The 72,089-nt window shown below is 33.8% G+C and overlaps 3 long non-coding RNA genes across 3 annotated transcripts; 1 reads left to right on the top strand and 2 right to left on the bottom strand.

Moving 5' to 3' along the window:
• Positions 1-30,521: 30,521 nt before the first annotated feature.
• LOC141634470 (uncharacterized) lies at positions 30,522-32,197 on the bottom strand. The gene is made up of 3 exons (XR_012539206.1): positions 32,009-32,197; positions 31,821-31,904; positions 30,522-31,363 (listed from the first exon to the last, which is right to left on the bottom strand). It is a non-coding gene; the product is annotated as an uncharacterized LOC141634470 (long non-coding RNA).
• An 8,882-nt stretch (positions 32,198-41,079) lies between these two features.
• On the bottom strand, positions 41,080-44,455 carry LOC141627365 (uncharacterized). Its single transcript, XR_012536934.1, has 3 exons — positions 44,143-44,455; positions 43,554-43,671; positions 41,080-41,579 (listed from the first exon to the last, which is right to left on the bottom strand). It is a non-coding gene; the product is annotated as an uncharacterized LOC141627365 (long non-coding RNA).
• Positions 44,456-46,454: 1,999 nt separating this feature from the next.
• Positions 46,455-47,881, top strand: LOC141633671 (uncharacterized). The gene is made up of 2 exons (XR_012538440.1): positions 46,455-46,745; positions 47,615-47,881. It is a non-coding gene; the product is annotated as an uncharacterized LOC141633671 (long non-coding RNA).
• Positions 47,882-72,089: the final 24,208 nt, after the last annotated feature.

The raw sequence follows: 72,089 nt of genomic DNA, 5'->3' as shown, positions 1-72,089 counted from the left end.
AGTCGTCATACTTGTCTATCAAACAAGTGAAATACAACTATTAGTGACACAAAAAAATATGAAAATGTGTATCTAAGCGATCTCTATCGAGTAACGGACTAAAGTGTTTCTAGCCAGCTGAAGGTGTGTATAACTACCCAGAGATGCGTTTGTAGCTGGCTGAAGTAGTGTATCTAGCAAGTGACGAAAGTGTTTCTAGTTTACCTAAAGTATTTAACTAACTACTGAGGAAAGTGTATATAGCCAGCTGAAGGTGTGTTTCTAGAAGCACAAAAAAGTGTATCTAGCTACCCAAAGACATCGTAGAGGGAATGGGATGAAACCTGAGGAATTAAACAAAGGTAACGGGGTGTATCTAGCTTGACAAATGAGTGTATCTAACAAGGTAAAGGATTGTATCTAACTTGACAAAATAAGTTTCGGGTTTCACTACCTAGGTTCCAATCAATCAGATTTTTTGAAATACTCGAAGTAAAATGGTATCAACAATGCACAGCAATAAACTGATCTATATGTACGCTTTTGTTTTGTTTCGTTCGTTCAAGGTAAATTACAATGTCGATTTTGCCCAATATTTTCTCACAACATACAGTAATACAAAAAACAAATGGACACCAAAATCAAATGCAAATCGCGCAGTCAGAATCCTAGGAGGAAGAGAGAACATTTGTACCAACTAGTTAGAGATACTCTAACTTAACCAATAGCTGGTGAAAATGAGAATTTAACATATATTAGAGTAATGAAAGAGGAAAATTAAATCACAGCTGCAGCTGAACAATGAAAAATAGGAAAAATTAGGGTTGCAAAAGGAGGAAAACATACATTAAGGGTCGAAGAAATATATGCATCACCATCGGAGAGCAGTCGTAGATCCGTCGCCGTCGAAGGTCAATCGAAGATCCGTCGCCGTTGCCGTCATCGTTAGTAATGAGAGAGAATGAGAGTGAGTTTTAGTCGTAGTGAGAGAAGTGTGAGTGGAGTGTGTGAATGTGCTTGAATAAGCAGTTGGTATTTTAGTTCGCACAGTTCGCACCGAATTTTAAGTTCTCACAAGATCCTATTTCTATATATATATATATATATATATATATATATATATATATATATATATATATATATATATTTTGAAGAAATTAAACATGCCATCCATGTAGACGAACCCAATTTTCATGATTTTGTCTATGATAAAAACCATCTTCTCTAACATTCCAATAAATTTCACATCTACTCAAATTATTTTCGTGACTCACATTAAAAACTTCAAATGAAATATTTTTATTCATCCAATAAAAATGACAAAAAGACAAAGTAGTCCCCCAAAATTTAATAGCAAAACCCCATTTCTAAATTTGGTTATGTTAAAGAGTATGCATACCAAAATCTTCATCTCTAGATTGACACCTTAAACGGATCGACGGTTGGCCCAGTTTGATCCCATTGCTTATGAAAACTTCATAGTACTCTAGGGTTGATACTCCCGCGATTATCGGCTTAACATTTATTTCAGATCATTAGTGTAAACGTTAATACAATTAACATGCGATTAAGAGTGGCACCCATATTATTGTTTGTTTGATTGATGAATGTCCTAGCTCAGTAGCTCGTCTATGAAGTTCCTTTTATTGATGAAAATCTACAAATACAATGCGTAATTATAGTAAGAATTATGTGTATATGATTAACGTTAGGCAGTTAGCTGTAGTTTTCTGGTATAAATCCTAAAATATAGGAATATAATTGATAGAAATAATCCCAACTTTAACCGTTTGACTATTCTTCCCGATATAGTCCACCTTTTTTATTAATAATCCTGAAATATACCACCTTTGTAGGATATCTTCTCAAAATGGGCCATACTTGCTAATGCCTACAAGGTAATACTTTATAGGATATCTTCTCAAAATACTTTTATTAGACCTAGTGAAACCAACCCGATTTGATTGACCCGATTTAAAAAGGCTTACTCGAGACCTGAAATTTACCCGAACTACAATTCTCGAATGACCCGAAATCCAAATTGACCCGACCCAGCCCGAACATGACCCGAATATTGTTGACCCGGAACTGACCACCCGAAATGACCCGAACAGAAACCACCCAACTCGAAAATGACTCGACAAAACAGAACTCTAATTGACTAAAAAAACTTAAAATGACTAATTTAAAAGCACACTTAATATTGTTAATGTTAAAAATAAAGAATCAATTATCAAAACTGAACTAAAAATAATTAATAATACTAAACGTACTTTTTTTTCAGTCTTAATCGTTGACTCGAACCCGAAATAACCCGACCCATTTTGACTCGAAAATGATCCGACCAACATACATGAAAAACACCCGACCCGACCCGAAATAACCTGATAATATGAGAGACCCGAACAAACTCGATCCGAATTGGCCCGACCCATTGACCCGTTTTGCCAGGTCTAGTTGCTATTGAGTGATAAATGGATAATGCCATGTTCTTTCTAGCTTATTTTCACTCACTTGATTCAAATTTATTCTATTCAATTGATTCGATTGATGCGATTCATTTATTTCGATTCGATTGATTGATTGACTTCATTGATTGATTGATTGATTCAACTCAAACATTCATTGATTGATTCGGCCCCACTAAGTTCAGCACATTTCATTTCTACTTGTCTTAAACTTATAGATTTTATTAATATTTTAATATTTATTTATTTATTATTATTATATTAAAATTGTTATATCAATATTACTAATATTTTTATTATTATTATTAATTAATTAATCATCACAATTATTATTATTATTATTATTATTATTATTATTATTATTATTATTATCATTATTATTATTATTATAATGAATATTGTGATTACTACAATCAATAATATCGATATTAATATAAATAATACAATTACTAATACTCTTATTAATATGAATATGAATATTAATTAATTATAATATTATTAATAACATTGCTACTATTAATTTTAATAAACTAATATTATTATTATTAAAAATATTACTTTTATTACTATTATTACTTTTATTATAAATATGTTTTTTTTTAAATACGAACTTTATTTTTTCACATACATTTTTTCTTAAACATTCCATCTAGTACCCTTTTTTACCTAAAACCCAACCAAATGAACTCTTAAATCATCATTTTTCCTAAAACTTATTCTAATTGCTCAAATGACTCAAAAGATTGATTCCAAGTTAACAATTAATAAAGTATTTTACTTTTTTATCAATTATTAATATTATTTGTTGATTTTTAATTAATCATTCAAAATTTATTTGTTTGTTAAAGATAAAATTAGGACTTGTTAACTTTTATTTATTTAATTAATTAAATTAGGATTGATAGTGGTTCTTGGTGGCTACCGAGTCACTCAAATTAGTATGATACTTACACGAGCTAGGCTTTGAACAACAATTTGGAAAATTGGTGCTCCATTATTTCATCTAATTAGGATAGAAGGTGATTTGTGGTGGCAATACTTAAATTAGTATAATTATTAGTATATATATTATTATTAGTAATCTTCTTCTTCTTCTTCTTCTTCTTCTTCTTCTCCTTCTTCTTCTTCTTATAATAATAATAATAATAATAATAATAATAATAATAATAATAATAATAATAATAATAATAATAATAATAATAATAATAATAATAATAATATTATTATTATTATTATTATTATTTTGGTTCAATTCAGCTCCAATCACATTTAGTTGATTCGGCTCCATTGATTGATTCGATTCGGCTCCATTGATTGATTCAATTGATTGATTGACTTCATTGATTCGATTCATTTCAGCTCTAAAAAGCCAGAAAGAACAGGGTCATGTGAATGATCAAATTCTCCCCCTTTAAAATATTTTGAAGATAGAAAGATAAAGCAAATTTTTTGGCCTTTTCTTTTCAAAATCTTTTTAAAATATGCAAATTTTTTAATTTTTTTTTAAAATATGCAAATCTTAGGGCGTGTTTGTTTCGTACACAGGTATGGGTTTGGAATCAGGTATCATACTCGGGTGGTATGGGTTTGGAACTTGAGTCCTCATACCTTGTGTTTGTTTCAATTTTGAGTGGTCTGAGTTTTAAACTCAATTAAGGTCAAAATGCGTAAATTAAAATATTTTAAATAATAATTTTTAGTACTATAAAATCATGAAAATGATTATTTAATCAAATAAGTAAATAAAAAATTGGATTGAAAATATGTTATAATATTTTTTCTTATTTTTGTTCATTTTAGTTTGATACCCATAGGTATCAATCTCATATCCCTCCCCCCCCCCTTTGGGTATGAGAAACCCATACCTCATGGGTTTGAGTATGGGTATGAAACCCTTGAATTTGTGAAACAAACACTTGGTATGGGTTGACCTCATACTTTTTTGTGTGAACCAAACATCCCTTAATTAGTTAAGCTGGTAAAACCATGAGGGCTTATTGTAATACCCCGTAGTTTAGTGAAGTTTATATAACTAATTTACGTAATTCGAATAATTGATTATGATGGTTATAATTAATAATGGTGAATAAGACGGAATGATATAATAAAATAATAGATTAATAGAGTAATGGGTCGGAATGGTAATTGGGTAATAATAATATACGATAATTTATATGGTAATAGTGAATGATTATTATGTTATAATAATAATAGTAATTGTATTTATAATAATAATATTTGTTATGAGACGGTAATTAAATAAATAAAATAATAAAGAAAGACGGGATTGGAGTTGAGTCATGTGCTATAGGGCTTGGGTCGACTATATATGTTACGTAAATGGGTTGATTAATTGTCGGGGTCAGATAATTACTAATAATAATAATAAATATATTTTATATTTCCTAATTGGTTCCTTATAACCTTAGCCTACCAATATATTTAGATGAAACCTCAAGCAATAGTCTTTATTATTCATCAAATCTGAAAATAATTCACAAGAGGGAGATTAAGAAAGTATTGGTGACGGAATTAGAAGCGATAATTAATTAAGGTAAAATTATAATCTCGTTTTATTTTCTTATTAAGCTGAATGTCAGACGATATTAAGACGCTTAGAAACTTACCCAAACCTTGACGGAATCAGACCAAACTTTGGGGAGTTGTACGTGGGATTGCAAGGGTTGGATTGAGTACGGTTGTGGTGTCAGGGAAGGCGTAGGGTGGCGGTGGCAGAAGGGTTTTCGAGGGGTGGTTGTGTTGCGGGTTTTGTGTCGTTTTGAACCCATTCTTAAGCGTGACTGACCTGGGTTGTTTATGGGAGATGCCTAGGGTGTAGTCGACCACCGTGGGTGGTATGGGTCGTTTTATGGTGGTGGTTTGTGCGGTGGTTGGCCGGAGTTATGAGTTAGGGCAAGGGTGTTGTTTTCCACGCTAAAAACCCGTTTTATACCCTTACCCGTGTAATACTACGGTTTTATGAGTCTCTGGGTACTCTATCGAGTGGGCCTTACTCTATCGTTTTAAAATAGTTTATGACCTGTTGGGTACTCGATCGAGTAACCTGGATACTCGATCGAGTAGGAGGCACTCGATCGATTATGTCAGCTACTCGATCGAGTAGCCGGTTTACGAGGGGATGATTTGTCGGGTTTTGTTAATAATGCGATTTAGTATATAATTACTCCCGTCACTTTCTTTAAACACTTTTACAAACCTAATTACTTTCAAAGATAAAACAATCTACGTTCTTCGCATCAATCGCATTATTGGCAAATCCCGGAGCTTGGAAGGTCGGATTTCACCTTTCTTTATACCGTTGTAATCCTTGCGTCGAGGGTAAGATCTACGTACTGTTTTTATAGTATTTCGTTAAAGTTAGTTAAACCCTAATTTTGGGATTTGGGGGTTTTGTTGTATTTCTTGATTGGTAGTGATTATATGATTGTATGTTAGGAGGAGGATTCGTAGAAGAAGCCTTTTGATATCAGCTGTTGAGATCGTCTTACTGCTTTCCAGTTAGAGTTTCCCTACTCAGTATAAGTCCCATAATGTGTTGATGGTGTTTTGTGATTGTTGAATATTATCTTACTCGTATTGTGACGATTGTTGGATTTGGTTGTTGATAGTAATTGTGATTGATTGTATCTGTCTGTGTTCTTCGGGGCGCGTCCCTGGCTGAGTGGAGTCACTTGCGGGAGTGGCTTCACGCCCATTATTCGCCTTCTGTGGAACCCGCCACAGAAGGGATGTGCACATTAAGGAATTTGGGTTTATCGCTAGACGGAGATGAGCGGGGATTTGGTGGGTACGGCTGCGGTCCCCCACTGGCGGCGTGGAGTGACCTGTTGCGATGGGCACTCTGGCAGGGCTACACACTTTAGTGTGTAGTCAGGATTGTGGAGTTGGGATTGGAGTTCGGAGTATATCTGTGATGATTGAGCTGTTTGTTTACTGTGTTGTTGGTTTATATAAATTGTGTGATTAGTACTGACCCCGTTTATTGTTTTAAAAACTGTGGTGATCCATTCGGGGATGGTGAGCAGTTGTTGAGCAGGTATGAGTCGAGTTACATGGAATAGCTGGGATGTGCCACCGTCTGATGATAGAGTCTTCCGCTGTAGCATGATTAGTTTTTTAAATATTTCATTTAGTTGAGTAGACAGTTGGTTTTGAGAACATGTAACCGTATTTTGGCATTTGGTTTTGGATTGTATCTTATTCACTAAAGTTATACTATTTAAATGTTGTTTCGTTATTGTCTTATGATTATCATTGCCTCGGGCAACCGAGATGGTAGCATCTTTATACCTGAGTGGTCCTGGTCAGGCACTTGGAGTATGGGGGTGTTACAAAATGGTATCAGAGCCAGGTTCCTGAAACCTGTAACCAATGAATCTAATGCATATAGGGAGTCAATTAAAATGAACCCGGGGTAAAGGTTTAGGAGCTAATGCAAAGGCTTGGGAGACGTCTTAAAGTAGCGAACTCGCCCTACAATTTTGAACCGGTCACCTGGGGGGTATATGTCAAGGTCATATGTGGTGTTTGTTAGCTTGTATGTGAATGTAACGATATACGTTGTGAATTGATGGATGTTGGGAGTAGAAGATTGATGTGGTGATTGAGAAGTTAGTAAAGTATATAAATATGTTGTTTGAATAAGAAGCATGTTGGATGTTTATTATGTGGCATTTGATAATATGAAATAGTTGTTTTGTTGATCATATGAAGAGTTGTGTAGAATTGCATGGTTATAATGTTGAGTTTATAAAGTTGTATAGTATGTTGGGATATGAGAGATAACATGCGGGTAGTATATACGAGTCAGCATGACTCGATCGAGTAGGGGGCACTCGATCGAGTAGGTGAGGAACTCGGTCGAGTGGGTCTAACTCGATCGAGTGGGTATTTGACGTTTTTATAACCAGAATCGTGTTTTTGGGCACTCGATCGAGTACATAGGGCACTCGATCGAGTAGGGGGTCACTCGATCGACTGGCTGTGCTACTCAGTCGAGTATGTTAGAGATCAGAAGGTCTGTTTTAGGTCTGATGTCGGGGCACTCGATCGAGTATAGTGGGCACTCGATCGAGTAGGTTTGGGCACTCGATCGAGTGTGTTCTGGGCAGTCTGTTTTTGTGTTTTGGGGTTATAGTGCATATGTTTATATCTACCCTTTCTTATATAGTTTCAAGATGCAGCCCAAGAGAAACGCCTTGTATGCGAGAGCTGAGAGCATGAACATCGATGATGTCGTTAAGATGTTGGAGCATCAGGATGCTCTTACTGAGGCCCTAAAGAGAGTGGGAAAGGATAAGGAGTTTGATCACTCCAAGATCAGCCTTTATATAGCGAGGTTTAACCTAAAAGAGTACAAGGGGACCGGGGAGCCTAATCTTCTTGACAACTGGCACCGTGAGATGGAGAACATACTGGACCTGGTACACTATGCTGATGAGATGAGAGTAGAACAAGCTGCGTTCTACCTGAGGGAAACAGCTGGTGAGTGGTGGGATAAGGTGAAGGTGAGTGCTAGGGAGATGTACACGAAGCAGGGCTTACCTGCTATACCTTGGGAAGAGTTTCGGAGGGCCATGAGGAAAGAGTTTGTACCTGAGCATGTGAGGAGTAAGCTGAGGGATGAGTTTGATGGGTTTAGGATGACATCTGATATGTCATTGGCTGAGTACTACAAGCAGTTTAATGAGAAGTCTAGGTATGCTGAGGACATGGGTTTGAGTGAGGAGAACCTAACGCTGAGATTCGAGAGGGGGTTAACCCCTAAGATCCTGGATAAGTTACCCGTGGGAGTCCTTACCGATGTTAAGGAAGCTTATGAGAGGGCTGGGAGAGCTGAAAGGTTGGTGGAGATGGCTCAGGAGAGAGTAGTTGAGAAAAGAAAGGCTGAGAGTGAAGGTGGTGGCCAATATAGTCACAAGAAAGGCAACCACAATTAGGCTAGAGTGTTTTCTTCTGGGTCAGGGTTCAGTGTTGGGGCTTCCTTTGGGCGTGGCCGTATGAGTGGTAGTGGTAGTTGGGGGATGACCTGCTATGGCTGTGGCGGTGTAGGCTACAAGAGACATGAGTGTACGAGTTTACCTGGAGTTTTTCAGAGATCGGCTCAGGGGAGCTATTCCCAGGGGCCGGCAAAGAGTTATGCGAGCAATAGACCGTCTGGGTCATGGTCTAACCGGGGAAGTTAGAGCTATCAGGGTGGAGGTAAACGCAATGGCGGTAATTCCTATCAGAAACCAGCTACGAACAACAACAACAATCAAGGGTAGCGTGCTAAACCGACCACATCAGCCAGTACTGTCCAGGGAGGTGGACAGAAGACCTGTGGAAAGCTGTTCATGATGGACAAGAAAGCAGCTGAGGATGATGCACATGTTATCACTGGTACTTTTCTTGTTAACGGTATTCATACCTTTGTTTTGTTTGATTCGGGGGCGTCTCAGTCGTTTGTATCTTCGAGTCATGTTAAACGGTTGGGTTTGAGGGTATATGAGTCTGTGAGTGGGAAGGTGTTTATACCGTCGGGTGTGTCTGTATCATGTGGGAGGTTGTATAGAGATGTGTCTATGATAGTTGGGCAAGTTGATCTACCTGTAGACTTGTTAGAGTTTCCTTTTGATGGTTTTGAGATGATAGTCGGGATGGATTGGTTGGGAAAGTATAAAGCTAAGATAGACTGTCATCAAAAGAAAGTGTCTTTGAAAGGTCCTAAGGGTGTTAGTGTGTCTTATCGTGGGTTTGTGGTCAAACCCAAAGTTAAGTTGATTGCAGCTGTGACTTTGAATTCTTATCTGAGGAAGGGATGCCCTTTGATCTTGTGCCATGTGAGAGATGACCGGATATAGAGTACGACAGTTGATCAGATACCAGTGGTGGGTGAGTTTGCAGATGTCTTTCTAGAGGAGATTCCGGGTTTGCCACCGAAGAGGGAGATAGATTTCACGGTTGAGTTGAAACCGGGGACGGGGCCAATCTCTAAGGCACCGTACCGGATGGTTCCTAAGGAGATGGAGGAGATCAGAAAGCATTTAGATGATATAATAGAGAAGGGATACATTAGACCTAGTGTATCGGCGTGGGGAGCACCAGTTCTTTTTGTAAAGAAGAAAGATGGGAGTTTGAGGTTGTGCATAGACTACAGGGAGCTGAATCGAGTGATGGTGAAGAACAAGTATCCTTTGCCAAGGATAGATGACCTGTTTAATCAGTTGAGTGGTGCATCAGTCTTTTCCAAGATTGATTTGAGGTCGGGGTACCATCAGGTGAATATTAGAGAGGTGAACATACCAAAGACAGCTTTCACGTCGAGGTATGGCCATTATGAGTAGGTGGTGGTGTCGTTTGGGTTATCTAATGCATCGGCTGTGTTTATGAATTTGATGAACAGAATCTTCAGACAGTTTTTGGACAAGTTTGTGGTGGTGTTTATTGATGACATCTTAGTCTACTCCAAGACTAAGGAGGAGCATGAGGAGCATCTGAGGATTGTGTTGCAGACTTTGAGGGAGCATGAGTTATATGCTAAGTTGTCCAAGTGTGAGTTCTGGTTAGAGAAAGTTGCTTTTCTGGGGCATGTGATCTCTAAGGATGGGGTAGCTGTGGATCCAGCAAAGATTGAGGCAGTGACAAAGTAGGAAGCACCAAAGAATGGTGCTGAGATCAGGAGTTTCTTGGGTTTAGCTGGATACTACAGGCGGTTCGTGAAAGATTTCTCCAAGATTGCTAGACCTATGACAGCGTTGATGAGGAAAGAGAGCAGGTTTCGTTGGGATGAGAGTTGTGAGACGGCGTTCCAAACATTAAAGGAGCGGTTGACCACAGCTCCTATCTTAGCATTGCCTGAAGGGATCGAGAACTTTGAGGTTTATACAGATGCCTCAAAGAACGGGTTGGGATGTGTGTTGATGCAGAACGGTAAGGTGATTACCTATGCTTCTAGGCAATTGAAGCCGTATGAGGAGAACTACCCTACACATGATCTAGAGTTGGGTACTGTGGTATTTGCTCTCAAGATTTGGAGACATTACCTTTATGGGGCGACCTTTAATGTATTTTCGGATCACAAGAGTCTCAAGTACATCTTCACTCAAAAGGAGTTGAACATGAGACAGAGGAGGTGGATGGAGCTGATTGGCGATTATGACATGGATATTATCTACCATGAAGGGAAAGCCAATGTTGTTGCAGATGCTCTGAGTAGGAAGAGTGTACATTCCTTGTGTACAGCTCTATCTTTGATGAGGTTGAAAGATGAGGTGGGGAGGTTTGGGATACATATGATGCTGAGAGGGGATGCCATGTGAGATTTGACAGTACAACCTGATCTTTATGATGATATTCGACGTAAACAGGCGTTGGATCCTAAGATGGTTGAGTGGAGATCTGGAGTAGAGAAAGGGACAGTGTCTCGATTCTCTATTCATACAGATGGTAGTTTGAGGTTTGATGGTAGGTGGTGTGTCCCTAATGATGAGGAGCTGAAAAAGACAATCATGACAGAGGCACATTGTACGCCGTATTCAGTACATCCAGGTGGTGACAAGCTGTACAAGGATTTAAAGAACACGTTCTGGTGGCCTGGGATGAAGAAAGAAACAGCTGAGTTTGTGGCCCGTTGTTTGACATGCCAGAGAGTTAAAGGGGAACAGCGACGACCACAAGGTAAGATTCAGTCTTTAGAGGTACCTGAGTGGAAGTGGGAATCCATTTCTATGGATGTTATCGTGGGTTTTCCAAAGAGTCAACAGGGTAACAACATGATATGGGTAATAGTGGATCGACTGACCAAGTCAGCTCACTTTGTGCCAATGAAAGATACATCGACTAAAGCACAATTAGCTATGGCATATCAGAAGAATGTGCTAAAGTTACATGGAGTCCCTAAGGACATAGTATCTGGCAGAGATGCGAGATTTATCTCAAGGTTTTGGAAAGAGTTGCAGGAATCTTTGGGAACAACTTTGAAGATGAGTACAGCATTTCATCCTGCGATAGACGGTCAGACTGAGAGAACGATCAAGACTCTTGAGGATATGTTACGAGCTTGTGTGATGGACTTTGGTGGTAACTGGGAACAGAGGTTGGATTTGATAGAGTTTTCTTACAACAACAGCTATCACACTAGTAGTGGTATGGCACCGTTTGAGGCCTTATATGGGAGGAGATGTAGGAGTCCAATTTGTTAGGACGACAGTGCTGAGGCAGTGGTTCTAGGACCATAGATGGTACATGAGATGGTTGAGCAGATTAAGATGATCAGGATAGGCAAAAGAGTTATGCAGATCTACATCACCGGGATATAGAGTTTCAGGTTGGGGACAAGGTTCTTCTGAAAGTGTCTCCTATGCGTAGGGTTATGAGATTTGGGAAGAAAGAAAAGCTGAGTCAGAAGTTCATAGGGCCTTATGAGATCTAAGAGCGGATTGGAGAGGTTGCATATCGTCTGGCTTACCGGCTGCGTTAGAGAGAGTGCATAATGTGTTTCATGTATCTCAGCTGCGGAAGTATGTGAGTGACCCGTCACATTTGTTAGAGGCAGAGAGCTTAGAGCTAGATGAGTCCTTGTCATATCTTGAGGTGCCTAAACAGATTCTTGACCGGAAGGTTAGGAAGACTAGGACTGGTGAGACAGTTTTGCTTAAGATCCTTTGGTCTAACCACGAGTCTGAGGAAGCTACATGGGAGGCACAGGAGGCCATGAGAGAGCGTTACCCTTTCCTTTTTGATCAGGTATGTATGGTTACGGGGACGTAACCTTGTTTCTTTTAGGGGGTAGGAGATGATCGCGAAGAGTTTTTAAGAGCTTTTGTACTTTTTTTCATGTTGTGTTGGTATGTTTGTGGTGGTCGAGTCGGGTTGAGTTTGGATTAGTAACATTTTTTATGCTGAGTTCTGTTTCGGTTGTTGAGTCGGGAGTGTTGTAGTGTTTGTCTTTTTTATGCTGAGTTCTTTTTAAGGAGGGAAGACTGTAATACTACGGTTTTATGAGTCTCTGGGTACTCTATCGAGTGGGCCTTACTCTGTCGAGTAAGGGTGTGTTGCGTTTTAAAATAGTTTATGACCTGTTGGGTACTCGATCGAGTAACCTGGATACTCGATCGAGTAGGAGGCACTCGATCGAGTATGTCATCTACTCGATCGAGTAGCCGGTTTACAGGGGGATGATTTGTCGGGATTTGTTAATAATGCGATTTAGTATATAATTACTCCCGTCACTTTCTTTAAACACTTTTACAAACCTAATTACTTTCAAAGAGAAAACAATCTACGTTCTTCGCATCAATCGCATTATTGGCAAATCCCGGAGCTTGGAAGGTCGGATTTCACCTTTCTTTATACCGTTGTAATCCTTGCGTCGAGGGTAAGATCTACGTACTGTTTTTATAGTATTTCGTTAAAGTTAGTCAAACCCTAATTTGGGGATTTGGGGGTTTTGTTGTATTTCTTGATTGGTAGTGATTATATGATTGTATGTTAGGAGGAGGATTCGTAGAAGAAGCCTTTTGATATCAGCTGTTGAGATCGTCTTACTGTGTTGCTTTCCAGGTAGGGTTTCCCTACTCAGTATTAGTCCCATAATGTGTTGATGGTGTTTTGTGATTGTTGAATATTATCTTACTCGTATTGTGACGATTGTTGGATTTGGTTGTTGATAGTAGTTGTGATTGATTGTATCTGTCTGTGTTCTTCGGGGCGTGTCCCTGGCTGAGTGGAGTCACTTGCGGGAGTGGCTTCACGCCCATTATTCGCCTTCTGTGGAACCCGCCATAGAAGGGATGTGCACATTAAGGAATTTGGGTTTATCGCTAGACGGAGATGAGCGGGGATTTGAATGGTACGGTTGCGGTCCCCCACTGGTGGCGTGGCGTGACCTGTTGCGATGGGCACTCTGGCAGGGCTACACACTTTAGTGTGTAGTCAGGATTATGGAGTTGGGATTGGAGTTCGGAGTATATCTGTGATGATTGAGCTGTTTGTTTCTTGTGTTGTTGGTTTATATAAATTGTGTGATTAAGATCGACCCGTTTGTTGTTTTAAAAGCGTGGTGATCTATTCGGGGATGGTGAGCGGTTTTTGAGCAGGTATGAGTCGAGTTACATGGGATAGCCGGGATGTGCCACCCGTCGATGATAGAGTCTTCCATTTGTAGCATGATTAGTTTTTTAAACATTTCATTTAGTTGAGTAGACAGTTGGTTTTGAGAACATGTAACCGTATTTTGGCATTTGGTTTTGGATTGTATCTTATTCACTAAAGTTATACTATTTAAATGTTGTATCGTTATTGTCTTATGATTATCATTGCCTCGGGCAACCGAGATGGTAACATATTTATACCTGAGTGGTCCTGGTAAGGCACTTGGAGTATGGGGGTATTACAACCCGTGGCTTGCTTGACTCAAACCTGGGTTGGTTGGGTTGTGGTGGTTGGGTCGACCACGGTTGGGGTGTTGGTGGGGTGGTTGGTGGTGGATGGTGCTGGTGGTGGCGGTAAACAGGGCAGAACAGGGGTGGTGGTGATACCGTATTAATACGGTTCTCGTGTATTCGTTAGAGGACCATTGGGGAAGTGGGGACCATCTCTGGAACCACCGTGGGACAATGGTAGCCATAGGTGGTGGAGGTGGCTGTAGTGGTGTTGGCGAGGGGTGTTTTACACGGGGGAATGAGTGTGGTTGGTTATGTAATGACGGGTTGTGAGGGGGCTGGTTAGGGCACGGTTTTTGAGGCTGTTGATGGTGGTTTGACAGGAGGTGAAGGGGGTGGTTGGGTGAGTCGTGGTGTAGGCTAGAGGTGGCAGGTTTGGGTGGTGACGATGGTGGCTAGGGGTGTCGGATATAGGCGGGTTTAGATGGGTTGTCAAACACGATTTTGTCGCGTAATATGTAGTATGTGGGTTTGTGTTTTACGGGTTGTTGGGTAAATGGGTTTGGTTTATTATTTATTAGGACGAGCTTATTTGGTGTGTTTGGTGACGGGTTTTAAGTGGGTAATTCGGGTGACTCTGGTTTGTTTCATAAGCGGGTTTTTAATATCGTAACCTTTAATAATTATAATAAATAATTATTTCGAATAATTAAATAAAAGGAATAAATAAATAAATAATTGAATTGAATTATAATATTTTGATTAGGTGACGGTTGTGAAGAATTATAATCGGATCAGATTTGCTTTATTTATTGGATTGCTTGAGCTGCTTAATTGGAATTGCTTATCAGGTAAGGATAAATCCTACTCAACTTTTACTCGATAATGTTTGTTGGATGGTTGTATTAAAGTGAATTGATCATATGAGAATTGTGTTGGTTGATATCATTGAAATTATTGGAGGGGAGAATTATATTGTAGATGTTGGTTGGATTAGTTATGATGGAGTTACTGTTATTGCATTGGTTATTCAGTTTAATACTGGCAGACATCCCTTCCTTGTGATGTAGATTATTATTGCGGTTATATTGGCAGACGCCATGGTAAGAGCCTTCAGGTGACGTATTTCAGATTTATTCTGGCAGACGATATTTTATCGTATTTACTCGAGGCAAGCCCCAGATTGGTCTGCAGGCAATCTGGTGGATATTTAATCAACTATATGTTGAGGCAGACATTACCTTTTGGTAATGTAGTGTGTATTTACTCACCTTCGGGTTGAGGCTGCCCCGGCCAGGGATTGGCGAGATGATTAGTGTAACGAGTAAGTAAAAGAAAGGAGCCCGTTGTCAGGGGGTTGTGCAATGAAAAAGGAAATTGGATTATTTATCGTATGTTTTTGTTGTTAGTATTTATTCCTACTCAACCTCGCGGTTGACTGTGTATTCGTGAACACCTGCGGTAAACCGTTTTATGGGGAGCGGATTTGACAAGTACTAAAGATTAGCTGACTCAGGAGCATTGGGATGAGAGCTTGACTTGGACCATAGTTGAAGTCGAAATCACATAAAATAATTATATCACTTTATTTATTTCCGCTGCGAGTTGTAATAATTTTATATTAAGTTTTAAGTTGGATTAAGTTGTAATAAACATGTAATCATTAAAGTTTTAATTTAAAGTACTTTGGTGAGTTGAACTTTGTTATTCACTACCTCGGGAAACCGAGATGGTAACGTTCTCATTTACTTGGGATGTCTAGCTAAAGGCTCCCGACTAAATGGGGGTGTTACAAAGTGGTATCAGAGAAAAACGATCCTCGGGCCTAACCAATGAACAATAAATGAATATAGGTTGTGTCTAATAAAATGAACCCGGGTAGAAACTGTTAGGTGCCCCCTTAAGACTTGGGATGAGTTAGGGCGCCCCTCCCACCAAACTTCTGGCCCTTCAAGTTTCGAACCGGTTACCTTGTGAGATGTTACAGTGTGGGGAATTTTAAAATGAATGTTGTTTATTTTGTCGTAGGAGTTTTTGGTTGCCTTGTTTGAATATTGATTTTGTTAATAATTGCGGTTATTGGGACGTAACCTTGCTTTTAAGGTGATCGGAATGTGATATGATAAAGCATCATTTTAATCATATTGATATGGGGAAAGTATGTTGGAATGTATGTGGAAGGTGTGAATATGATTAAACATGTAAAGTATTAATTATTGCATAGAATTGTGAAGAATGTGATTTTGGTTGATTTCACAAGATTTTTACCCTTGATTGTTTTAGCTGCCATTTACTGCCTTATTAAAATTCTTATACGAGATTTTTATGTGTGATAGTATTGTGAGTTAACTTTCATATGTCACTGGTCTCGTGTTCAAATAACATACAGTTTAGGAGAAATAAATATTTTAGTGGACAGTGGTCAGAATATTCCTGTACAGTGATGTTTTTGCGCCATGTTTTGTAAAATTTGACATTTAAAAACTACCTGTCGATTTAGTGTAATTCCAACTACATTGTTTACAAGATTTGTATATGTTTCTAAATTGATAAGCCACGTTGCAAGGTAAATGTTTGAAAATTAATAGTGATTTTTACAAGTTGACCTAAGTTTCTGACAAGTTACTGTAAAATTTCTGTTTCGACCAAACAATTTGTAAAATGCATTATAAATTGACCTTATGAATTTTTGACTTGATTCTTTTGCTCATGATTTAGTAACTCTCTGTATTTCCTAAAACTATAAGTTCTCAAGAAGTAATTAAGTTATTATTTATTTATAATTTTTAGAAGTTATAACATGTTTTCCTTAGTCTTGAACAAATGAAAGTTTTTGTTTCTTGATATTTTAATATTGTGAATTTTGTGAAGTAGATTACCATGTCTAGTGATATGCAGAATGTGTTTCCCTAAAGCCTATATATATGTTCACATTAAATGTATCCATGTCTAAGTTAGATATCATTATGAAGAAAAGGTTAAACTAAACAATTATGCGTATTTTGTTATGGATTATTATTTAGTCTGTCAATATAATCGTCGATAGCTGAAGTAATAAGTTGAAGTTTAAATGAAAATTAGTTCGAATATCGTATATGGTTGGTTTTGTTATTTAGAGGTAAATCAAAGATTTTGTATTCATTTAACCATTAATTAGTAAAGTTGTTTTATATTACAATGTGTGTTTCATGTTTTATAATAATGATTTGGTTTTTCCATTTGGTTGATATTCCGAACTTCGGGGACGAAGATTATTTTTAGAGGGAAAGAATTTAATACTAAGAATATTTGAGTTATTGTTGTGTTACCTTGTGATAAGATTGGCGTGATTGATAATCGTAAAATGCTTAATTGTGTTGGATGGTGCTTAGTTATGAGGATGTTATGAGTGTTGTGGTAGTAGTTGTGGGCGAACTTCGGGACGAAGTTCATTTTAAGGAGGTAAGACTGTAATACCCCGTAGTTTAGTGAAGTTTATATAACTAATTTACGTAATTCGAATAATTGATTGTGACGGTTATAATTAATAATTGTGAATAAGACGGAATGATATAATAAAATAATAGAATAATAGGTTAATGGGTCGGAATGGTAATTGGGTAATAATAATATACGATAATTTATATGGTAATAGTGAATGATTATTATGTTATAATAATAATAGTAATTGTATTTATAATAATAATATTTGTTATGAGACGGTAATTAAATAAATAAAATAATAAAGAAAGACGGGATTGGAATTGGGTCATGTGCTATAGGGCTTGGGTCGACTATATATGTTGCGTAAATGGGTTGATTAATTGTCGGGATCAGATAATTACTAATAATAATAATAAATATATTTTATATTTCCTAATTGGTTCCTTATAACCTTAGCCTACCAATATATATAGATGAAACCTCAAGCAATAGTCTTTATTATTCATCAAATCTGAAAATAATTCACAAGAGGGAGATTAAGAAAGTATTGGTGACGGAATTAGCAGCGATAATTAATTAAGGTAAAATTCTAATCTCGTTTTATTTTCTTATTAAGCTGAATGTCAGACGATCTTAAAACGCTTAGAAACTGACCCAAACCTTGACGGAATCAGACCAAACTTTGGGAAGTGGTACGTGGGATTGCAAGGGTTGGATTGAGTACGGTTGTGGTGTCAGGGAAGGCGTAGGGTGGCGGTGGCAGAAGGGTTTTCGAGGGGTGGTTGTGTTGCGGATTTTGTGTCGTTTTGAACCCATTCTTAAGCGTGACTGACCTGGGTTGTTTATGGGAGATGCCTAGGGTGTAGTCAACCACCGTGGGTGGTATGAGTCGTTTTATGGTGGTGGTTGGCCGGAGTTACGAGTTAGGGCAAGGGTGTTGTTTTCCACGCTAAAAACCCGTTTTATACCCTTACCCGTGGCTTGCTTGACTCAAACCTGGGTTGGTTGGGTTGTGGTGGCTGGGTCGACCACGGTTGGGGTGTTGGTGGGGTAGTTGGTGCTGGTTGGTGCTGATGGTGGCGGTAAACAGGGCAGAACAGGGGCGGTGGTGATACCGTATTAAGACGGTTCTCGTGTCTTCGTTAGAGGACCATTGGGGAACTGGGGACCATCTCTGGAACCACCGTGGGACAGTGGTGTCAACGGTGGTGGCCAGAGGTGGCTGTAGTGGTGTTTGCGAGGGGTGTTTTACACGGGGGAATGAGTGTGGTTGGTGATGTGATGACGGGTTGTGAGGGGGCTGGTTAGGGCACGGTTTTTGGGGCTGTTGATGGTGGTTTGATAGGAGGTGAAGGGGGTGGTTGGGTGGGTCATGGTGTAGGCTAGAGGTGGCAGGTTTGGGTGGTGACGATGGTGGCTAGGGGTGTCGGATATAGGCGGGTTTAGAAGGGTTGTCAAACACGATTTTGTCGCGTAATATGTAGTATGTGGGTTTGTGGGTTGGTGTTTTACGGGTTGTTGGGTAAATGGGTTTGGTTTATTGTTGATTAAGACGGGCTGATTTGGTGTGTTTGGTGACGGGTTTTAAGTGGGTAATTCGGGTGACTCGGGTTTGTTTCATAAGCGGGTTTTTAATATTGTAACCTTTAATAATTATAATAAATAATTATTTCGAATAATTAAATAAAAGGAATAAATAAATAAATAATTGAATTGAATTGAATTATAATATTTTGATTAGGTGACGGTTGTGAAGAATTATAATCGGATCAGATTTGCTTTATTTATTGGATTACTTGAGCTGCTTAATTGGAATTGCTTATCAGGTAGGGATAAATCCTACTCAACTTTTACTCGATAATGTTTGTTGGATGGTTGTATTAAAGTGAATTGATCATATGAGAATTGTGTTGGTTGATATCATTGAAATTGTTGGAGGGGAGAATTATATTGTAGATGTTGGTTGGATTAGTTATGATGGAGTTACTTTTATTGCATTGGTTATTCAGTTTAATACTGGCAGACATCCCTTCGTGGTGATGTAGATTATTATTGCGGTTATATTGGCAGACGTCATGGTAAGAGCCTTCGGGTGACGTATTTCAGATTTATTCTGGCAGACGATATTTTATCGTATTTACTTGAGGCAGGCCCCAGATTGGTCTGCAGGCCATCTGGTGGATATTTAACCAACTATATGTTGAGGCGGACATTACCTTTTGGTAATGTAGTGTGTGTTTACTCACCTTCGGGTTGAGGCTGCCCCGACCCGGGATTGGCGGGATGATTAGTGTAACGAGTAAGTAAAAGAAAGGAGCACGTTGTCCGGGGTTTGTGCAATGAAAAAGGAAATTGGATTATTTATCGTATGTTAAAATGTTAGTACTTATTCCTACTCAACCTCGCGGTTGACTGTGTATTCGTGAACACCTGCGGTGAACCGTTTTATGGGGAGCAGATTTGATAGGTACTAAAGATTAGCTGACTCGGGAGCATTGAGATGAGAGCTTGACTTGGACCATAGTTGAAGTCGAAATCACATAGAATAATTATATCACTTTATTTATTTCCGCTGCGAGTTGTAATTATTTTATATTAAGTTTTAAGTTGGATTAAGTTGTAATAAACATATAATCATTAAAGTTTTAATTTAAAGTACTTTGGTGAGTTGAACTTTGTTATTCACTACCTCGGGAAACCGAGATGGTAACGCTCTCATTTACTTGGGATGTCTAGCTAAAGGCTCCCGACTAAATGGGGGTGTTACACTTATACACAAGACGTGAGTTCAAACCTCGTCAAAATTATAATCATCTTTTTAAACAGGCGTACCATCGACAGCCGTAACTAATTCCCTTGTCGCAAGTGATCTCGCAAAGAACCTCGAGTGTACTTTATTTCCCATTTTCCTTGACTGAGATTCGTTCTTTTTCAGAGAGAGAGAGAGAGAGAAGTTGAAGATTGTGGTGATGGCGGTGAACAATGAACCTCGAGTGTACTTCCTTCGAAGACTGTCTTTCGTGGTCAAGAATTGAAATACGTTTGCGTTCGTCGCAAACACCCACTGTATTTCCTCCCCCCTTTTTTGTTACATCTTCATCGCCCTTATTTTTCGATTTTGATACACCTCTTTGTTAGGGTTTGTTGTTTTATTTTGGTTATTCCCCATGTATAACCCTCCAAAATTGAAGTTTTGATGATATTAAACCTTAATTTAGACCTTTCTATTATCTTATATATATATATATATATATATATATATATATATATATATATATATATATATATATATATATATATATATATATATATATAAGCTGGGTTGAAGCGTTGTGGATGCGCCACGTGTCAACCCAGTCATAAATACAAGTATTTATTACAGCTAAATATTAAATATAAACCTAATAAATGCTACATAAATCTCAGCAAAATATTTATTACAGTTTAATAAATATATTATAAAATTATATATAACAATTATGGTTATTTGATACTAAATATATTAAAAAATCATTTTGATAAAAAATTTAAAATGTAAATAATTACGTTCATTGCGAAAAATGTTTCAAATTGAGTATAATTTTCATTATATTTATTGAAATATGTTGATTTGTAGAGATGATTAAAGTGAGTGTCTCATAATATTTTATATTTACATAAAAAGACATTTTGAGAAAGTTATAAAACTTATTAAATCCTAAGAAAGATATATTTGGAAGAGTCTTTGTATTTCTTAAAAAACATAACTTAAAGAAAACTACAAAAAGATAAGTTTTTATGTGGAAATGAAAAAAAAAATATATTGCGAAAAATTTAAAAGATGTGAGATTTTTATAGGTTTAAATAATGTGATAACGAGTATGTATGTACACAGTGATCGAGAAAGCATTTTAATAATCAAAACCAAAGTAATGATTCTTAAATAGTATTGTATTATAAACGACATGAAAAAATAGAAAAAACGTTACATTTTTCTTTAATATCTTCAATTAAAATATGAATACGTCAAGTATAAGTATTGATTATGACTAGCTATTATTACTTTTAGTTAAATATTTGATATGTTAACTTTTAAATACTTGAAGTTAAGCCTCAAAAAATATTATTTAAGAAAGTTTAACCTATTTTATTTCCAAGTAAACTCTTAAACATCATTTATATATAGTTGTTTAAAAATACAAAAAGTGCAATTCTTATAGATATGTTTGACACATAACACATGTAAGAAACAATCAAAATTCAAAACATTTGAATAAGTTGAATTTGAACTCTATATGTTTGATACACAATTATCACACGTTATACATAAAAAATTTAAAAATACATAAAACTATATTCACATCATTTTGAAAAAATATTAATTAATTTGGAACATAACGTATAGTGAAATGATATATTTGAGAACTTAGTGTTAATTGTTGCATTATTCGAATAAATTTTATTTTAATTTATATGATATTTGATCAGTCACAAAATAATTTATAAACGTTGACAATGCATAATTAATTATCACTTATTAGTTTTAATTAAAAAAATATGTATATTTCTGACACCCCCATACTCCAAGTGCCTTACCAGGACCACTCAGGTATAAAGCTGTCACCATCTCGGTTTCCCGAGGCAATGATAATCAGAGACAATAAAGAAACAACATTTAAATAGTATAAAGTTTAAGTGAGTAAATACAATCCAAAACCAACTGCCAAAATACGGTTTACATGATCTCAAAACACTCTCTAAATAAACTATTAAAACTACAGCGGAAGACTCTATCATCTGATGGCAACACATCCCAGCTATCCCATGTATCTCGACTCATATCTGCTCAACAACTGCTCACCATCCCCGAATCGATCACCACAGTTTTTAAAACAATTAAACGGGGTCAGTACTAATCACACAATTTACATAACTCAACAAAACAATACACAACACAGCTCAATCGTCACAGATATAATCCGAACTCCATCACCAACTCCACCATACTGACTACACACTAAAGTGTGTAGCCCTGCCAGAGTACCCATCGCAACAAGTTACTCCTCGCGGCCAGTGGGGGACCGCAGCCGTTCCCACCTAAGCCCCGCTCATCTCTGTCGAGCGATAAACCCAAATCCATTAATGTGCACATCCCTTCTGTGGCAGGTTCCACAGAAGGCGAATCATGGGCGTGAAGCCACTCCCGCAAGTGACTCCACTCAGCCAGGGACGCACCCCGAAGAACACAGACAGATACAATCACAAACAACTACTAATCAGCAATCAAACACAACAACTGTCACAATACTCGTACGATAAAACTCAACAATCACAAAGCACAACCAACACATCATGTGACTAATACCGAGTAGGGAAACCCTACCTGGAATGCAATACAATCAGACGATCTCAACAGCTGTTATCAAAAAGCCTCCTCTACGAATCCTCCTCCTAACATATGATCACATAATTACTAACAGTCATAAAAACTAACAAAACCCCCAAACCCCCAAATTAGGGTTTAAACAAACTTAATAAAATACTATAAAATCGGTACGTAGATCTTACCCTCGACGCAAGGATCACAAGAATGTAAAGGATGATGAATTCCGACCTCTCAAGCTCCGGGATTTGTCAATAATGCGAAAGATGTGAAGTACGTAGGTTGAAATCACTTTTGAAGTAATTAGGTTTGATAAAAGTGTATTATGAAAGTGACGGAAAGGTTTATATACTAATTCGCATTATTAACAAAACCTGACAAAACATTACCCGTAAACCGAGCTACTCGATCGAGTGCCACTTACTCGATCGAGTACCCAGGATGCTCGATCGAGTATCCTACAGGCAGAATACTTTTCTAAAAACCAAAACACCCTTACTCGACAGAGTAAGGCCCACTCGATAGAGTACCCAGAGACTCAAAAAACCGTAGTATTACAATATTATTTTAAAACATTGAATTTAAACCTAAAAAATTTAAATTTGAGAAAATTTGATTTATTTTTATTTATAATTAAAAATATTAAAGGTCATATAGAAATTATGTTATTTTTCCTTCAAGTATAATAATAAAATTTTAAAACTGGTCGCGCGAAGCACGGGATACTACCTAGTAATTTTATATTTGTGGAATTATGAGTTTGTTTTCTACCAGCAATTGGTCTTCTTTGAGGCGGTTTTACACTAATATTAGGTAGTATCCCGCGCTACGCGCTACGCGCGGCCTGTTTTAATATTTTATGAGTATAATTCATAAATGACCTTCAATATTTTCTCTTATAAATAATTTTTTCTCAAATTTAATATTTTAAGGTTTAACTTCAATGTTTTAAAATAAAATACATAAGAGTTTTAATTAAAACTAATAAGTGATAATTAATTATGCATGATCAACGTTTTATAAATAAATTTGTGACTGGTGAAATATCATATTAATCAAAATAAAATTTATTCGAATAATACAACAATCAACAATAAGTTCTCAAATTATATAATTTCACGATACTTTATGTCTCAAATCAATTAATATTTATTCAAAATGATGTGAACATAATTTTGATGTAATTTTTAATTTTTTATGTATAACATGTGACATTTATCTATCAAACATATAGAGTTCAAACTCAACTTATTCAAATGTTTTGATTGTGTCTTGCATGTGATATGTGTCAAACATATCTATGAGAAATTTGCGCCTTTTGTTTTTTTAAACAATTATATACAATGATGTTTAAGAGTTTATTACCTGTAAATATAATAGGTTGAACTTTCTCAAATATTATTTTTTGATGTTTAACTTCAAAGTGTTTAAAAGATAACATATAAAATATTTAACTAAAAGTAATACGGAGTATTTGGTTAGTCATAATCAATATTTTATATTTGATTTATACATATTTAATTAAAGATATTAAAGGAAAATATAACGTGTTTTCTACTTTTTCATGTCGTTTATAATACTATATTACTTAATAATCATTATTTTTGTTTTGATTATTCAAATGCACTCGTGATCACTATGTACATACATACTCGTTATCACACTATTGAAACCTATCAAAATCTCATATGTATTCAATTTGTCCAATACAATTTTTTTTTCATTTCCAGACAATAAAAACTTATCTCTTAGTAGTTTTTTTAAAGTTGTGTTTTTAATACGGAGTATATACAATGACTCTTCCAAATATATTTTTCTTAATGAATTAAATAGTCTAAGTTTTATAACTTTCTCAAAATGTTTTTTTACGTAAATATAAAACATTGTGAAACACTCACTTTAATTATCTCTACATATCAAAATAAATATTTCAATAAATATAATGAAAATTATACTCAATTGAAAGCATTTTCACAATAAACGGAATTATTTACATTTTAGAATTTTTATAAAAATAACTTTTTATACTTATTTAGAATCAAATCATCGTAATTATTTAATAAAATTTTATAATAAAATTTATTAAAGTATAATTAATATTTTGCTGAGATTTATACAGCATTTATTATGTTTGTATTTAATTCTAGCTGTAATTAATACATGTATTTAAGGCTGGGTTGACACGTGGCGCTTCCACAACGTTTCAACCCAGTTTTATATATATATATATATACTAGATTTAATGTACGGGCGATGCACGGGCCTATTTGTATTACTCTGTCGTATAGTATAATATAGCAATGAAAAAACGTTTGTATGATCGAAACTGTACGTTACTATTTTTATATGGTGTTCTACCCACTTATAAGATTATTTTGCTGATGAACTAATTGCAAATATACCATATATTTTATTATTTTGTTGCTCTAATTTAAGAATCTTAGTAAGATATTAGCAGTCTCACATCAAAAAGTTTTCAATATTAATATGAGATTGTCGTATATTCATTGAAGTTGCATTTGCAATGGCGGAGTGAAACAATTTATACGGAAACATTATTGAAAAATGAACTTATTAATTACACTTTCTATGTTATGATTAATTTAATATAGGAATTAGTACCAAGCCTTTTTCATTTTAAAAATCATAGAATCATAGATATCGCCGTCATAAATGGGAATTTGCCAGGATCTCACGATATAAGACCGTCTCGCACAATAATTACTGGTTTCATTTAAGTTCATTTTTAGGTTATTTTATAGTACCTCTTGGCTCATTCGACTGCTAAAACCCAAAAAAAATACACATTGCACAAATCTCGCAAGCGCTCAACTCACTCCCGTTAACTTGCATCCGATTAGGACTTTCGTACTTCTGTTGCTAGACAAACTGTTTGAGCCTAATGTTGAAACTCCAATCTATGTACTTTGTAGCTCAATAATCTTACAACTCGTCTAGTAAAGCAATTTATTCCATATTATCTAGTCTAGGACTCCGGGAGACAGTTGATAAATAACGATATACTTTGTCTTAAATAGAGATTGAATTTGTGAAGTAGTCCAACCACATAAATATGTGTTGCTATTAAATTCTATCAAAAATCGCAAGGAATCTACTTAGCTATTAATGAAGAACGCAGCTGTGTATTTTTTTTGTTAAATATTTATGCATAGTATTATGTTTTGTGAACATTTTTTTTGTTAAATATTTATGCATAGTATTATGTTTTGTGAACATAATATGCGCGAGGGTACCAAATATAATAAAATAGATACAAATTATGATTAAAGGTAAAATGGGTACATTTATTATGTAAATAGGTACGAAATTACTTTGTCACGATCAACAACAAAAGGGTCACGAAATACAAATAGAAGGGTACGGAAGTCTGGTCTCTCAATAACTTATTGAAATACCGTCTCTCTCAAGTTTTAGCGACCAAGGAATGTGCATGATATGTTTAACAAATTATAGATTGCTTTTATAGTGTACGACTGTTGTAATTAATTATCTTATTTTATTAGGGAAAAAAATAAGATCACTGTTATATACATACAAATATACAATCAACCATGGCTCAGGAAATCTAAATAATGAGGTAGGTAGTGTTACATATCCAGAATTTATATATCCCTAGCTCCTAACTCGTTTCTCATGAGTAAAAGAGTCCCGGTGATGTTTGGACCTTAGTTGGTATTCGACTTTTAGACTTTTCCTCGAGTTTTTTGTTTCCTATTTGGATTCCTATTTACTACTTTGTAATACTCTGTATTATCTAACTGAGTATTATTTACCCAGTTAATGTATTATATGACTGGTTGTATATACAACATATTCAATGTAGTTGAGCTTTGTTACAAAATTGTCGAGCTTTATTAACAAAATTATAGAGTTATAGTACAAAGTTATTGAGCTTAATAGAATCATTATTAAACTCAATAACTTTGTAAAATAGCTCAATAACTTGTAAAATAGTTCAACAGCTTTGCTTTGTGTAAGAGCTCAATAACTTTGAGGCGGTTGTACAATACCATTATACAACTGGTTGTAGGATAGTATTTGTGATATTTACCGGGCCAACACAAGAATTTTCAAAATCACTTTTATTTGAAAAATTATCTTATAGTATATGATATGATAAATAATATTTTTACGATACTCAATATTCAATAAAAATATAACAAATGAATATATCTTGTCATGGTAGGAAACTTACAACGAATTCATATAAAATAATAATTAACTTTGAATGAAGAGGTCCTAATTTAGCAACTAAAACAGAAAGTTTGTAGAAGCTAAGAACTCGATCTGTAGCAACTTTTTTTGTGCATTCCGATCCGTAGTAAGTTGGAATCACCATTATCATTCTAATGGATGTATATATTGACCATTTGGTTGTTTCTCCTTGCAACATACGAAGTATAAATGAATATTTGTATTACTTTTGATCCCAAGCTAAATTAATACTAACATTAAAAAATTGCGATGTGTCGATAACCTAAAATCCATTCTTTTATTCGAATACAAAATTCATCTAATGTTATGTAATTTTTATCTAAACTTGAATAAAAATTGTATATATATGTAGATGAATAGATGATATTTTTGAGACGTCATCCGATAATATTTGACATTGCATTGCAAGAAGAAAAAAAAGCCGCAATTAGAACAAACACCTTTATTACTATGAACGACACATTGTAAATAGAAAACTAAAATTCAAAAAACGTGCAATAATAGTAATTTAACGATGAATAGGAGTATTATAAAAGAAAGCAATATGGCTAACAAATATGGATTAATTGCTTTTGTAGTGCTTTACCTCAAATAATCAAGGAGTTTATAGTGAAAATTTCAACTTTAATGACGTAATTGTCGTGAGCATCATCGGTGAACTCGATTTATGTTGACCATACAATCCTGTAGTCAAACAACAAATTATAAGATTAAAAACATATAACATACTCTTACGTACTAAAATAAGATGACAATCATAATGCAGCAATTAAGAGTTAAGAAGGATAAAACAATAATGAGCAATATGGTAATGCCTGCGTGAATGAAATTATCAATATGCAACAATGAGATGTCATATATAATGAGGTGATTGTGATTGTTGTATTAGATCAAAAGTCTATCTCACTTTTCTGATATAATTTGATATCATTAGTTAATTGATGGATTCTATTTCATATAGAATTGGGTAGTTCATAGGAGTGCATTTATTATAACTATTAAACATTAGCTAATGGATGATTGTTCCATTGTACGTTTGGTCTTTTTTTTTTATATATTTTTTTTCTTCCAATTAGATTTAACTAGTTGGAAAGCCCGTGCGATGCACGAGACTCCTAATAGGATTATCTTTAACAATATGCATGTTGAATGTTCCAAGAATTTGTTGAACAACATATTGTAAACGTTGGTTTACATTGTCATGGTTTGGTAGCAGAAGTCAACTAAACTCGTTAATAAAAAAAATTCGAACAATGTAAAAAATTCGAACGCACAAAACTTCGGGTTGGTTTAGTTGATTACTGGTGGATCTTCAGTCCCTGTAACGTAAAAGGTACTCTTTTTTGTATTAATTATATCAGTTGTATAACATCCAAAGAGACAGTTGTATTATTATTCAATTATGTAGTTACCTATTTTTATTGTTGTAGACACCATCAGTTTTTAGTTAACATAAAACGTTATTGCCAAAAATGTGGTTTAATTCCTCCAAAATAAACATGTGATAACTAAAGCTAACCTTTATGTGATTCGGAAATTAGATTAACCTACAACATCTACCCATATATTCGACTCTGTAAGCATAAGACGGTGTAAAAGCTGAATGGTGGTACGCAAAACAATAGGTATCTCAATCATATATGTAGCATGTTTGGGGAATTTGTTATATCTTTAACAAATAAAATTGGTTTTCAAAACAATTAAATTTGAGCCCCATAACTTTATGCAATTGTGAAATTAACCCCCATAACTTTCGATTGGAGTGATTATACCCCATAACTTAAATCATAGGTGAAATTAAACCCCTTTATCAAAATCTCACGAGAAATTCAATTTATCATATCACAAAAGTAAAAATGCTTAGGTTCTTATGAACAATACGAAATAAAAGTTCTAAAATTAATTAAAAAATAGCATAAATTAGATAAAATAAAATTAAAAATATTTCTTAAAAGCAAATAATTTATTATTTTTATATAAAGTACATATTTTTCAAATTTTTGTAAAAAAATTTCAATTGCAAAATATTTTGTTAGGTATTTGTGTTAAAATCAGAAGTCGAAATAAAAGATTTTCATGATAAAAAAATATAATAAAATATAATAAAAGGGTAAAAAAGTATTCAAATTTTTCTATTTTTCAACAATTAAAAAAAGTTTACACATAAAGTTGTTAATTGTTTTTTTCCTAAAAAAATCATACCGATTTACATACGTATATAAAAAATGGTTTAGTGTGTAATACGTATGATTTTAGTATGTAATATGTATACTTGTTGGTATAACCGTATAGCTGTTGGTATATAATGATATTTTGGTGAGATTTTTGATTAATTTTTTTGAACTTTTATTTCGTATTTTTCATAAGAACATAACCATTTTTACTTTTGTGATATGATAAATTCAATTTCTCGTGAGATTTAATAAAGGGTTTAATTTTACTTATTATGCAAGTTATGGGGCTTAATCACTCCAATCATTATATATATAAAAGAGGAATGATAAAAAGCTGAGGTGGCACAACCTCCTTTGAGAATTAAGGCAATGAAGCCCTCACATTCAACCTCACAAAATCAATTTTGTTGGAGCCAATCACGATTTAGCAATATGGCCACATCAAAAAAAAAAAAAAAAAAAAAAAAAAAAAAAAAAAAGTCCAATTAATTATGACGTTACATTAAGTTTAGAGATTCCCAATAGAAGAATGATTTATTGCTCTGTTTCATACTCCAATGATCATAATTCAGAGGAAAGAGCTCTTCAATTTCCAAAGTTTTGGCTCAATCAAAATTGCTCGAAAATATCAACGGCCACAACTACTTTTAAATCTAGAGTTTTTATACTACTAAGATTTATATACACACATGACATACACTGAAGGCATTTAAATCCATATCAAATTCTCAATCATCTATACAATTACACAACCAATAACCAATTCATCTCATCTTCTACAATGGCCATTGTACCAACGTCACCATTAAGTTGGAATGGGTCTTCTGATTTTCTACTTTTATGTGACTTAATCGAATCTTATTTACCACATTGATGTTATACCGCCAATATTATCAAACTCTTGGAAATACACAACCAACACAACTATCATCAATTCATCTCATCTTCTCCCATGGCTGTTGCACCGATCCTCACCATTAGCCAACTCAGTGTTGGAGTTAAACTTACTCAGATGAATGTCAGGGTGGTACACAAATGGACAAGACCTGAATTCAAAGATAAGACGAAGAATGAAGCAATTGAACTTCTACTCCTTGATGCTCAAGTATGTCAAATATTTCTTTTGCATTATAGTATTGTTGTCGGAAATATTTATTGATTATTGATTTAGAAGTCTCAGTATATTATCGTATAGTTATAATAGTCTTAAACCTGAATTTTGGTAACATGGTTAGTATGTTGTTTGATATAAACTCTGCCAAAGTCGTAATATAAAGATGTTTCCAAAGAGTAGTACTTGAGAAGTGAAGTACATGATAAATGAATTAACTTACCGGGCTTATTTTTCATGATATACCACAATAGTTCATCCGATCATGATTTGTCATGTATCCCTCTGCCACACAAAAAGACTCCATATCAATAATAAGATGTTATTTTTAACTATTCTTAGAATATTTCCATCTTTTTTTAAAAAAAAAAATGTCTAATCAATATTATTTATATTCTCCATTTATCTCAGAGTGAAATCATCCAAGCTACTATTAGGAAACAACTTATTTCCCATTTTGGTCCTAAACTATTTGTTGTGGAGGTATACACCATTCGTAACTTAACCGTCGACAACAACACTGGACTTGACAAGGCTACCTCGAATCCATGTCACTTAAAGTTTGAATTCTCATCCAAAGTTCATGCTACAAATGATACATCTATTCCTACTCATGGCTATCGTTTTGCGAATTTGAAGGACATTATCGATGGCAGAATTCCGACAACTCATTATATAGGTACAATTCTGTCCACTTTTTAATGTTTGGTTAACACTTATTTGTTAACTAACTATTGCTTTGTACGCTTATCACATGGCAGATATTGTCGGAAAACTTTATGAAATTGGCCTGATCAACGAAACTCCGAACAGACACAAGTGTCGGACCATAAAGCTCGAAGACATTGAGTCAGTGGAACACAATCATATTATCAAACTCTTAACTCATTCATCTTTCTAATTTTGTGAAACACTAATATTAGCATTGTGTTTCACGCAGGGGGAGTCAACTATCTTGCACTTTATGGGAAGCACACACCGTTCAACTACCTGCTCTTATATCTAAACAACCTAAAACCTAATCCAGATCAGTCTAAAATTATTGTTATACAATGTGTTCAAACTAAAAAATACGAAGGTACCATTATTCAATAGGCTTATCACGTCCATTCAATGTAAACTATAAAATGCATATAAATGATTTAATAGTTTTCTTACCCAATTGATAATAATTTGCAGTCTTTCTACTCCGGCACCAAGTAACTCCTTGCAAATAGTTGAAATACCTGATGATGATGATGACAATGACATGTCCAGAGACAATATCAAAACTATTAGTGACATTAAACAGAATGAAAAAGGTATGTAATCATCCTTATAAAGCTAATACCAAAACAATCAGATAAGTAATAAGCTGATTTTGTCGCTACGATCATTGATAAGCTGATCTTATTCTATAATGCTTGAGTTTTTTGGACAACTATGTAAGAGTTCTAAGGCTCGCGCAAACATCTAACTACTTTATTTTGTGACATTTGGTAATACCTTATGCAGGCCTAAGTATGCGATGACACACGTTCGAATCGTGTCCGCAAGCAGATCTTTATACAACTAAAGAAACTACCTTCGCAAATAAACAAACAACATATTCAGGTATTCACCGCCTTACAATTAATCATTCACATGAGAGATCCGAATCAAACTAACAAAATAAAATTTGTAAAAGTTGAAGAAAGGACATACCAAATTTGATTGCATGCAGGAAATTATCAAATCTTCCCATTTAGGAGTGACTCCTAATACCACCAACAACCAAGATTTACTTATCTGCCAAAATTTAGGAAAAGCAAAATTAAGATTAACACTTTATAAATGGAAATTTATATACAAAAATTGACTTGATGGAGAATATAATTATGAAGTATATATACCGTTGTGATCCAAAATCCCATTTTCATCGGTCATAACTCATATACCGCATCTATGAACTGCAGGTGTATAGATCGAATAACGAAAGATGATGATAACGGATGATTGTAATAATCGGGATATGGATGATAAGGATGAAATATGTAAAGGCAAATCAATATTATCACTCATCTTCAGCGAGATATTTTTTTTTTTTTTTTTTTTTTTTTTTTTATGATTGTAGTAATAGCAAATACGACTAAAGGAAAGGTGTAGAAAGAAGTGGGATCATTTTGAGTCTATTTTAGAGTATTTTTTTTTTTTGACAAATGTTATTTTAGAGTATTTGATAAGGCGCAGGGACGAAATGAGACCGTCTCATTATATAAAAAAATAATTACCATTAATGCAAAATGAATATATTTGTACATAAATTAATTATTTTAGGGTGTAATACGTCTTTATACTGTAATTATTGATTTATGTTAATGTATTTTTCTTTCTTATTCGGAGCTATATTAAACAAACTATGCTTAACATCGTGTTTATAGTTCAATGAGAGTGTAGAAGTATAAGTCAAACGTCTAATGTTAAATGAGATGTGGATCACTCAAGTATTTGATAGTAGTAGTTACTAAATTCTGTCTTATTGTTTCAAACCAATTAACGATATAAAACAAGAATTTGTGAAAAAATAAAACACAACCCCGTGAATTTTCACGGGTGTTACACTAGTTGAAAGTTACGGGGGGTTAATTTCACAATTGTACAAAGTTATGGGGGTCTAGTTCATTTTCAACTTAAGATAGAATGAGAAGTTAAAGTGAACATCGGAAAAGTGGTGATTGACCCCCATAACTTTGTACAATTATGGAATTAACCCCCAAAACTTTCAATTGAGGTGATTAGGCCCCGTAATTTACATAATAAGTGAAATTAAACCCCTTTGTCAAAATTTCACGAGAAATTCAATTTATCATATCATAAAATTAAAAATGGTTATGTTTTTAAGAAAAATACAAAATAAAAGTTTAAACTATTAATAAAAAAATAGCATATATATTAGATAAAAAATTAAAATATTTTACGAAAACAAATAATTTATTATTTTAATATAAAGTACATTTTTCAAATTTCTAAATGTACAATTTTTGTAAAAAAAAATAATTTCAAAATATTTTGTTAGATAGTTGTGTTAAAATCAAAGTCAGAATAAAAGATTTTCATGATAACAAATATAAAGAATATAATAAAAGGGTAAAAAAATATTCAAATATTTCTATTTTTCAACATTTCAAAATAATTCACATAAAACTGTTAATTATTTTTTTAAAATCATACCGAATTACATACAGATGTAAAAAATATTATTTGTTTTCATGAAATATTTTAATTTTTTTATCTAATATATATTTTAATTTTTTTATTAATTTTATAAACTTTTATTTTGTATTTTTCTTAAAAACATAACCATTTTTACTTTTGTGATATGATAAATTGAATTTCTCGTGAGATTTTGACAAAGGGGTTTAATTTCACTTATTATGTAAGTTACGGGGCCTAATCACACCAATTGAAAGTTTTGGGGGTTAATTTCACAATTGCACAAAGTTATGGGGGTCAATCACCACTTCCCCGAAGCTTATAAATTTATACTCACTAAACTCTATATATATATATATATATGTGTGTGTGTGTGTGTGTGTGTGTGTGTGTGTGTGTGTGTGTGTGTGTGTGTGAGATATAATAAATTTAATCTACTTAGATTAGGATAAAATTAAATAAAATTTGTTTTGTTCTTAAGAAATCTACTTTTATTAAGTTATTTTTTTTTTTAGAAATCTTAATATTATTAGGATACATTTAATAACATTTTAGTCATTTTTAACTTAAGATAGAATGAGAAGTTGTTACTTACAATTACTTATAAATTTATACTCACTAAACTCTAATATATATGCGTGTGATTTAATAAATTTGATCTACTTATATAAGGATATAAAATTAAATAAAATTTGTTTTTTTTAAGAAATCTAGTCTTATTAGGATAATTTTAATATTTTAATATTTTTTTTAGAAATCTACTCTTGTTAGGATAATTTATTAAATTTTCCTTTAAATTATAGGATTTCTTAAAAAGTTGGACTCTCTAATATCGCTCGAAAAGTTTCTGCTTTATATATATGTATTGATTAGCATTATTTATTAGTCTTAGGTGTTTCGGCAAAGTTGGAGACTCTATAAACGCTCGAAAAAAGCTTCCTTTATTTATATACTAGATTTAATGCCCGTGCGATGCACGGGCCATTGGTTATAATCTTTTGTATTTTTATTATGTTTTAAACGTTATTGTTTATCTAAACTTTGAGAATGAGTTAATTCCTACAAAGTGTTATTTTGTAAGATCGTCCGTTATAATCTCTATTATACTTAAATTGATAAAAACGAACAAATTATATGGTTCTTTCCTAACTGTATGTGCCAAAAAGGTACAAAGAAAGAGTACATACAGTATTGTATAATAGATGATGTAGGCCTAACTAAAACCGACCCTTCTTTGCATTCATAAGAGATTAGTCTTAAAAGCTTTATAATTTGATGTTTAATATACAATGACCACGTATCTGACTGAGGAAACCTTAATAATCACAATGGCGTACCATATAGTATGCCAGTGTCTTGAAGCATAGCCCAAACTATCTCATTCTTCCTCCTTCCCGAAGAGAATTTATTCTATTTCCGTTTTGGAGTGTATTAGTCAATTGTTATCTATTTGTGTTTTTACGGACCTTTTCATGTACAACTGGGAAATTGGTGATTTGTGTGATCAAAAATCTTGATCGGGATGAAAGGAGTAATAATATAATAGGGTTTTTCTACGTGTGGCCTTAGGGCACACAGTAATAACCTAAATGTGGTAAGATTTGTAAGAGATTCTCATCAAATATTCAAGTTTAAACTCATTTTTACCATAATTAGTGAGAATCTCTTGCAAATGTTGCCATATTTAAATTATTAATGTGTGCCTTTAGGGCACACGTTAGAAAAACCCATATAATATTATGGGAGTATAATGAAAAATATAAGTGATTACAACTTATTTGGAAAAGCAAAAATAGTAGATTCATCTTCTTGGTGGCACAATAGGTATGAATTACAACCTAATAAGACGAAATTTAATTTCACCATCATAGATTAAATTAAAAACAAAATACCAAGTGATCACACTTAAATTGCAATCATACAAATTAGATCTTAAACGTAAATTTCAAAAATAATTTTATAAATTGAAGAATACCTTATTTCATCCTAAAACCAATTGGTTATAGGAGTAGTCCATTGATTATAAAGTGGTACAATCTATCTTTCTCTAAGAATGTGGGGCACTCACATGCAGATTTATACACCAAAATTACAAAAATTTCAGAAAGACAATATCTCAATAGCGTTATTGAGAGACCTCTCACATAATGGAGTAAGAAAGTTATTGAATTTCTTTTTTTCCTGTTTATGTCTCTCACATTAGTGTACATTAATGAATTTCATTTGTATAGTGAATTTCCTTACGAATATCATTTTTAAACCAAATGCTAATCAAGAATATTAATGTATATATAAACACACTCTACAAAAAAAAATTGCATAGTTAGGCATAACAATTCAAGTAAGAGCAAACTTTATATTAGTTACTCCGTAGTATACTTGTACAGTTGTACGTGTACCATAGTATAAAATAATTAATTAGTGATTGTTCATTATTGTCTAAACTTCTTTCCCACATTTTATTCTATCAACTTCTTCGGTTAACAAAATAAAGTAAATAGAAATTATTGATTAAGATAGAGGAAGTAATCAATACAATAAGGCTGAATGAATTTCATTATTATGACGATTAACTTCAGTTACTTCGATTAAACCAATTCTATATTCAAGTATTACCTTGAATTCATGGTTCTAATTTTAATAAGTTGACTTTAAAATATGAAATTTTACTCATTTGTTTGCTTAGCAAACTTTGAAATCTGAATGAACACTAAGCTTGTTATATACTTATATACTAAATATGAGTTACCTTATCAATATTTTAAATGACCTCTCCACAACACATTAACACTCAATGACTCAATTAACTAAAAATCTATAGTATTGTCTAAGTTGTCTTTTTATTTGATAGGTGAGATGAGAAAAGGATAGTATTTTACCTCTTTGTGCACGTCAAATGCAGTTTTCTTAATTTTTTCGTTAAAATTCAAACCAAGACCTAAACAACCAAAAATCAAGTTGGCAAAAAAGTAAGACTGAAATAATCCGCTGATGAAGGAATCTTAAACCCACAAAAAAAAGGTATAAAATGGCAATGATCGAAACGATTAATTGATGTCAGTAACAGGAATTGGGAAGCAAGTACCAACTCGTATAATCAGCGTACCCAAGTAACAAATTCCTACAATTACACATAGAATTTTATGAGATTGATAGCAAACATAAGTTAATCATAAGATTCACTTAAAAGAATGGCAAAGTTTAGAAATTAAAGAGGTAGAGAGTATCAAAATATCAGTAAAAGACTATATTAATATAAGTATATGATCGAATGTAAGCCGTATGCTTGACGTATGTACAAAACCATGCCAACTATCATATGCAAAAACCCAAACTTAAAGAGATAATAATCGACAATATAGAGCAAATTATACAAAACATTCATAATAATCACATTGATCATAAAATTAACATTAATTTTGTATAAGAAGAAGCAAGTTTCGCAAGTTTATCGAAACTATATTTATACTCTGGAAAGGAGCGAAAATATATCGTTGTAGAATTTGATTAGCTTTACACTTGATATCCGGTTGGCTATGACTTTAATGAGATAAAATATTGTCTTTTCCTATTTCTAATTATATACTGGGTAGCCAGTATACGGTTGGCTTAGGACTTTAATGTGATAAAATATTATCTCTGCTATTATCTCTAAACATATTTTTGTTAAAAATTATTTTGCATATTTTAAAAAAGTTATTCATAAAACATGGACTCTCTGTAATCGCTCGAAAAAAGCTTCCTTTATTAATATATATATATATATATATATATATATATATATATATATATATATATATATATATATATATATATATAGATTGAATCATGTGAGGCACCCTTCTTAGGGTGAGGCGGCTGGACACCTTCTAAACCGTCAGATCTAATAACTATAGACTCACCAGATGATGACACGTGTTCCCCTTTATTATTCACCATATACACAGCTAACATCTCATTTACTGCGTCTCCTTCTCTCTCTTCAACTCGTCTTCAACTCCATCATCTTCATCTCGTCACTCGCCATTAATGTTGAGCTTCCGACCGCCATTACTACTGAGCTTTTCATCCACCATTATCCTCCTCAACTTAGGTACTTTCGATTCAATAGTTTTCATTTCAATTTTTTCGTAAATTTTAATCCGTCTTCTCCGATTCATCTCATTTTCGCCATTATCACTGTACTTTCATTACTTATTAATTTGTTTCAATGCAGGTTTTAATCATCATTGATCATAAGCAAGCAAAGTACGAACGCATATAATAAATTGGTCGATTTCTCCGCTTCTTTGTGAGGTCCTTCCCTTTTTTTACCTTAATAAATCACTTTAATCACTGATTTTTTCTCTTGTTTCATCTTCCTATTCCCTTGACTTCCGTTAATTTAAGTACCTTGATTAATTTAAACCTTTTTATTTTCCCCGCTTTTGTGATTCGTAGATCTAATTTTGTCACTCGGAAGTTAATTTGTGAAACAAGCATCCGACTCTGTCAAACTTAGTCATGTATGCAACATGAAACTGGAATGTGCTTTTATGCAACATGAACTTCTATGTCTGAAATTGTTTAGTTCTGATGTTTTTCGCCTACCTTGGTGAAAATAGTGTTCACTTGACGCGGCTACCTCTAGTATGAAGCGAGCTAGTATAAAGCAATAATAGCTTGGTTCAGTGTTCAGAGTGTACTATTTTTACTGTTAATTGAGCTTGTGCTGGTGTATATTGCAAGCATAACAACTTACAGTTAATTAGTCAAAGTACTTGCTGCTTGTTTTTTTTAGTGTGAGAATGCATTAAAAGAGTAAACGGTCAAGTTTGAAGCAATCTATAAGAAATTCAGCATAGAGAATGTAACTCATCTACAAGCGCTAAAAGGTATTCCTCATTCATCGTGCTTAATTAAATAGGTCGTTGTATATGCATATTTCGGAACTGCTTCATAAAGGAATCCATATTTAGTAGTAGTAATCTGAAGTTATAAAATGTGCTACAATGAAATTGTGAATGTTTTGGTTTCCGAATACCTATACCTCAGTCAGATGATCTATCCAATCACAACATTAACCTACGTGGTAGAGTTTTTTCGGGTCTACAGGAAGATACAGGTCATGAGTACCATGCCTCAAGGACCTTACGAGCTAGATTACCCGACCTCTACACCTGCTTAGTTGTGTGGCATACTGGCATGGCTGTTAATTTCAGTTTTTTTAACTGACAGAAGAAATGAAACGGCTTGATTACTTTCTATTATCTGCATCCTGCTTTGTGATTTATGTTACTACAATCTGATAACTACACCCCAATTTCGTCTTCCTATGTCTTAATCTTGTAAAACTTACTCGTATTTGAGAGTCTGTTTTGTTGTAAACTACTGGTACGAGCAATTGAGCATAATGTGTTGTTCTTCATTAATCTTTAGCTGAATCTTTTTTATAGGCAATACAGAAAATTTGATTTTGCCTTCTTTGATTTTGTTGTATGTTAAAACCAAAGGTACTGTCCTAATTTCTCAAGCAGGCATATCATATGCTCATTTGTAGCTAGGGAAATATCTCGCTTATCGGATAAACTTTGCCGTGATTTCGCCTAGGTTGACAAGACAGATCCAAATGCCACAAAAACACTGAGCAGGATAGAGGCAATACAAAAAATTTGCAGGGACTCGGGAACTCTGAATAAAAGGTACTCTCTTTGGCTGAATCAGTAGTTTACGTTTGCTTTTCGATAATAATTTCATTTTACTAGTTATCGCAACTAAATATGCATGCGTATTTTCCAGGAAATTATACATCTTAAAAGGCAAATCAGTAATCACATCAGCTGTGGTGAGAATCCTCAACGCTTCTTATATTCTGTTTGTAAAGCTTTATTCGCTGATCATAATAATTTATGCAGATTTTCGTGATTTTCATTATATTGGCGGTCATTCTATCCCATCTATTTTTCCAAGCAGCAAAATAACTACTGACATTGGTACGAATCTCTCACTTGTAATCAATTTACTATGAAATATTGAAATTTGAGCTGCTAATCTACAACTTCCAACATTTTTGCGGACTCGATTCACACTCTCCGGATTTCTTTCGAGTATGTGAATCACTCACTTTGTGGAGGACGGTGTACTCTCTGGAAGTGCAAATGTGTAACCGAATTCCATGAACTGCCTTCTTGATACATTTGAACCCAGAATGCTATTATTATGGTGTACTATTGAATTTAAATTAATATTTAATTTCTTGTTTTGTGTTGAGTATGTATGAACTTGTATTCTGAAATTTACCTTTCTTTTCTGTTTCAGCAGCTATTTCATTGTTAAAGAAACTTCTATTTTTCCTAATGAAATTTTTTCAGATCATGAAAGGGTAACCGATTACACACCTTTCTCTTTTTAAATTTTGCTCAGAGTATTTTGACATTATTGGACTTTGCTGCCACATTGATGATGATCATCCTGTTGAGGCCAAAAATGGGGTATTTTTTTTTTATTATTTTGTTCCTTATATTTTGTCAAATCTTATTGAAGTTGGTAACTTTATTATTTTTCAACTTTATCAATGATTCTCTTGTTGTGCCCAAAATTATGCTGGCCGAGCCGGGATTTTTAGGATAGAGTGGCTATTAAGTTGAATAGGCTTGTGGTTAAGTTGAGTTGATTAGGCTTGTATGGCTATAGAAAGTAGATAAATTTAGGATAGGGTGGCGATTATATGATTGTATATATTACTACTCCGTATATTAGTAGGATATTGTGGAATGTTAGCTCTGTGACTGCTACTGTCTAATAAATGTGGCTAAAAAAGTGTAGTTGTTTACTGATTGCGGAGAAGGCTTAGTCGGATCTACGTGGTTCAAGAGATGGCGGTATTTTAAGTCATGCTATGAAATCCTGAGAAAGGGGTCATGTTATAGGGTGGAATAAGGAGATATGGGGATTAGATATTTAGATTAGGTCATAGTCCCGTGGATGGTTTCACTATGAATGCTACTAATTTTCAGCAGATTAGTTTTGTTGCTTTTAGAATGAGAAAAATTACACATAAGTAGGTTTTCTATACCTTATAAACCACGGGATGTTAGTGTGCTACATGATGTAAGTATGTAACCACTCTTTTAAACCATTACCTTAGCTGGTCTCTGATGACTTAAAACAGACTCGTTTGTTCACTTAAAATTGATTCTTGTACACGGGTTTTTGATTGTTGTCGTTGGCTTTAGATTGTAGTGATTGAATTCTTAGTCGATCATCGCAACCGCAATTAGAAATAGAAATTCTGTCATGAAACATGTTTTGCCCTCGTCAATCTTTATATCGCTTTTCGCAATATCATAAAATGCTATTGGTATTTTTGGACTTGCGGTGTAATCGTGGTACTTGCTTATCTCTTAAAAAAATGAGGCATGATGCTTTTCAAGCTCTTCAATATGTGAGAAGCAAAAGACTCAAGCATCACCTAATGATGGCTTCATAAAACAACTTCAAAATTATGAGCAATCACTTCGAGGTGTGTGTCTTGCTCGCTTTTGCACTTTCTTGATTTAATATTGATGTACTTTGTTGTAGAATTGTTGCTCGTCGACCCGAACTTGACAACAACAAAAATTAAAGGGGTGAGGCTTGAATGCTTAAAACGGGGTCGACTTGAATCTTATGTAGTAGAAACTTGATTTTGTTGATGCAATCGCTTGTACTTATTATCTATTAGCTCAAAAGGTAGAGTATTGTGCTATTGCGCAAGGTGTGGGTTCGAGTCCCACATAGATGAACCAATATAAATATACGATTATAATATATTTATCAATGTTAATATCTGTCCACTGTCACTTGTTTGTATGTTAGATTCACAAAATCGGGTCTAGGATTCACAAAATCGGGTCTAGGATTCACAAAACTATGAAGTAAATTGGTGAGGTCGGCCACCTCGCCATAAACAAGTCAAATTCCAAAATACAAGCAAACAACAACAAACTACTCAGCACCCCCTGGCGGGCTAGTCTCAGTCTCACTAGAAGTCGCGACTAAAGCAAACACGGAGCTCTCCAGCGTCTCCTGCTCCATCACGATCTATGGCTCTGTCGTGACACGAGAAGCCTCCGTTGTAGCTAGCTCGGCCCTAAGCGAGACGATCTCAGCCTCTCGACATCGCAGCTCCTCCTCTCAACGCAGCAACTTCTGGTCACGATTGATGATTCCAAGCTCCTGTCCATGGATCGTCGTCCTCGACTCATCTAACTCAGCATGGACCTGAGTCAACTCCTCCGGATCCGCAATGCTCTAAAAAAAACATGGATCGTCAAACTCGAAACCATTAAAACAAAACACAAAAAACAACGAAATCACAAAAATAAGAAAAAGAGCAAAATAGGGTCTAGATTCACAAAATAAGGTATAAGATTCACAACATAAGGTCTAGATTCACAAAATAAGAAAAAGAGCAAAATAGGTGATTTCGACCATTTTATGACCCAATTTCACAATATTGCCTTTTAGTTTCACAAAACAAGCTATAGGATTCACAAAATAAGGTATAAGATTCACAAAATAAGACAAGGAGAAAAATAGGTGATTTTGATTATTTATAACCAAGTTTCAAAATATTGTCTTCTAGTTTCACAAAACAAGCTTTAGGATTCACAAAATAGGGCATAAGATTCACAAAATAAGAAAAGAAGGAAAATAGGTGATTTCGACCATTTTTGACCAAGTTTCACAACATTGTCTTCCAACATTCACAATATAAGCTCTAAGATTCACAAAATAAGGTCTAGAATTCACAAAATAAGAAAAAGAGCAAAATCGGTGATTTCGACAATTTTATGACCCAATTTCACAATATTGCCTTTTAGTTTCACAAAACAAGCTCTAGGATTCACAAAATAAGGTATACGATTCACAAAATAAGACAAGGAGAAAAATAGGTGATTTTGATCATTTATAACCAAGTTTCAAAATATTGTCTTCTAGTTTCACAAAACGAGCTTTAGGATTCACAAAATAGGACATAAGATTCACAAAATAAGATAAGGAGGAAAACAAAATAGGTGATTTTTGATCATTTATAACCATTTTATGACCCAATTTCACAATATTGCCTTTTAGTTTCACAAAACAAGCTCTAGGATTCACAAAATAAGGTATAATATTCACAAAATAAGACAAGGAGAAAAATAGGTGATTTTGATCATTTATAACCAAGTTTCAAAATATTGTCTTCTAGTTTCACAAAACAAGCTTTAGGATTCACAAAATAGGGCATAAGATTCACAAAATAAGAAAAGGAGGAAAATAGGTGATTTCGACCATTTATGACCAAGTTTCACAACATTGTCTTCTAACATTCACAATATAAGATCTAAGATTCACAAAATAAGGTTTATGATTCACAAAATAAGAAAAAGAGCAAAATAGGTGATTTCGACCATTGTATGACCCAATTTCACAATATTGCCTTTTAGTTTCACAAAACAAGGTTTAAGATTCACAAAATAATGTATAAGATTCACAAAATAAGACAAGGAGAAAAAGAGGTGATTTTGATCATTTATAACCAAGTTTCAAAATATTGTCTTCTAGTTTCACAAAACAAGCTTTAGGATTTACGAAATAGGGCATAAGATTCACAAAATAAGAAAAGGAGGAAAATAGGTGATTTCGACCATTTATGACCAAGTTTCACAAAATTGTCTTCTAACATTCACAATATAAGCTCTAAGATTTACAAAATAAGGTTTAAGATTCACAAAATAAAAAAAAAGAGCAAAATAGGTGATTTCGACCATTTTATGACCCAATTTCACAACATTGCCTTTTAGTTTCACAAAACAAGCTCTAGGATTCACAAAATAAGGTATAAGATTCACAAAATAAGACAAGGAGAAAAATAGGTGATTTTGATCATTTATAACCAAGTTTCAAAATATTGTCTTCTAGTTTCACAAAACAAGCTTTAGGATTCACGAAATAGGGCATAAGATTCACAAAATAAGAAAAGGAGGAAAATAAGTGATTTCGACCATTTATGACCAAGTTTCACAACAATGTCTTCTAACATTCACAATATAAGCTCTAAGATTCACAAAATAAGGTCTGGGATTCACAAAATAAGAAAAAGAGCAAAATAGGTGATTTCGACTATTAAATAAGGAAGTAAGGTTCAAACGTCAACAAAAACAAAAGCAAGACAACATAATTACATGGTGCATCAGAAAAGAGCAAAGTCGCAGTATAGGGACATAGGGTAAATCATACTCCGTATAAGTAATGTCGGACCGGAGGCGGCACACTTTGCCGCACCACTTTGATCATGCCAACCCCATATAAACTTGATAATTACTCATTCAGCTATCAAATTAATCTTCTGACATTTCTGCAAAACAAATCCAAACTTGTTCAAAGGCAGTAACTTTCTCCACCATTTCCTTTGAAGAGACTACTTTTAATATAAAATGTCAAAAATTGAGCATAATTTACCCTAAAATCACCTAAAACCCCGCTAAACCCAGAAAACAAAAAGTTCCAAAATCAAAGATATCAACTTTTACATCGGAAATTAGATTAAAATACCGCTCACATAGAATATAAAAGGTTAACAAATGACTTAGACGGAAAGATAAATTAATTGAATACTGTTTTAACATGAAATTCAAAGAAAAGAGAGTATAAACTAAAAGAAACACGGTTAAGCAAAATTCAATTTACCAGAATCTCCAAAACTTGATTGTGTACTAATTAATTATCCATTTTCTTCGACTTTTGAATCATGCACCTCAAAGAATGACAATTTAAAGGAACAAAATTATATGAATATGCTTAATTTAGATCAAAATTATAAAATTACCTCGAAATTAATCAAAAGCTTCTTCTGAAATTGTTTGAATGGCGTTGTTGTATGTTGTTTTGATAAAATGTATGAATAATTTTCCAGGAAATCGTTGCAATTGTTGTTGTTGATTCGAATTTTCCAGGAAATCGAAGAAATCTTTGAACAATTTTCTAGGAAAACGAGATATGTGATGTTGTGTTCGTTGTCATATTTTGATAGAGAGAGAGGAGGGGGGTAAGTATTGGGCTGTTGATTGTATTTGAATTTCCCAGGAAGAATTAGTCCACCCCAAGTTTACAAGGAATTTGGTGAGGCAGGCCGCCTCGCCATAATTAACGGCCTCACGGATCCAGGATATATATATATATATATATATATATATATATATATATATATATATATATATATATATATATATATATATATATATATATATGATGTCAAATCAACTCAAAAGACAAATAAAATGGTTACAAAAACTAAAAAAAGCGGAAACCAAAAACCCGTTTTGCACTAATTCTTAATTCTTGTGTAAGACCACCCTACACAAGAATTTGTGTGTGCCATACGAGATGAGATGAAAGACGGTCTCATATAGGAACACGTTTTTGCTGTTGAGAATTCAGCATTGACATGCCCTTGTTTGTTCTTCCTCCATTAACTTCATGCAGCTGCCTATTATTTAATCAAACACCCTCTCCCATTGTTATGGTGCTTGAAAGTCGGTCCCAATTTGAAGGAACACAGTAACACAATGCCGTTGGTTTAGAGCGATTTGGTTGTAAATTATCTACTCTGATAATGATGAAGGTCCAGAGGCACCTCTATATACTATATTATCTTGGTTTTTTTCGGGCAATCATGTCAATTTTATATAGCTGCTTATGGTTCCTACCAGCTTTATTCCATTTGTAAATTATGATGGTGCTCCCTAGTGGCTAACTGTGACAGGGTGACTCGTAATGAGCTTACTAATTTGTGTATTGCCAGTTGTGCTAAGCTGCCACTGATTCCTAAAAGGCGTGCTGGTGTTGGCTATGCACCTCCTCCTATTCGCCGGTCAGATCCAGCAGCGGCTGAAAGACAGAATCAAAGAATTGCAGAACGAGGCATAGAATTACTCAATCTGGGGGTGTGATTTTATCTGAAGAAGCATTTTTTTTTTGACATAATTCGTTTATAGCTTGTTCGCGTTATTGAGTTATAACACATTTTGTAAACTTTCAGGCTTCCCAGTATCAGCTTGTGAGACCTCTTCGTAGTAGCGGAAAGTTTAAATCAAAGGCTTTAATCTACCATGCTAACTTTGAGGCTAAGCCAGTCAATAATCCTCAGGCTCCCACCGAGCTTTTTTTTCTCGAACTTGTGTTAGGATCTGGTGGGATGGTGAAGCCTATATCTCCTTACATAGTTCAGAGCTTGGGGCCGAGCGATTCAATGACTGGTACTTTAAAACTTGTTTCTCTTGTTTGACTCCTACTTCCACTATATGCACCTGTTAAACTCATATTAGATTAACTGAAAGCTCGGGTAGCACTATTCACTGTGTTACTGCTTCCAAACATGTTTCTGCAAAAAGAGAACATGGGAAATCTTCAGTTTGATTGTTCACAAATTATGCATATATACACGTTACATTAGGAGATGCAAGCTAAGCCCTAAATGACAATGATAATACTCAGGAATCAATTCAATGCAAAAAGTATTCAATAGCCTAAGGATCTTAGAAATCAATCAATCAATCAATATCTATCTATATTAATAAAGGAAGCTTTTTTCGAGCGATTATAGAGAGTCCAAGTTTCTCGAAATTCTTTTTAATTAAACCTTTAAAAATGTGTTAATAAATTACTTCAATTACAAATACAATTTAGGTAAGAGCTAAAAGGACTCTACAATTTGTCTAACTATTGAACTAGAGAGTATTTATGCTACTGAAAGACCAAAAAAGATAAACAATTACAGTTACTCCATAGAAGATAGAGATTGATAAGCATTAAATTAATGTAATTATGTAGGACTCTAATTCTTAATGCATATGCCTATATAATATGCCGCATGGCTATATTTTTCCCAAACATAATTCTTTTTATACCTCTCATCCATGATTCTTTATTAGTGTTATTTAGGACCATAGCCAAGTTTTTAAATTACGTTAGCTTAGCTATTTTTGATATTATGATTCACGAGTTTTATTATATTGTTACTAATTTATCTGCATGAATTTTTATGTTGTACGACTAGCTATAATCTATTTTGTTTATCGTTTTTTTTTTCGTTGTTTCTAATTGATGCCCTAACCTCCAATAATCAATGTTCAGATATTATTGAAAAACGGAAACAGAATACCAGTATCAAATCCAGGTTGTATATGGAGTACGCGCACATAATGACTGGTTTGAGACATTTTTCAATGGATTTCTATATATGTGCATATTATTTAATTTTCATGTTATATGAGCGCTGATCTATTTTTGTTTATCATTATTTTTATTTCATTGTTGCTAATGCATGCAAGCCTTTTGTAATAATTGTTCAGGTATTATTGAGAAAACGACGCGATGCTGGCATCAAATTAAGGTTGTATACGGAGTACGAGCACATTAAAGTCATGAGAGGTAATTGATAAAAAAAAATAGTAAAATCACGTTAGCATTGTAATTGGACAAGCTATATGCCTTCTAATCTTCTATGTAGTTTACAACTCCAATTAGCGCAAGTTAAATCGCAAGTTGAGAACTAATTAAATTATTGTAAACTTATACCTCATGTGAAGACTTCAAATTGATGAAACATAAATTCTTATTTACAATTTAATCCTCTATTTATACTCCTTTTTACTACACCCCATCATTATTTAAACGCCCAACCCTCCCCTATCTAATCATGAGACAATTAATATATGATGATTAAGTTTTCTATTATTAATATAAGATGATGAAGTTTCTATGTTAATATAGGTGTGTTATGACTTATGAATCTTTGGTATTAATTCTAATTAAGGGATTGTTTTCTATTGTTTCTAGATATGTATAAGTATGCTATTCTTCATAAAGTTTATAAGTAGTATTGACCTTGCTAATTTGTACTCCCTCCGTTTCAATCAATTCTTTACACTTGCTTGATTTCTCCCTCACAAAATAAATACAAAGTACAAAGTACTCCCTCCGTCCGCATGTATATTTTTTTTACCAATGAGAATCGAATGATCTTGATATTGTAGGAGTAAAGACCATGTAATACCATACAATAATTATCAGAAGATCAAGTATTATAATTAACTTAGATGCTTTCATCAACGTGATGGTGAGCTTCTTTAACCACCTCTCACACGCCAAAAATATGTAAATTAGACGACTCTTTAGTTTGCATTACCTATCTTTGTAAAATAATTTTAGATGGTGGCTGGTCAATAGCTAGAAACAAATAATTATCTTTTTTAGTTAACTAATGATACGAGTAATAATTTTATTTTTTGTTTTTTTAGGCTTATGTGAGCTCACTAGCAACTTGAGTTCCTAATCAAGGTTAATGAGCTTCTTACTCAGGTAGTATAAAATACAATAGATGAATCGTGAATGTTTGGGGATGATATATATTGGCAAAATCTGCACGGTGTAAGTTAAGTTTTGAATATTGCAATCGTGATCAATTATCGACTACCATCCTACAATTTCCCTGAGTCAAGATCAGAGCTATTTACCGTGTATAGACAACAGGTTGGAAAGTGAAGAATAATAGTGGAGATTTCTCAATTCATGGAGGAGTCTTATATTTCTTATATGGATTTTTTCTTATATTTCTATAATATGCTTCACTAATACTCAGGGGCGGATCCAGGATTCGACTAAAGGGGGGGCACACTAAAAAAAAAAAAAATTTACAAACAACATTTATACATTAAAATTCTAACATAGTCATAAAGAAAAAATATACCAAAGAACTCTAAACCAAATAGCAACAAACCCAAGTGTATTATTCTAGAGGAAATATCCATTTTCGGCGATATAAGTTGAAGAGGCGAAACACCAAACTAATGATTGCAACGATGTGAGTATTATACAAAGCTAGAGGAAATCATTCAAGTCCTTTGAATCAATCATTAACTCAGCCCGATTGTTACCATACCAATCAAACATAGACTAATAGCACAAAGTTAGATGCAAAGGGGTTATTGTTTGAATCTCTTGGTTTGGTGGGTAGTTGAATAAATCAAAAGAAAAACAGAAAAATACAAACATCATTAGCTAAATCTTAATAAAATCACACGACCAAAATCAATACATATAAATTACCTATTAAGTACACCCGTCAAGTCTTAGCCTTCATCAACCATATGCTCGCAAAAATTACAATGGTGAAGATGACGATGTGATTTTTTGTGACTTCCGAGTTCCGACTCCCAAAAGACTAGGAGCTTAATAGGTAATTTACTAATTGACTATCTGCCTACAATAGCTAGCAAAAGACGAGGAGCTAAATATGTACAGCATTTTTTACTAAATCATTGAATAAGACCCAAGGGAGGCCCTTTGTGAAAATATCAGCACATTGATAGCGAGACGGGGCGTGTCGGACATGAACTTCACCGAGGGCTACCTTCTCGCGGACAAAGTAAATGTCGAGTTCAATATGTTTGGTACGTTGGTGATTGACAGGATTACCGGAAAGATATATGACACTTATATTGTGCAATACACAATATAAGCTTCTATAATTACCCAATGTACAGAAATTGAACTCAAACAAGTATCCTACAAATCGAAATTAATTGATAAGTGAGTGATTGATTTAGGGTTTGAGAAAAAATGAGATAATTAACCAATCATCTAATCTAAACTAACTCAAATCTACAATTACACAAATAGATAAATAGATTAACAAACTAATAAGAACAATTAACAAATTAATCAATCAAATGCTCAAAAATCAAATTTGGGGAAAAAAAAATTACTTACCCACTACCCAGGCGGCACTACGGCAGGTGGAAGGCTGGAGGTGAGGAGTAAGCCGGCGGTAAGGTGGAAGGCCGGAGGTGAGGAGGTGGCCGACGGTAAGGTGGTTGTATTTTGGATCTTGGTTTTGTTTTATTCGTAGAATGTTAATGTTTCTGTGGTATTCTACCATTCTATGCGCTTTTCCTCTTTTTTTCAGATTTTTTTTTTTTTTTTTTTTTTTTTTTTTTTTTTTTTTTTTTTCGCGCGTGAGGGCACGTGCCCTCACTTTCCCCCCCGCAAATCCGCCCCTGCTAATACTCCTGGTAGAATTCTAAGACTTTTTACATTCATAAATAAAGACAAATCACGACTAAATAACTAAGTATATCTTGAAATAGTCTCGAGTAAAATGCAATACTAAATGAATTCTACCCCTCCATTTAAATCATTTGTTTACCTTTAATTAAAATACCCTTCACACTGAACATAAAAGATTAAAACCCTTCACACTGAACATAAAAGGTAAACAAATAATTGAGACAGAAATAGTAATAGATAACGATAAACAAATAATTGAGACAGAAATAGTAATAAATAACGATAATTTATCTAAATAAATTAGAAACATATTTCTACGGTTTTTCTCATTCTATATATCTATTTCAAAGTACAACAATGGTCAACTGCGAACTATAAATTATAGCATGCAAATAGTTATCATGTTTAGGTATAAATATACACAAATTCTTATTTGTGACGGAAGGTATCCGTCACAAATAAGAGACGGATACCATATCCCCTCACAAATTACCCATTTGCCTTGAGTGGGGGAAGCACATGGGGGGACCCTCCTTTGTCCCCTCTACCCATTTCCTCTCACAAACTACCCGTCGCAACCCGCGACCCGTCGCAAGCAAGACTTACACATAAATATAAGCATTTACAAGTTCTCAAATCCCAAAAGTGTAGGCGTATAAGTTATAGATTGACGATAGGTCGAAGCTATGTATTTGAGTCAAGTTGCACTGTGACTCTATGAATAAAAGTGTACAGTGATTTTTAAAGTCACCAAGGTCACATATATCGGTACTTAGAGTATTATTAGATCATATTATAGGATATTACAAAATGGCCCGTGTATTGCACGGACATTAAATCTAGTATATATATAAAAGAAGCTTTTTTTAAAACACGTGGTAGTCTCCAATTTTTACAAAACACTAAACTATATTAAAATCATTTTTTAATAGAAGATAATGCAAAACTAAATCTAAAACATTAAAAAAGATAGATGCAAAATAATATAATCGTTTTTTAATAGAAGATAATGCAAAACTAAATCTAAAACATTAAAAAAGATAGATGCAAAATAATATAATATAATTATAATTGAGTTTTAATAGGATGAATACTCAATTAAAGAAAAGTATATATACAACTAAATCTAAACCAAACAACCATCCATTATTTATACACTTGGTGCCCTCAAAAATCTAACGTCACATTGTTGAATTCTATATTTGTTAACTAATTTTTTTTCCTTATGGTTGTCATCTTTTAATTGCATGCATAGTTACGCTCATGATGCATTTTATTCTGTTTTATGATGATTATGTTCTCCTTAGTTTGCTTATTCTTAGATCTAATTTTTCAATATAATTTGTATTCGATTTTTTCTAAAGAGTATTCATATGTTGGCAGGTAACGTTATGGAACCACCTTAAGAGGCTACTCAACTTCATCATGGAGGATAGGGACTCAACTTCGCATGTTATTATTATTAATTAAGTTATTATTATTAATTAAGTTTTGTTGCTTTTCTTTTTCTAATTAACTCCTCCAGGGAGTCTTACATAGTTTATTGTTTGCATCAGGTGGAATATGTTCTTCAATCTTCATGAAATAGTTATATGTATATATTGGAGTATATATTTTAGCATGTTAAATAAGTTTATTGCAATATCATGTTTGTATAATAATGTAGTATTTACGGGTTTTATGTATAAATTTATCCTTCGTCAACAACTTTATTTTCCAAAAAAATTGATGAACTACTTATTTTATATTGTCGTAGAGAAGTGCCGAGTTTGCGAGCTGCACCATTGTTGATGGCGACGGAAACACTCCGATGTAATATGCACTTAAGAATGGGTTTAATCTTGTTGCTGAGAATAATAACAGTGTTTCTCGATCCTGCTTTAAGATATTTGCCACACAAACAGTGCCATGAGTTGTACTCTTACGCAGTGAATAATATGTGTCCATTAATATTTAGGGTAAATTAAAATATTCCCTTTTTTCGAACAATTTACGAATGGTTACTCAATCATGGACATGAATGACCATTATACCCTTCTCATTTCGACCCACCCATATTCTATTTTGTTTCAAGATCAATATATCCTCTCAAATTACACTCACTACAACCACCACCCACCATCGACCACTATGTACATCCACCAACGCCCCTCTTATGCACGGGTGTTCCCTTGTCGGCAAAACCCACCCAGGGAGCATCCCACCCAAACCCGCACAAACCAACCACCCCTGCATCACCGCCTCTCCTCTCCCGAATCTGCCTCAGAGACACCAGTAACACCACTGTCCGCGCTCTGCCGTCCCTCCAGAGACACTAGAGTAAGAACATCAATGAAATTATCCATGGGTGTGTTATTGTAGAGTACGAACACCAATTGGTTTATAGTGCAATTGATTATATCAACATGAATCAACATAAAGGCATTGAATCTACTGCAATTGGTTATACGTCTGACACCTACCAAGTTTACAATGCACAAACCGATAGAATTAATTTTGTAAAAACTTGTATATTGTATGGGGTAATGTGACAACAAACAAAAACAATTAAATCGGTTTTGGTGATGAAAGGCATAGCGATACTGCTCCATCGTCTTCATTGTCAATAGTTTTCATCGGCAATAATTCTTTCTAACCTAATTTCATTAGTCTAAATTAATTTAATCACCCTAATTTGATATAAAGTTAATAAACTATGATTATTACTTCATTAATTTGAGAATAATTAGTGTTTATAATTGAGATTAATTTGACAGATTTGATTAATTTTGTGAGAAAGAGGGTTTGAGAGAGTGTTTATTTTGTTTTTTAGGGGAAAGGGTAACGAAGGGAAAACTAATGGCAAAATGTCCATGAAAGAGTAAATTACGTCCATGAAAGAGCAACTACGAATATTTATGTTATATTTTACAATTTTGACATTAATACGTCATTATAAGTATAATATAATAATTAAGTAATTCACACTTTTATAGAACACTTAAAAATTTAACACATATCCAAACACATATTTCACAATTTCGACATTAATTCGTCAAAGAATAATAAGAAATTCACACTTTTGTAGAACACTTCAAAATAAAATGATAAAATTTATAGATTAAAAGGAGTTGTTTCAATAATAATAAATCAAGAATTCAAATATAGATAAAGTTTATGTATAGTTAAAACAATATTAAACAATCCTAATCCTATCTCTACCGCAACTCTTTCCTTCGTAGGAACAATGATTTTCCTTCGTAGGAACAATGATTTACCAAACTCTAGACAAGAATGAACTAATGACAACACGGGTGAACACGGTACAAGATTGAAAAGCTCCCTCCAATAGTATTGAACGCAAATTAATGAATGTTCATCAAAAAATTGTTTATTTCAATTAAAATGTAATTTTACAAATCAGGTATTTGGTGCTACTAAAACAACTTCACACATTAAAATAAATAGCTTCACATTGAAATAGGACATTTTTACATACCGTGCAACGCACGGGCATGAAATCTAGTTATTACTATTTCGGTTATACTAGACAAACAGGGAAGACTATGATTCTATATTTGGCCATGCAGACAACGATGGTGATGATGATGATGATGATTGGAGGTGCTCAATGTGCAAAAAAGAGCGAGATCCCCATGAAAAAGATACTCAGCCGAAAGGAATGGGCAAAAAGATTCGTCACCCTAAAAATGTCAAGTTTAATTATGATTTGTGCGCGACAGAGAAGGTGAAAGTTTGAAGGTTTGAAGCGGTTCCTGAATCGTGCTTTTGTCTTAGTATGTTCATGAAGGTCTTGACTATATATATTAGCTTGTTGCCGAATATTTGACAACCTAACTGTATGGTAAGCAGTACCAGTATACTCCGTAGTAATAGGCATTAGCTGTTAGGCTTACCTCCTCAATGGTTGTCTTTGTGTTTAATTGACCCGGGGCCTCTCTCCTTCGTAAGGTACACATTGGCTCTTCTATGCTATCGATTATGTCATCAAATGTCACGTCTTGTGTTTTCTTCTCTTTGCTTTTAAGTTATACAAGCACAAATATTCCTGATGCTTACATAGAACGGTCACTCCGAGTGTCAGTTTTACTGTGGAAGAATGACCACTCACAGTGCCGGTTTTAGGCTACAAGTGCCTTTCCTCTGTCCAAGTTTACAACAAGCTGGTTCTTACTATAACCCGTCGTCAATTTAATATTGTCAAAGGCATGATGACAAGCAAGTTCAACATGCCATGAATGGTGTAAATGCAGATGAAAGTAGAAGTTGCTGGAATTCATCTTTCGCCACTAATTTCAGTCTGGAAATGGGAATAACCGGACAGAACCTGGACCATTTTCATTGTAGATGCATTTAATCTTAAAATATCATTTCGGGGCAAGCGTACCTGTAGACACCGAAATTTTATATTTTGGTATCTATTTATTTTATAATATCTTTTGTATTTTAGAGATAATTATCAGAAAATAATGTGATAATATCTTAGAATATTCTAGAATTTGCCGTCTTGACCTCCAAGCTACTAGACTATAAATACAGCTCTTGTGTTTAAGGTTTAAGAGGAGAGCAGATGGATTAAATCAAACGACCCCGTCTTCCTACTACCAAATTGTAGGTAGGATGGAATAAGTCACAAAACGACTCCATCATCTCCCTACGAGAATAAGTCGATTAGACCCTCGTAGTACTATCAAAACCCTAAATCCCTTAGAGATGGAATCAAGAGAGTTACGGAAATTGTAACCCTCTATCTTTCAATAATAAAATAAAAATCTTGTTTCCATATTGTTTTTTTGTTCCTCCTTATTTATTATCGCAGTTTCAAAATTTTATGGTTTACAAATTGGCACGCTCGGTGGGACGATTTTCTCTCTTCATCTCCATTCTCAAGGGTCAAATTCAGTAGCAGATTCGAGACAAAGTTGCAACCGACATCAAAGTCTCTACAACCAGTCTCGAGGGGGCATTTGTAGACACCGAAATTTTATATTTTGGTATCTATTTATTTTATAATATCTTTTGTATTTTAGAGATAATTATCAGAAAATAATGTGATAATATCTTAGAATATTCTAGAATTTGCCATCTTGACCTCCAAGCTACTAGACTATAAATACAGCTCTTGTGTTTAGGGTTTAAGAGGAGAGCAAATGGATTAAGTCAAACGACCCCGTCTTCCTACTACCAAATTGTAGGTAGGATGGAATAAGTACTTATTCCATCCTACCTACAATACATACTTTAGCTGTTGATGACATGGACTACTTGCAATACATACTTTTTTTTTTGACAGCAACTTGCAATACATACACTGGGGCCTAAAATGTACTCCCTCTGTTCCGGTCATTTGTTGTCCTTTTTCATATTGGGGTGTCTCAGTCAATTGTTGTCCTTTCTATTTAAAGAATAAACTTGATGAGCAATTTAATCATTCACATTCAATTTGGTCCACTTGTCATTTAGTAATTGGCCCCCTCCTTTTTCCTTGGTCTTTGTGCCAAAACCAAAGGACAACAATTGACCGGGACGGAGGAAGTATGTATGTATCTCAGATTGTGAGTTTTCTGCCTGTTAGCATTGGTTATTGCAGGAGTAAACTTATATTACAACATGCCATGAATGGTGTAGCATGCCAATACACCATAAGAAATGGTGATCATGTTCTTTCATTTAGACTTGTTTGATCATTGATGTAGGTTGAAGTGTTGAAGTAGCCCACTTTGAAAGAAGACAATGCTGCTTTTTTTTTTTTTTTTTTTTTTTTTTTTGAAATTTCTTTTCTTTTGAATTTTGATAAATTGGTTTAGAGCATGTTTTGTTTCACTCTAGTAAAATTGTTTCTATTTTTTAAAATGGTTTTTTAATAAGCTTCTTCTTGATTAAATTGTAGGTTGTTGGCTTACCATTTAACCAAACTAATTTTCAATTTTTTTTTTTACATAAGCGAATGAAAAACGAAATTTTTTGGTTCAAAAGTATATCATTATCAGTCCGGATCACCAGTAAGTGGATTATACATCCGATGTACTACCAGCAATTATATAGTTTCTGAGCATTATAATTGATTAGTCTAGTTTAGTATGGGTCAATAACGGTTATTTTGATGGTTAATTGATAGGTTGAGAAGCATTTTAGTGGATTTTATTGTATATGTCTCTTATGTTGGGTTGGTAATGGACTTGTGTGTTTTTATGGGATAATTGGATTGATTTTTTTTGTTATGTATGGAGAGGGCTTCTTTAGAGGCTGGTATTGGGCTAAAGATGTCATGTGAGTGTGGATTTTAAAGCAAGTCAAGGCCCAAGGACAAAAGTCAAAGCATGGAAGCAAATGAAGAAGAGGAAGCGTCATAATAGAAAGCCGCTAGGGGCGGCAAAATGCCGCTAGTCGCGGCACATCTCTTCTAGCCGCTAGTGGCGGGAAAAAGCCGCTAGTGGCGGCTCAGCATTGGATTCCGCATTGGATTCTACAACTCTCTTAATTCTCCTTTATTTTGGGATTTATGCTCATTCTTTATGACACTTTATGGAGATGCTCTTTTGAAGACTATATAAAGAGATGTTGTTGATGAAATTGGGAGACTCATACATACTTTTTTTACATACTTTCTCTACCTTTTAATCATTAGAATACATAAACAATTTCCAATTTCAAGTTTGTTTTTATTATTTGTATGGAGGGCTAAGTTCTACATCTTGGAACAAGTTCTTGAAGCCAATTTAGTTATTGAATTGTAAGACTCTTATTCTATTTCTATTTTATTGTTTGAATATCAAGTTTAATTTGGATTATTGTTGGTTTGTTAATTATACATCTAGAATGATCAACTAGTTGTTATTATTTAATTAACCATTGCTAGATTAGGTGAATGAATCTTTTGTTTGTTTACCTATTCCGTTGTAGCAATTATAATTCATCAAGTAGTATGCTAATTCATCATTGTTGAGTTATAAATGATTAAACTTGTATGAATCAAAGTGGAGCATCGCTTGTATTCTTCATTTATTCATCTTTGCTAAATTCCATCGCTATATTCTACAATTTTGATACGATTAAGCGCTTGACTAAATTGACAACATTGTAAGGGTTATTTGTTTACGCTTGTAGCTAATAACTAATATTATGTGGAATTAGAAGTCGACAACTTCATAGCAAAGTATTCAATAATGAAATAGATTAAAAGAGTCAATTATCAATTCATAACTAGTTGGTGGAAATTACTTGGTCCAAGAATTTTTCTCATCATTTGTTTACATTTTCAATTACTTATATTGTTTTTTTTTATATTTTCATTGCCTTAGCTTATTACTTTAGTAGACTTGAATCAATCAACATTCAAAACCTCCCATTTGGTTACTTAACTTTGCACACATTTAATCAACATAAACACCTTCCTCGTGGGATCGACCCCTACTTACACTTGCTACTAGTTTGAGTTTGTAGTGGATAAAAATACTAATTTGGAGACTCGCGACAAGTCTAGCCAAATTTTGGCGCCGTTGCCGGGGAAGGCAATTGTTTTTTTATTTGTGTGCTTGTAAATATTTCTTGTAAATATTGTTTTTTTTTTAATAAGGGTCTTGTGTCTGTTAATTAGAAAATGAATTTCCATTTTCCCCAACAAGAGCATGAATTACTCCATCACTACTTTGAAAGGCTTGAGAAATATTTGGTAGATCACCCATATTTAGCTAAGAGTCAAGGTATTTGGGTCGGAATTTATTATAATTTCAATCTAGAGACTCAAATTGATGTTCAAATCGAAAGTGAGGATGGATTTTTCGAGCTGAAACATGAAAAGAAATGGGATGTGCTTGATCTTTTGGTTGAAAATTCCCGACAATTAGAAATGACTAATTCAACTCTAAATCTTACTCCTTCTTTTGATACCTAACCAAACATTAAATCGAGTCCAAATGATGAAGTGAACGACCTTGATTATTCTAATTCTCTTACTCTTGATGGGAGTGCTCCAATTTATGATGAAGAAGATAGTCATGACTTTGATTTGTTCACCTTGTCCTATATAGAACCCGACGTAGATTTTACCTTACCCCCGCAATTTGATGACGACTCTTTGGGTGGAGATTCGGGTGATATTTTATGGGATTTGGATGACACTTTTGTTCGTAGTAGGGAAAACACGTTGATTAAGATGACCCGATTGCATAAAGAACCATACCATGAGTATGTGATTATTTTTGATATACCCATAGAACCGGATAAAAATGCCGTTCATGCTTATATCACTATGAGTTGTGTATGGTTCATTTCCATTATAAGCTATTATGATATCTTCACTAACTCTTTTAATAGTTTGTATGATCTTCTCTTAAGGGCATTGACATGTTCCGCTCTTAATTTAAATGATGTTCTTATTTAAAGGGGTAGTGTTGTGTGACCCTATACTTGATTCTTAATCATGAATATGCGTCGTGCGGGACGTTAAACCAGCGCTTACGGGAGGCAACCCGAATTTTGTTATTTGATGCATTTTCTTTAGTTTTGAATAAGGTAGGTTAAGTCCGCCATTTGATGCTACATTGATGATGATGATAAGATAACTATATTCAAGTTTGGATGCTCTCTTTTGTTCGGTATGATTTGAAAAAAAAAGGAAAACATTTCACGAAAATAAGGAGCAAACACAAGAAAACGAAAAGAAAAAAAGAAGGCAAACGGCCAAACAGTCGCGGCCAGCAGCACCACGAACAGAAACATACGCCAAGACTACCTCCTTAGCCGCCACTAACGGCAAAACATACCCCCTAGCGGCTCCCCTCCTGCTTCCCAAGCCGCTACCAGCGGCAAAAATCGACCCCTAGCAGCTCCAGTTCTGATCTCCCTACCGCTCCCCTCGGCTATTCAGCCGCCCCTAGCAGCTATACCACGACACAGGTACACTTCTTTCCGTCTTCTCCTTTCCCTTTCATTCCTTTTTCAACCGGAAAAGGAAAAAAAAAACAAAGAACAGAAGAACAGCAAGCAAGCACCGTGTTTATTCACTCGAATTTGTCCCAATATACATTCCCAATCTCCCATAATTCGTTCTGATTTCTAGTTATTACTTCAACTCACCTATTTCTGCCTGTTCTTCATTCAAAATTTGTTGAAAATTCGAGTTTTTGGAACCCTAGTAATTGGGGCTTCGAAAATTTCGAGTTGTGCTTTCATTGAAGTCGAAATTGGGTTTAATTTCAACAATAAGAAGTATACATCACCATTTCTCATTATAAAGAGGCAAAATTTCTCATCTTTTGGGTAAAAATTTCATACTTTGTCTCGTACTTTTTATTATTTGCTTGAATTTTAATTCTAGCTTTAATTTAAAGGCATTATAATTGTTCAATTGAGTAATTGTTGGTGAATTGTTGGAAGTTGTGATTGGAATTATTGGGATTGTTCATTGTTGAGGGAGATTTGGAATTGTAGCTTTGTTGTTGTTGTTGTTGTTGTATACTTGGAGGGTGTTCTTTGTTGAGCATTATTGTCATTGTCGGAATAAGGACCACTAAACGTCAAACCACACCCGCTACCACCTCTAAACAACCCACCAAAAAACAAAAGACTACCCACACCACGTCCAAAACACCCATCCTTATTCCTAGAAAAATCCTCATTCCCAAACCCGCTACTTTGACCGTTAAGCAAGGGGATATTTGGGATGATCTACATGAGCGTCATATGATGGAGACCCGATTCCTTTGTCATTAAACATTAGAGAAGTTGGGTATGCTTGACGTGATGAAGTCATTATTGAAGAATGTTGGTTTGGAGGATTTCATGGGGAAGGGGGCTCACACTTATAGGAGATACACTTTAGAGTTCTTATCCACATTATCCTTGTCGGGAGCGTCCACTAAAACTCCTAAAATCACCTTCCGGTTGAAAGGACAATCTCATTCTATGACCTATGGGGGGTTGAGAAAAGCTTTTGGTATTAAGGAGATGAGTAAGGTGAAATATGTGGGTCTTGATAAGGATGCTAGTTCAACATGGTGGAAGGAGTTGACGGGGTTGGATACACGTGGAAAGCAAGGTGAAATAAGTTCTTATATCCCTCACCCGTGTCTTCGAGTTGCTCACCGTTTGATAGCCAATACATTCCTTTTTAAGGGTGAGCCCACCAAACTTCCCCGTGTTCACTTTGGTTACTTGAGGGCTATGACTCCGGAGGGTGAGGGTGCACCCGATTGGGTTGATATTTTTGTGCAGTCTTGTTTAAAATTGTGTTCGACGGAAGGAACTAAAATTGGTGGTGGGGGTTTGGTGACCTTGATAATGCAACATTTGAAGATAGGTGTGGATGAGGATGAGGTACCATTGATGGATAGCTACTTTATGAATGTCCCTTGTTTGATACAATGTCATATGCTCCGACCACGTGTCGTAGAAGGTACATATTTTTGGTGTTGGGGTTCTAAAAATGACATTTATTTGAAATTGCCTCGCCCGGCCGATGATCCCTTGACTTATGGAGAGGTGACGGAAGATTTCCATATTTCCGCCGACCCCGACCTTGATCCTTTGGATGATGGGGAGAGTGATGAGAATGATGAGGAGGATGAGGGTGATGGTGCTAGGAGTGGTATTGATGACATGACAAGCCGGCCCGTTGCTACCACTCATGTGGCTACTTATGACCAAGTTTGGATGAAAGAAGTTGATGCTTAGAGGAAGGAAGTTGATGCTAAGCAATATAAGACCGATGATAAGCTTGAGGCACATACTAATGTGCTTTTGGAGACACGTGAGCTTGTTCGGTCTTTGGTTAGTGTTGCCAAGTTGGGTGAACATGCTACAACCCAAGATGTTAGGAAGGAGAGTCATGCCTCTAAGAGCGATGGTAACGGAGATTCCTCCGGTACTTAACTTGTGTTGGTATGTATTTCTTTTACCTTTTCTATGTCTTACTTTTTGGTGTTCCTCACATTGGGGGCAATGTGAAGATCAAGCATGGGGGAGGGAACTCCATTTGTATTTACTTTACTTTATTTTGCATTCAATTTCAAAAAAAAAAACGAAAAAAAAAAGAAAAAAAAAAGAACCCGGTTAGGTGAAAACTCGAGAGGGCGCCTAGGCAAGATTGGGTATATGGCCGAGGACGGAGTGAAAACCCGAAAGGGCGCTCCGGGTAAAATGAAGAATTGAGATGCGTGCCATGAGAGTAGTGTAAGGAATAAAAGCTAGATTGAAAACTCGCAAGGGCGGGCGATCTAGGCAAAATGAGAGATTAGGAATTAAAAAAAAAAAAAAAAAAAGTTACTTGGTTACTTGTTCTTTCATCTTGGAGGTGGCGACATAAGGAGGATTGAAGGGTGGTTTGGGATAGGACATTTGAAGAAATAAGGGGGGATGGGTGGTGAAGTGTGATGGTTTGAACTACATTTTGTTTCACATTTTCATATTTTAAGATGTAGTTTGTTGTTGGATATTGTTGTTTAGTGGAGGATTGGGTGACATGGTCATTATGTTGGAGTAGTAGTGGTTAGTTGTAGTGTTTGGAGTTGGAGCAAGCTACTCACGTTTCGCTTTGTAGACCTTGGTGTGGGTTATTATTTTTACTTGTCCCTGAGTTTTACTCGAGGACGAGTAAAGGTCTAAGCGTGGGGGAGTTTGATTAGTCTAGTTTAGTATGGGTCAATAAAGGTTATTTTGATGGTTAATTGATAGGTTGAGAAGCATTTTAGTGGATTTTATTGTATATGTCTCTTATGTTGGGTTGGTAATGGACTTGTGTGTTTTTATGGGATAATTGGATTGATTTTATTGTTATGTATGGAGAGGGCTTCTTTAGAGGTTGGTATTGGGCTAAAGATGTCATGTGAGTGTGGATTTTAAAGCAAGTCGAGGCCCAATCACAAAAGTCAAAGCATGGAAGCAAATGAAGAAGAGGAAGCGTCATAATAGAAAGCCGCTAGGGGCGGCAAAATGCCGCTAGTCGCGGCACATCTCTTCTAGCCGCTAGTGGCGGGAAAAAGCCGCTAATGGCGGCTCAGCATTGGATTCCGCATTGGATTCTACAACTCTCTTAATTCTCCTTTATTTTGGGATTTATGCTCATTCTTTATGACACTTTATGGAGATGCTCTTTTGAAGACTATATAAAGAGATGTTGTTGATGAAATTGGGAGACTCATACATACTTTTTTTACATACTTTCTCTACCTTTTAATCATTAGAATACATAAACAATTTCCAATTTCAAGTTTGTTTTTATTATTTGTATGGAGGGCTAAGTTCTACATCTTGGAACAAGTTCTTGAAGCCAATTTAGTTATTGAATTGTAAGACTCTTATTCTATTTCTATTTTATTGTTTGAATATCAAGTTTAATTTGGATTATTGTTGGTTTGTTAATTATACATCTAGAATGATCAACTAGTTGTTATTATTTAATTAACCATTGCTAGATTAGGTGAATGAATCTTTTGTTTGTTTACCTATTCCGTTGTAGCAATTATAATTCATCAAGTAGTATGCTAATTCATCATTGTTGAGTTATAAATGATTAAACTTGTATGAATCAAAGTGGAGCATCGCTTGTATTCTTCATTTATTCATCTTTGCTAAATTCCATCGCTATATTCTACAATTTTGATACGATTAAGCGCTTGACTAAATTGACAACATTGTAAGGGTTATTTGTTTACGCTTGTAGCTAATAACTAATATTATGTGGAATTAGAAGTCGACAACTTCATAGAAAAGTATTCAATAATGAAATAGATTAAAAGAGTCAATTATCAATTCATAACTAGTTGGTGGAAATTACTTGGTCCAAGAATTTTTCTCATCATTTGTTTACATTTTCAATTACTTATATTGTTTTTTTTTTTTTTATAATTTCATTGCCTTAGCTTATTACTTTAGTAGACTTGAATCAATCAACATTCAAAACCCCCCATTTGGTTACTTAACTTTGCACACATTTAATCAACATAAACACCTTCCTCGTGGGATCGACCCCTACTTACACTTGCTACTAGTTTGAGTTTGTAGTGGATAAAAATACTAATTTGGAGACTCGCGACAAGTCTAGCCAATAATAAAGTTTTTGAGTTTTATTTTAAAAATTATGATTTTTACTATAAAGTTTCTGAGTTCATTCACTTAAGCATTAAACTCCAAAAATTACAATAAAAGCTTAAAAACATTTCATATAAACTTAGTTAAATTTGAGTTTTGATAAAAAAAAAAATTAAAATCTAACTTATAAACTTTAGTAAGCTCAGAAAAAATTGTCATATGCTCAAAAAAAAAATAAAGTTTGAGGTAATAAGCTCAAAAAAATTACACATTATGCTCAAAAACTATAAAGTCTGAGGTAATACATCCGATGTATGTTCCTTTTTTCCCGGATCACCTATCCCGCATATTTGTCCCACTCCCTGTCCCATCCACTAATACAGTGACATCTGGTATAAATAAAACAAAAAAGAAAAACATCATCTCTCTCTCTCTCATGAAACACTTCTATATCTCTCGCATGCAGCTCCTCCTCCTCTCAACCAAACATGGCTCCCTGCTTATGCTATGATGCTATCAACGCCCCCATCATCACTGTCGCTCACCTCACATATAAAACACCACGTACGAACTCGGAATCGAAACCCGAGTATCGCTTCAGCAACAACAACAACCACTAATCTGCCTCCTCTCCTTATTTACTAGCAGCAACCCGTAATTGAGCTCATTCATGGATCGATTCTTATTAAAGATGATCTAGAAAAATCCTAGAATAATCTAGCAATTTGATTGTAAACAAAAATGTAGTACATATGGTAGAATTCTCTAGGCTTAGAAATAAGAAATAGTCATATGACTCTTTTAGAGAGATCATGGGAAAATGGTTAACCGACATTGGAGCACTATAAATAAGTGCTTGAACTTTGCTTTGTATACACCAGAAATTGTAACAAACAAATCAATAATACAAACATTCATATACTTCACTCTCCCTCACCTACGAAAAACCTTGCCTACGTAAACTTTAACACATAATCTCCAAACATAAAACTAACAATTCTGGCCCTGAAATCAACCGCTTTGAGCGCCAGAAGCCCATTTCTCGCTCACAACCATTGCCGCACCACTACGACACCGGAAACAGAACTACTTCTACTTACCCATCTCGAGCGAATACCAGACTCGCATCGCACCACCACCTGCAATTTTGTATGACAACCATCACACCACCATGACGTCATCTTGTAGGTTTAATTGCGGTAACAATGAACAACTAGAATCGAAAACAAAAGAAATAGAGCAGAAAGACAGAACCGTAAGAAGTAGTGCTATGGTAAGAAGTCACTTCCTTGAAAACTATTTGTCCGGTATGACCGTGGTGGCGATCAGCTAGTGCCGGTAGTTCCCCAAGGATCACACTACAGCCTCCTCGCTGTCACGCCCACTCGTGACAGAGAGACTTAGAACGATTATAAACAATTACCCAGAAACTTATATGAGAACAGAAGGAAGAAGAGGGGAGAAGAGAGATGTGTGATGAGTGAATAAATGACTGAAGAAGAGGTCTATTTATAGCAGTAGAGGGCAGTTAGCATCAGCAAAACCCTATACACTAGTAAACAGACCTGTTCTTCAGGAGCATTACTCTCCACTCTCCACTCAACAGTCAGAATTGACTGTGTCTGTTTTGGAAAAACAGAATATACATACACTCAACTCAGACACATAGGCACAGCCCGCCGCAGGCGATTGCCAAATCCCGAATCCGGATCCAGGCCGGGCTCGGGCACGTGTGCAAGCTGAATTAAGCACCTCGCAAGGCTTTCACAAAAGCCTCCCTAGACCCACTAATGATATGGTATGATAAGGGTTGTTATATAAACACAAGAAACAAGTCTTTCACTACCAATGTGGGACAAATGAAAAACACTCAAGGCATAAAAAAGCCCTTATTTTTCCAACACATCTATTCCATCGTAACTACCAAATCGCAGGCCACCAATTGACGCAATTCAAGCGCAGATCCAGCCGTCATATCATAAGCATTTCATAATATTCCAGATTTTGATTTTGTTCGGTTTTAATTGGTTTTTGTTTTTCATATTTTGATTCTGGTTTTAATGTTTAACTAGTTTTATACCCGTGCAAAAATATGCACGGGATAACCCAATAATGATACGGAGTTATCCGTCTTAACATTAAAGCATGTTAAATATCACCCATTTGAGTACATAAGACAAATTTGTCATTTTGTCTATATATTCTGCTTTTGTCTTATCTCTACTACTTCACCTATTTTTAAGGTTAAGACAAACACATCCGTCTTAGTTGAGAATTTGTAAATACTACCGATTAGTATTTTCAAGTGGCCTTCTAAAACAATTAAAGACATTCTTAAAAAAAATTACTCAACAATTAGGAAAGTAGATGCATGTGGTTGTCTCGTTCGCTCACAATCGGCCACATGGTTCATGATCAATATCCGTATTTTTTTTTATATATATCTAATTTTATTAGGATACATTTTTTCGATTTTTACTTTTGTATGGATTTTTTTTAAATTTGACTAATGATTTAAAATTGTCGTTTCTGCTTTTTTTTTTTTTTTTTTTTTTTAACAACCATAAATTGATTTGTTTCTGTTTTATTTTTCAATTCCATCCTTTGATTGATTTGTATATCAATTTTTATAATGTTTCATATGAAAAATTACCACAATACTTTTTTTTTCTTTTTATGTATTATTAATCTTTTTCCAGTAAACTAATTTTTTCATAAAATTACTCAAAAAATTTGGCTTTTAATATTATAGTTTTTTATAATAATTTTATTACGAAAAAAATATTACATAGATATGTGATGACTGTTGATTGTTGTCGATTTTCTTAAAGGAATTACCATTTCTTTTTATGTAAATGAAATCATCCATCTATTAAAAACCATATAATAAGACGATATTATTAATATATTACTATATTATTTTTTAAAACTATTTTTAATTTAATGGTCATATATTATTAATATATTACTACTATACTATTTTTTAAAAAAACTATTTTTAATGGTCAGATCTGGTGTTAAGATGGTTTATTATGCTCTTAAAATCATATATAATTGGTAGCATAATGGAATGTTTCTTTAAAAAAAATGGTGATGAAAGAAGAGAAGAGTAATTAAATATAAGAAGAATATGGGAGATCCTACTTTTTTTTCAAGCCCTAAAAACCAGCAGCCAATGGGAAGCCAAGAAAAAACTTGGCTTTTATACTATGTAAATGTTGAGAGGAAGAGAGAGGAGGAGGAAGATGGAGTAAGCGATAAAGGGAAGCTGCTGCACGTGACTTTTTTTCCCTCTAGTTTATTGTGGATGGGACAGGGAATGGGACAAATTTGCGGGACAGGTGATCCGAACTGTATCATTATGGGCCTAGATTTGTAGATAATGAAAAAGTATACCAAATCAATATATATATATATATATATATATATATATATATATATATATATATATATATATATATATATATATCTATATTAATAAAGGAAGGCTTTTTCGAAATGGGACGATTACAGAGTCAACATATGTGAAAGTCTTTAGTGTCTCCAACAATTAAGAACTACTAATGCAACTGCCCAATCTCTATCTCTATACGAAAAAAAAAAATCTCATTAAAAACAAGATGTGGAACGGTTATGGAGAATTGTAATCTAAGTAGAGTTCTTATATTCATTGGATGCAATTTAATGATAAGCATACATAAATCTATATATACTCCACGTATAAATAGATAAATTGGCTTCTTCATACATATTCACTGAATGAGTTTTATTTACTGTTCTACACAATCAATATATTGTTAATAATTTTTATAAATTTGTACTCCTCATTGATATATGTCATTATTTATATAAAATACGAGGCCGTAGTGTTTTTTGCATTGAGAATTCGGGCGTACTCAGACAAAAGCATTCAAGTAATCTATCAATTGTGATAGAAGTATGTACCTAAAAAAATTGTGATATAAGTAATTGTTGAAAGAATTGCATCTAAAGATGAAAGATGTTGCAAAGACGAAGTGGTATTTAAGTTGGATATGTGTACATACCTTAGTTCTATACCCAAGATGAAAATTTATTTCCTGATTTTGGATACTCTGTTTTCGATTGATTGTTTTTTTACTATGTTGTTGCATTTGTAATTGCGTTAATAATGATTGCATATTACATGTCTCCTTACTCTCCATGTTTCACCTTATATTAAGTTACATATTCATAATTTTAAATTCATGTTGCTTATGACTTAAGGTTATTGTATAGTTTTGTTAATTTGAGTATTGGTTTATTTATTTGTTATTTTTCTAGGAAGAGTGATGAAGTGGTCTTACACAAGTGGGGTATTCGGTATTCATCGAAATGAATATTGTTACAAAGATCCAATATATGTTATCTAAACTTTATAACGTGTTACTTCGTCTTTTTGAGAGATTTTCACATTGTGAGATATAATAATTTCCTCATAATCTCATGCTCCACTCTTAATATAAAATTTGAACATACCCTCAAAATGGTAAAACAGGTGAATAACGTCTATCAAAATCATAAAAACTTTTAACTAATAACATTGGTATTTTATTTTAATTTTCTTTTACAAAAGGGTATAGATGAGCAAATAATAATATTGTCTTTAACTTAACAAAAGGTTAAGGCTTTGATCAAGTTTAGGTACTTGATAAATAATCTTTTTGAACCGTCTAGGAGTTATGACACACCTCATAATGCGAAAATATAGAAAAAAAAAAGAAAAAGAAATTAGGACGCAATTCTAGAAAGGGTAGAGAAATTTGGCCGCAATTAAGATTCTCTCATAAAAAAAAGCTATTTTATGAATTTCAATTTTTTTTTTAAAAAATCATTGATACTCGGTACTTATAACGGTATAAGAATTGGATTGCAACCAATCGTTGGTTGGCGCAGTGGTAGTATGGGGCTGCGCTTGGTAGGGAGGTCTGCGGATCGATCCCCCACAACTGCGATTGGGAGGGGTTTAAATACCGTAATCCTTGGACACGCCCCGAAATCCGGATTAGTCGGCCCAATGTGGCTCGGATTACCGGATGGTTTAGACCAAAAAAAAAAAAGAATTGGATTGCAAGCACCAAACTGAAACATAATGATTTGATTTCCACGTAAACTATGCTCGAAAATAAACCAACCGTATAGTCGTAAACCAAGTGTAGCTAGAAACTAAAGATAATAATTTATCACATCATATTCAATAAAGCCAACTATATGCCAAGCGTAGTTAGAAATTGGAAAAGATAATATTTTATGAAATCACAAGTTAGTCAATCACCCAATCGTATGCTAAGTAGAAAACTAATCAACTTCTGTGTGATAATATGTCATATTTTTAAATATGGTTGTTGAATGGAATCAAGAGTATTAAGTTATGTTCTTTTAGACTTTAATTTTAGCTCATTTCAATTCAATTCAGCTCTATTCAGTTATGCTTAGTTTCATTAACTTCAGTTCAGTTTAGCTCATCTCTTCACAAATTACTCATTGAGCTCACTTCAGCTATTTCATTCAGCTCGACTCTTTTAGACTTTAATATTCTTTTCGGCTTAATTTCATATCTTATTGAGCTCACTTTAGTTCAATTCACTCAATTAATTCAGTTTGGCTCAGATTATTTCATCTCTGTTTATCTCAGTAAATTTCGATTCAGTTTTCGATTCAGTTCAGCTTCATGGGGCTCACTTCGGCTATTTCATTTAGTTCAGCTCAACTTAGCTCCATTCAGCCCAAAAAGAACAGAGCCTTAGTTCATTTCAGTTCAGTTCAGCTCCATTACGTTCAGTTCAGTTCAATTTAGCTCTTTTCAGGAGAAAAGAACGAGGTCTTAGTATAAGAGATATCTTATGCTTTTTTGTACTTTGAATAATCCATTGTTACATTATTAATAATGCTATTTTTATCTCAAATTAAGATTTCAATAAAAAATTCTCCATTTATAAACTTATAATATACTCTGCAATATTACAATAGACCATTACAAATAGGCCCGTGCATCGCACGGGCATTAAATCTAGTCTAGTATATTAATAAAGGAAGCTTTTTTCGAGCGATAACAGAGAGTCCAAGTTTAGCAAATAACTTTCGAGATATGGAGTCTAATAATAGTAATAATAATAAAACCATTATGTGACGATCAACTTTTTCACAATTAAAACTCTACTACATGTAGAACACTAATAGTTGTCAACTTTTATCCTATATAAATAGTTATCAAAGTTCATTGTTATCCTACTGCCTCATATTCTCATAATATGCGTCAACAACCACCTCTGTTTGTAACAATTTAATTCAATTTTGTGTGTAGTCGTGTTATTAATTTCCAATTGAGAACTAATCAATTGCTTTGTTTTAATTGCAGGATGATTTCGAGATAAGAAACAGGACGAAGGGCAAGGAAAAGATTTTATAGTAAGTTGATAAATCCAATCTGTTTATTGCATGAACAATTGTCATGAATGCTTATAACTCTATATTGTGTGGAGTAATTTTGTACTGTAATTGCTACGGCATGAAAATTGTATGTGGCCTAAATTTTGGACTTCGTTACGTTTTCATTTTCATATGGTGGAGTTGATGAACTAAAAATGAAATAAGTAAACAAATAATCGAAACGGGGAGAATACACAAGTTTTATAGTTTTTTTTTTATTGTTAGCTCGAATTTAAGAAAGTCTAACACGGAGTATAGTTTAGGGAAATCCTCATATCATTAACAATATCTTCAAACTTCAAAGTCCTTCCAATTTCGCCTTTTAATTGAACTTTTTTCTCTAAAACGCATAGTTTTCTTATAGATATGTATTTGTTTTAGCTTTCTTATAATATTTACACTATTTTATTTGGGTTTTTACCAGGTTATCTAATAGTCATGTGGGCGATGTGGTGATTCAAGAATGTCGGGATCAGGAGCGAGAAATAAGCTAATGTTGCCAACAATTCACACAGAGTATTTGATAACGACCAGACTTATTAATCAATAATTAGCAATCTATATGAAATTAAGCTATTGTTGCTGAAAATTCATATTATGTTTTCAGGCTTTGAATACATAAGTGGACTATTATACCCTTGAGGGATACCTGTTTGCTATCGATCATAACACGAATAGATAAACAAAAAAAAAACTTACACTTGAAATTTGTCTCTACTTAGTAATGTTAAGAGCTACCACGTACTTCTCTAGATTAATTTACATCAATTCTTTTAATTTTAGTTGTTGTATTTTTCATATAGTGCTTGCAAATCGTAAGATTACATTCGCTTTTATTGTCAGTTCATATAATTCAAGAGTTTATATTGATTTAAAGCAAGGAGGACGGTCCTCCAAAAGGACACAATAATATTTCTAAGCCGTAGAGGGATAATGCACCCTTTATTTAAAATGCAAAAAAAATTGTAAAACACCTTCTTAAAGTAGAAGGGAGTCAAGAGATAATGTTAAAAATCATGTACATGGAAGAATATAACCCTTTTTTTTATCTCAATATAAATTAGAATATCTTAATTTGAAGTTTGTTTTCTTATTAGTTTAATCAAATTTGAAATATCTATGTAGGTGTTGAACTTGTGTGATGACATGTTGCTTAAAAACTAAGTAAAGAGATAAGGAAAAGTTTTTAAATTAAGTTGACCTACTTACGTTAGTCTTCCACAATAATAAGAAAATACACGATTAGTTGGAAGATGTACCGATCCTTAACATCACGTAATCATATAATCGGCAAATTACCTTTCCTCTAAGGCTCACTCAGTCACTCTCAAACGTACAAATGTAGTTTTAAATTTCTATTAGTGTTTAAGTTAAAGACTAATATCCAAGTCATCTTATTCTAATGTATAATAGGAAAAACTTACATCTTTCCATTAATTTTGGAGTCAGACGATGCTTCACTGCTTGAGTAATACTCCTGATAGAATTCTAAGACTTTGCATTCATCAACAGAAAAAGAATCAACGACTAAATAAAATAAGTGGATCTTTAATTAGTTTTTGAGTGAAAGTAGAATTGTAAATGGACTATACCCCTTCAAAATCATTTATGCGGAGAGAAAAAGATAAATGCAATTTATTGTATGAAATCATATTTCAACTGCTTTTCTTATTATATATTTCTATTTCATAGTCCAACCTTGTGGTTGTGTTTGAATTCGTTTTACAATTATATTAAGGTAAAATCGATCTACACATGACTAATTCGTATGTAGTATGCTCATTCTTAAAACGAAAAAAGAAAGTGAAATCAAAAGAAAAGATATTTGAAATTTAATCAAACCTAAAAGTTAACTAATGAAGTAGTTGATCGTATAAAAAAAATGTTTGATAAACTAACTGAAAAATAACTGATTTTGATGTAATGACGTAAAAGAATCCTCTATATACTAAATGAATAGGAAAAACTTAAAGTTTTCCGCCTAAAATATTTCCCCTATTTTGATATAGTCTCCTATTTTTTTTCCTATTTCAATATAGTTCCTTATTTAAGATTTGCTTCTACGTTTTTTATGATAAAAATTTCGTTCTCGGTAAGATAAGTTGTAGCTAAAAGATATTCTATTAAAAAATTACAAAACAATATCATTAAATGTGTGTAAAAAAAATTGTTCATTAAATACACATTTCATGTTATTGAATATTACTCAAATCAAAATACAATGAAAAACGTTAAAAAATATTTTTTTGTCAATTTACACTCTATAAATATAATATACTAAAAGGTAAAATTCTATAAACACCGTGCATGCATTGCATGAGCCTATACTAATATGATAATTATTTAATAGTATAGATTTAAGGGATAAAAAAGAAAATTAAATCAAATCAGTTATCTGAAATCTCAAATGTTACCCTTGATAACATTTCATTTCAGGTAGCTTATTTAGTTTAATTAGTTACTTGCCAAACACTTAAAAAAATAAGGTATCTGAAATTTTGGTCAAATAAGCTATTTTGACCAAACCGGGTACCCAAAATGCATTTAACAAATAAGCTACTAAATCCATATTTATCAAGCATGTGGAATATGTTAGCTAAGATCTTATTATTCATAATATAGTTAAGATTCTTTTAGATTAATTTCTATATTTTATAGAACTTTATTCCTACAATCTTTTACGGTATGTTATTCTTATTTTTTTTTGTCTTAAACTAAAAAAAAGAAAAGAAAATAAGAGTTGGGTTGGACTTCAAACAACTAATATTACTATCACATATAAAGATACAACGCAGTTTATACATTACAAATAACTTTTCTTTCTATTTTGCTCTTATGATTCCCCGTGTTGCATTTGTGCATGATAGGAATTAGGATTGATCTCAATTTAGATCTTCTTCATAACTTCTTCTTGCCATTTCTTACTCGATTAATCTTAGGTTCTGCTATTTGTTTATTATTATTTTTAGGTTATTGGCTTTTGTGAATAGAACCACTTTACCAGATGGATATTAAAGTTTAGAGAGCTCGAATTTTCCGAATAACGTTGAGTAGCAGAGACTTCAATTTACAAACTACTCCAAGATTACCCACAACACAAGTGTAACATTTGGTCTGGATATGGGGGAGTACATTACAAACTGGCCAGTGCATCGCACGGGCATTAAATCTAGTATATATATAAAAGAGGCTTTTTTCAGGCAATTCTAGAGACTCCAACTTTTTAAAATT

Source organism: Silene latifolia, chromosome Y (assembly GCF_048544455.1).
Source record: "Silene latifolia isolate original U9 population chromosome Y, ASM4854445v1, whole genome shotgun sequence".
In the NCBI taxonomy this organism is placed as follows: domain Eukaryota; kingdom Viridiplantae; phylum Streptophyta; class Magnoliopsida; order Caryophyllales; family Caryophyllaceae; genus Silene; species Silene latifolia.
This window is presented reverse-complemented; position numbering and strand designations above follow the sequence as displayed.